The 70,328-nt window shown below is 51.3% G+C and overlaps 1 protein-coding gene across 4 annotated transcripts; it reads left to right on the top strand.

The window, feature by feature from the left end:
• The first annotated feature begins 20,054 nt into the window (after positions 1-20,054).
• Positions 20,055-45,519, top strand: DNAJB12 (DnaJ heat shock protein family (Hsp40) member B12). 4 transcript variants are annotated; one of them, XR_009212801.1, is made up of 10 exons: positions 20,055-20,262; positions 30,783-30,960; positions 32,369-32,514; positions 34,709-34,894; positions 35,011-35,090; positions 37,591-37,700; positions 39,226-39,398; positions 39,991-40,088; positions 41,303-41,731; positions 44,090-45,519. XR_009212801.1 is itself a non-coding variant. In XM_032139580.2 (9 exons), the coding sequence occupies exons 1-9, from the start codon at positions 20,130-20,132 to the stop codon at positions 41,330-41,332; spliced, it is 1,134 nt and encodes a 377-aa protein (XP_031995471.2). In that variant the 5' UTR covers positions 20,055-20,129; the 3' UTR covers positions 41,333-43,090. The 4 variants fall into 4 exon arrangements, 3 of the variants coding, with proteins under 3 accessions (XP_031995471.2, XP_031995495.2, XP_031995480.2); XM_032139580.2 differs by lacking the exon at positions 44,090-45,519 and having other exon boundaries at positions 41,303-43,090; XM_032139604.2 differs by lacking the exon at positions 44,090-45,519 and having other exon boundaries at positions 39,991-40,136; positions 41,303-43,090.
• Positions 45,520-70,328: the final 24,809 nt, after the last annotated feature.

Below are 70,328 nucleotides of genomic sequence, written 5' to 3'. Positions count from 1 at the left end.
AAAAAAAAAAAAAAAAAAAAAAAAAAAAGATAATAGTAGATGGCAAAAGCAGGATTTGAACTAAAACTGTACTGCCCCCTCTGTTTTATTTACTATATTACCACCCTCTCTTACCCCACAGCCAGTATTTGTTGTTCATCATCTTCCAGAAAGCTGGGCTAATGCAATTCAAGAGCCTGCTCAAAAGCTCCAGCCTATGGACCTTCCCTTTTAGTCCCAGCATAAGAATCACTTCTGGGCTTTTTTATTCCTTAACTTGGTTCCCTGAGCTTTTTAAGGGTAGTTGCAAGTCCTTTTCACCTTCCTACCCCCCATAGGACCTTGGATAGTACTTCTCACATAATAGGTGTTCATTAACTTGAATTATTTATGTTATTAAGTTGAACTTGAGTTATTTAAATCTCTAGCCTTGGCCTGGTGTGGTGGCTCATACCTGTAATCCCAGCACTTTAGGAGGCTAAGGCAGGAAGACTGTTTGAGCCTAGGAGTTTGAGACCAGCCTGGGCAATATAGTAAGATCTCGTCTCTACAAAAAAATTTAAAAATTAGCCAGGCATGGTAGCACATGTGTGCCTGTAGTCCCAGCTACTCAGGACGCTGAAGTGAGAGGATCACTTGAAGCTGGAAAGTCAAGGCTGCAGTGAGCCATGATCGCACCACTGCACTCCAGCCTGAGTGACAGAGTGAGACCCTGTCTCAAAAAATACAATTAAATAAATAAAATAAATCTCCAGGCCGGGCGCGGTGGCTCACGCTTGTAATCCCAGCACTTTGGGAGGCCGAGGCGGGCGGATCACGAGGTCAGGACATCGAGACCACGGTGAAACCCCGTCTCTACTAAAAATACAAAAAAAATTAGCCGGGCGTGGTGGCGGGCGCCTGTAGTCCCAGCTACTCAGAGAGGCTGAGGCAGGAGAATGGCGTGAACCCAGGAGGCGGAGCTTGCAGTGAGCTGAGATCGCGCCACTGCACTCCAGCCTGGGCGACAAAAAAAAAAAAAAAAAAAAAAAAAAAAAAAAAAAAAAAAAAAAAAAAAAAAAATCGGCCTATACCCACAAAACCAAGGTTGAATCACCCTGTCCACAGTATGATACCACCAAGGCACATGTGGCTATTAGCTACATTTAAATTTAAACTAGCTGGTGGCTACTGTATTGAATAGCACAAATATAAAACATTTCCCACATCGCAGAGAGTTCTAACGCACAGCACTGCTGTAGACATATATTAACTTTCTCCAGATTTTTCTTTTCACTCCAATCACTTCTAGGTGGTTTAAATTTTTTCCAAAAAACATTTATTTGTATTATTTTTATAATTTTTGAAGCCAATATCCAAGAGCTGGTCTGTGAAGTATATATGGGAATAAATGCAACTAGCTTCTCAAGTCCCCTCTTTTCCCTAGAAGTCCTGGGAAATGATGTTTGATTTTCTAGCTTTTTAGAAAAAGGCTCTGTCAATATCTGCTTAAATCACCTTTGGAAAATTATTTAACATCTCAGATTTATTTTCTTAATCTAGAAAGAAAAAAGGATACTTAATAAAAAGCCGTTGTTATTTTTACCACTGCAAGATCTTAGGTCAAAATGCCAAAGGAAAGCCTGTAGAGTGGCTCACAACCGTAATCCCAGCAACTTGGGAGGCTGAGATGGGAAGATCGCTTGAGGCCAGGAGTTCAAGACCAGCTTAGGCAACATAGTGAGATCCCATCTCTACAAAAAACAAGTTGTCATGTATTCTACTATGAAGGTGATGTGAGGATCACTTGACCCAGGATTGAAATGTAATGAGGTATGATCCTGAACTCAAAAAAAGAACAAACAAAATTAAGTGACAGGGGATGGAGAATTCGATTTTCAAATAGACTTCTTCATCACAGATTTTAGAATTGAACTCACAAATCACACATGCATGCCAATAACAGAGTTATAGACCTGGTTCATAGTAACAAAATCCACTCATAGTGGTCATGTGGTCATCTCTGTCCTTACGGAAGCAGAAGGTAAACCCATAGTAGTTTGAATGAAGTGACTTCATATTTTTTCATTTTCAAGCTTCTTTTTCTTTTTTTTTCTTTTCTTTTTTTTTTTTTGAGGCTCACTCTTGTTGCCCACGCTGGAGTGCCACAGCAACAGCACGATCTTGGTTCACTGCACCCTCTGCCTCCTGGGGTCAAGCTCTTGTTGCCCAGGCTGGAGTGCAATGGCATGATCTCGGCTCACTGCAATCTCCACCTCCTGGGTTCAAGCGATTCTCCTGCCTCAGCCTCCCGAGTAGCTGGGATTACAGGCGCCCACCACTACGCCCAGCTAATTTTGTTTTTGTATTTTTAGTAGACACAGGGTTTCACCCTGTTGGCCAGGCTGGTCTTGAACTCCTGACCTCAGGTGATCCACCTGCCTCAGCCTCCCAAAGTGCTGGGATTACAGGTGTGAGCCACCGCACTTGGCCTCAAGCTTCTTTTTATACAAAGTGTAAGAATCCTGTTTAGAACTTTCTGTTCTCTTAATGACATTTTTTTTTAATTTGTTTTTGTTTTTTTAGAGAGAGGTCTCACTATGTTTTCTAGGCTGGCCTCAAACTCCTGACTCAAGTAGTCCTCCCTTCTTGGCCTCCCAAAATGGTGGGGTTACAGGCATGAGCCACCGCACCTGCTCTGTCACCTGGCGGGAGGTGGTGCGATCATAGCTCACTGTAACCTCAAACTCCTGAGTTCAAGTGATCCCCTCACCTCAACCTCTCGAGTAGCTTCGGAGGCACATGCCACCACACCCAGCTAATTTTTTTTTTTTTTTTTTTTAGAGAAGGGGTCTTGCTATGTTGCCCAGGCTCATCTCAAACTTCTGGCCTAAAGCTGTCCTCCTGCTTTGGCCTCCTGAGATTACAAGCATGAGCCACCACACCTGGCCTACATTTCTTTTTTCTTTTTTTTTTTTTTTTTGAGACAGCATCTTGCTCTGTTGCCCAGGCTGGAGTGCGGGGGCACAATATTGGCTCACTGCAACTCCCGCCTTTCAGACTCAAGCAATTCTCCCACTTCAGCCTCCCGAGTAGCTGGGACTACAGGCACCTGCCACCACGCCCAGCTATTTTTTTTGTATTTTTAGTACAGACGGGGTTTCACTGTGTTAGCCAGGATGGTCTAGATCTCCTGACCTCATGATCCACCCGTCTCGGCCTCCCAAAGTGCTGGGATTCTAGGCGTGAGCCACTGCACCCAGCCCAAGCAAGGCTATTTTTTAACTTTTTATTATATCGCAATATAATATACATATGGAAAAGTATGATTTTTTTTTTGAGACAGAATCTCACTCTGTCGCCCAGGCTGGAGTGCAGTGACGCCATCTCTGCTCACTGCAACCTCCACCTCCCAGATTCAAATGATTCTCATGCCTAAAGTACAAATATCTTAAGTGTACAGCTTGGTAAATTTTCAAAAAGCTGAACACACTTGTATAACCAGCATTATTTAGAAACATCACATTACTAGGACCACAGAGCCCCACTTGGTACCTCCAGTCACTTCCTTCCCCAAGATTCACCACTTTTCTGACTTCTGGTAACACAGTTTTACCTTTGTACTTTATATAAATAAGCCAAGGGTTTTTTTGTTTTGGTTTTGGGTTTTGTTTTGTTGGGTTTGGTTTTGGGTTTTGTCTTGCTGTGGGGGTTTCCTGTCTCTGAGGATGCCCATACTCTCTTCAGCCAGAAAACATGAGCCAGTTTAGGTTTTTGGTACTCTACAGAAGTAAACCATTTATTCTTTCTTTCCACACTCTTCCCAGACCAATCATGAGTAGAGGTAGGTTTGTGGGTTTCCTGCTATCTTATCACCACCGGTAATGGGTGTCATTCTTTTAATCAACAGGGCCCCGGGTGTCTTGCAAAGGGTGACTATACTTCTGCTATTACAGTGGTTACTGTTCTGCCTGGCTTGGGTGGTTTCTAATTAAAACAGATGCTCTCAGCCAGGCGCAGTGTCTCACGCCTGTTATCTCAGCACTTTGGGAGGCCAAGGCAGGCGGATCACGAGGTCAGGAGATTGAGACCATCCTGGCTAACACGGTGAAACCCGTCTCTACTAAAAATACAAAAAAAATTAGCCGGGCATGATGGCGGGCGCCTGTGGTCCCAGCTACTTGGGAGGCTGCGGCAGGAGAATGGCATGAACCTGGGAGGCGGAGCTTGCAGTGATCCGATACCGCACCACTGCACTCCAGCCTGGGTGAATAAAATAAATATATATATACAAAATTACGGCATGGTGGCACCGGGAGGCTGAGGCAGGAAAACCGCTTGAACCTGGGAGGCGGACGTTGCAGTGAGCTGAGATCACGCCACTGCACTCCAGCCTGGGCAACAGAGCAAGACTCCGTCTCAAAACAAACAAACAACAACAACAACAACAACAAAAACAGATGCTCTCCAAAGTTTCTTCCAGCCTTCTGAAACTGAAGAGGGTGGATTGGGAAACCATGAGAAAATGGGCTCGATCCAAAGCCAAAGTCTGATTTTGGTTTTCACCACGAAACCCCCTCACCATCTCTCCATTACAGCAGAAAGACTATTGCAGCAGTCTCCTAACTGGCCCCCATATTCCAGGTGTGCCGCCTTCCAGTCCATCCTCACACAGCCAGCCAGAAAAATCTGTCCAAAATGGAAATCTGCCTACTTCTTACTCCCCTGCTTCCAGTTTTTTTTCTGATTTTCCATTGCCTGGAAGAGAAAGTGCCAGCCCTTTAGGAGCAATACAGACCCTGGGGGACCTGTCTCCTGCCCACCTCTTTTTTTTTTTTTTTTCCAAGAGACATGGTCTCACTGTGTCACCCAGGCTGGAGTGCAGTAATCATCATAGCACACTGCAGCCTTGAGCTCCTGGTGACTGCTGCAATCACCAAGTGTTAATCAAGCGATCTTCCTGCCTTAGCCTCCCAAGTAGCTGGGACTACAGGTGTCCACCACCATGCCCAGTTAATTTGAAAAAAATTTTTAGAGACTGGGTCTCGCTATGTTGTCTAGGCTGGTCTTAAACTCTTGACCTCAAGAGATCCTCCTGCCTCAGCCTCCAAAGTAGCTAGGAAATCAAGCACAAGCCACCACACTCAGGTCCCTGCCTTCCTCCTTAGTTTACTTCCCATACACCTGCTTCTTTAGTGTCCAGCAATACCTAACTGCCTACTTGCAGTTCCGTGGCAGCCACGCTGTATCCTGCCTGTACCCATGCTTATGCCACTTCTCCTCCCTGGAATGCCTCCCCCATCTCCCCTTAACTTGGCCAATTGCTGCTAATCCTGTGAGATTCTACTCAGGAGTCACTTCCAGGAAGCCTTTACTATCTGTACTTGCATTACCCTCAGCCAGGGTGGGAGATTCTTCCACTGTGCCCCCATAGCATCCTCTGTTTACCCCACACTGTGGTATAATAATTTGTCTCTCCTACAACCTGGGAGTATTTCAAGGGACAAAGCACAAAGCTCATTTATCTCCTTGTTCTAAACACTTGGCACAAGACCTGGCATATACTGTATTTTCATTCAACTTTTGTCACACTACACTGAACTGTCACTGAGTTGCAGTCGGAAATATCGAGGAAGGAATAAACTAATGAACTCTAAGATAAGAGAATTGAGTTTGGCTGTTGAGAATGTCTGGGCTTTGGAATCCACTTTGTGTGGACAATGGAATTTTCTCAGTGGCATTGTTCCAAGGCCAACACTTATCCCTGTTGTGTTTGCCTCTTCCTCTAGGCAATGGCGAGCTGAGCAATAAGGAATTTGTTTCCATCATGAAGCAACGGCTGATGAGAGGCCTGGAAAAGCCCAAAGACATGGGTTTCACTCGCCTCATGCAGGCCATGTGGAAATGTGCACAGGAAACTGCCTGGGACTTCGCTTTACCCAAACAGTAACCCCACACTGCAAGAGGGGACCTCTCCACCCCCAGTACCCCAGACCCCCTCCGCAGAGTCTCGGCAGAGCCCTTTGTGCTGCTGCTTCTGGAAGTAGTCTCCCTTCCTCCCGGGATGACCTCAGGACTCTGTCGGTTTCCCGTCTTTACCCTTCCCCGTCCCCGTGTTCTGCTGGGCTCTGATTCTGCCCAATGAGTATCCCCATAGGTTCTCAAAAACATGAACAAGTCTGAAAAGCTCAGACATTTGTCAGCCTCAACAGCACTACCCATTCAAGCATCCTGTGGATAAAGAATGCTGGGAACCATCCACACACCTGCCAACCCTGGGAAGCATCCAGTTCTCAAATCGTTTTTGCTACGGATTTATATTAACAAGAACATTCCGTGACTTCCCTCCTGCTGGTATTTTAAAGGCACAAGTAGGGAAGATATCTAGCAGGCAGAAAGAAGTCTGTGATGATAAATAATGGTGAGGATGACCTAGGCACCCTACGCTAGTGTGAGAAGCCTGAGCCCCAGGAAGGATCTGTGTTAGTCCCTGGGATGGCTCCGAGGCCTGCTCTAGGAAGGCAGTGTGCTCAGTGGGAACACAGCAAGATTCAGAATTTAAAGTAGTTGCTTCATGGCTCTGTGCACTCCCTTTTCTTCCTCGCAGCCTCCCTAAGATGACTCCAGTGTGACCCTGTGCTTAGTGAGCAATAGTGATTGAGCTCATGTTCCCTGCCAGTGCCATTTCCCCTCCAGGATGGGCCTCTAAAGCTGAGGCCTGGCTCAGAGCCTGTTTGCCCTCTGTCTTAAACAATTGTAAAATATCACTTTAATTATAACCATTTGCAATAAACATCCCCAAAGTTCCCTGTCTCCTTTATTTTAGGGTCCTCTAGGCCCTTTTCATTTCATGTCCCCACTGGGTTTGGGATCTTGCTAGAAGCAGACCTGTTTTCTTTCTACCAGAGTCTGGTTCTTTCTGATGAAGAACAACTTTAGCCACAGACAAAAAGTGAGCTTTTGGAGGTTAGTGGTGGCATTGTCCCCACACAGTTTGGTTAGCATTTCATTCTGGGCCAAGGTACACAGTCCTTGCTTATTCGTGCCCCACAGTAAAGAACTAAGATGGGGAGTATGTGAGGAATCATCTAGTATGGTGGACCTAAGTTGTGTGGGGTTTTTTGTTTTTGCTTTTGTTTTGAGACAGGGTCTCTCTCTGCAACCCAGGCTGGAATGCAGTGGCGCAATCCTGGCTCACCGCAACCTCTGCCTCCCAGGCTCAAGCCATCCTCCCACCTCGGCCTCCTGAGTAGCTGGGACTATAGGTGCACACCACCACACCTGGCTAATTTTTGTATTTTTTGTAGAGACAGAGTTTTGCCACGTTGCCCTACACATTTCACCATGAGGACCTAAGTTTTAAGAACCATAACAACCGGCTGGGCACAGTGGCTCACGCCTGTAATCCCAGCACTTGGGGAGGCTGAGGCTGGCAGATCACGAGGTCAGGAGTTTAAGACCAGCCCGACCAAGATGGTGAAACCCTGTCTCTACTAAAAAGCCGGGCATGGTGGCATGTGCCTGTAATCCCAGCTACTCAGGAGGCTGATGCAGGAGAATCACTTGGACCTGGGAGGCGGAGGTTGCAATGAGCCGAGATCGCACCATTGCACTCCAGCCTGGCGACAGAGCGAGACTCTGTCTCAAAAAAAAAAAAAAAAAGAACCATAACAACCAGTGTTGTATGGTGGACCCAATTTTGCCACTAACTCAGTGTGGTCTTGAGCAAGTCATTTCCCACCTGTTTCCTCATCTATAAAATGACAGCTAGGGATGGGCTAAAGGAGCCTTGAGGTTTCTTCCAGGTCCCAAAGCCTCTGCTTCAGCTCTCCTCCAGAATGCCTGCAGCCCCCAGAACCTCCAGGTAATGCTTCCTGGCATGTCTCCTTGGCATGGCCAACATCATAGAACCACCACACCAAAAACTCGGCCCTTCCTGTGAGGCGGCAGCTCTGAACGTGTTAGTAGGGAGTGCTTGTCAGCCAGAGAAGAACAGAGGCCTGGCTCTGCACCTGTGGCTCCACTGGGAAGGTACTAACCCCAGCATTTACAGAGCAGTTTAAGAACCTCCTTTTTTTTTTTTTTTTTTTGAGACAGAGTCTTGCGAGTCTTGCTCACTCTGTTACCAAGGCACGATCTTGACTCACTCACTGCAACCTCCGCCTCCTAAATTCAAGTGATTCTCCTTGCCTCGGCCTCCTGAGTAGCTAGGATTACAGGTGTGCACCACCACACCCGGCTAACTTTAGTATTTTTAGGAGAGATGGGGTTTCACCATGTTGGCCAAGCTGGTCTCAAAACTCCTGACCTCAAGTGTTCTGCCCACCTCGGCCTCCCAAAGTGCTGGGATTACAGGCGTGAGCCACCACACCAGGCCACAACCTCACTTTTAACATCCTTTCTGGGATATTAGATTATCTCTCAAAGGAGCTGGCCACTCTCCTACCTTATCTATCTGCCACCTTTTCCCTCTTGGGGTGTCCCTGGTACCAAAGCAAAGGCTTTGCTCCTCTCATTGCTCCAGGCCTGGGGCATAAGCAAAATGTGAGCTTTTCTTAAATTTGTCCCAGAATCCTAAAATCACTCTTTCCTTTGACCCTCCTTTCTCCAGCCTGAAAGAGGAGTCTCATTCACGGCCTTTGTGGGACATTCATTTCCCTACAAGAGATCTGCTGATTGGCCTGGGTTTGCTAAAGCTGAAAGCTGGAGCATGGCAGGAGAGGGTCAGGATCTCACATGCAACATCTTGAAACCCAGGGTCAAGGGTGCCTATCACAGGTACGTGGAATTCCAAACGAACTCCACCAGCTCCTAGGAGTGCCTGAGGAAGCAGAGGGTGGTCCAAGTGCTCAAGAAGACGTGACAGCCGCACTTTGGCACAATAGGTTAAATGTGCAGGTGAGAGGTACAAGCTAAGTCACCCAGAAGAGACCAAGGTCCCCCAAGGAAAAAGTCCTCGGGCAAGGTGACATGTGAGCAGCCGGAGACGACTTTAGTAGGCAGAGTTTTTGATGAGCTGGGGAGCATATGGGAATACACAGGGTTGATTTCTGCTTCGCTTGTTATTCAGATTGTTGCTTCTAACCTAGACAGAATAAGCCTCCCCTCCTCCAAGACTCAGCTCATCCAGCATGGTGGCTCACATCTGTAATCCCAGCACTATAGGAGGCCGAGGTGGGAGGATCGCTTGAGCCCAGGAGTTTGAGCCCAGGAGTTCGAGGCGACACAGCAAAATCCCATCTCTACAAAAAATTATAAAAATTAGCCAAGTGTGGTGGCACACACCTGTAGTCCCAGCGGCTGAGGTGGGAGGATCACTTGAGCCTGGAGGCGGAAGTTGCAGTGAGCCGAAATCACACCACTGCACTCCAGCCTGGGCGACAGAGTGAGACCCTGTCTCAAAAACAAAGAATGTGCATACACAATCTTTAAGTGCCCCGCCTAGTTTTAGTTCTGGCTAGAGCATATGCTCTATAAACTTGTTGGACTCTAAGGCAAAGGAGAGGTCCAGGCAATGACTGCATCCAGGCAAGGAAGCAGGCACGGCAGCTTGGGAGCCAGGAGTCAGGCCCGGCGGCGAGGGCATCCGACTGCAAGCCTTAGCAGGGCCCAAGCAGGGTTCTGTGCCCTCTCAAGAAACAGAACAGGAAAGAGGAGGAGACAGAGTCTGGTTTAGCTTTCAGGCTTCAAGTGCCACCTGCTGGCAAGAAGGCTCAGTGCAAGGACTCATTGGCCTAGAGCCAGGGAAGGGGAGGCTGCACCAGTCCAGCCTAGTAGACCCAGCCCTACTCCAGAGAATAGGCCTCCCCAGGGACCTGAGTCGCATGGAGTGGAGTGGAATGAACGGCCAGAGACGGATCATAACCATAAAGAGTGACACTATTGGGAGGCCGAGGTGGGCAAATCATGAGGTCAGGTGATCGGGACCATCCTGGCTAGCACAGATTAGCACAGACTCTATTAAACTCTACTAAAAATACAACAAAAATTTGCCGGGCATGGTGGCACATGCCTGTAATCCCAGCTACTCGGGAGGCTGAGTCAGGAGAATCGCTTAAACCCAGGAGGTGGAGGTTGCAGTGAACCGAGATCACGCCACTGCACTCCAGCCTGGCGACAGAGCAATCTCAAAAAAAAAAAAAAAAAAAAAAAAGAGTGACACTAGGGATCTGAATGTAATTGCGCAGAGGAAAAGAGCTATTTATGCCCATGAGGTATTGTTTGTTCTCTCTGTCCTAAGAATGGGAATTCTTCCTAGGAATTAAGAAGGTATAATTCACTCTCTTCATTCTACAACTCTACTGATCGCCTACCACGGACCCAAGCACTAAGCAAGGTTTTCAAGGAGTTTGCATTCTAGTGAGGAAAACACAAAATAAGCCATAAAGTTAAGTACAGGCTGCTACAAGAACACTTAGAAGAGCAGGAGCAAGGTGCAGTGGCTCACACCTGTAACCCCAGCACTTTGGGAGGTTAGGAGTTCAAGACCTGAGGTTAGGAGTTCAAGACCAGCCTGGGCAACACAGTGAGACCCCTGTCTCTAAACAAACAAACAAACAAAAATTAGCCAGGCATGGTGGCACATGCCTGTAGTCCCAGCTACTCAGGAGCTAAGGCAGGAAGATTGCTTGAGCCAAGGAGGTTGAGGCTGCAGTGAGCCAAGATTACACCACTGCACACCAGCCAGGGTGACAGAGCAAGACCCTGTCTCAAAGGCCATCTAATGCAGACTTGGGAGTTCAAGGCAGGCTTGCAGAGGAAGTGGCTTGGTTTTGTTTATATAAAAAAGTGGCCGGGCGCCGTGGCTCACGCCTGTAATCCCAGCACTTTGGGAGGCTGAGGCGGGCAGATCACAAGGTCAAGAGGTTGAGACCATCCCGGCCAACATGGTGAAACCTCGTCTGTACTAAAAATTAGCCAGGTGTGGTGGCGTGCGCCTATAGTCCCAGCTACTCAGGAGGCTGAGGCAGGAGAATTGCTTGAACCTGGGAGGCAGAGGTTGCAGTGAGCCAAGATTGTGCCACTGCACTCCAGCCTGGAGACAGAGTGAGACTCCATCTCAAAAATAATAATAATAATAATACTATGAACTTTATACCAATAAATTTGAAATTGATTGTTTCCTAGAAAATATAATTTACAAAAAAACACAAGGCAACAAAATCTAAACAGACTATAATAAATTGAATCAGTAGTTAGAAATCTACTTACAACAAAAAGTACCAAATTCAGATGGCTTTATATGAGGGAGAAAAAAAAAAAAAAGAATCAGATTCTGTAGGGCCCTGTAATCCCCAGTGAGGAGTTTGGACGTTTATCTTAATGATAATTAGAAGCCACCGAAGGGCTTTAAGCAGGAAAATGACATAATGAGCTTTGATTTTTAAAATGATGGCTTTGCCTGCATCCAGGTTGGCATGTGATCCAGGCTGGAGATTTATAATCAGTTTTAAAATGCTAAAAGCGGCTAGGTTTGGTGGCTCACGTCTGTAATCCCAGCACTTTGGGAGGCCAAGGCAGGCGGATCACCTGAAGTCAGGAGTTCAAAACCAGCCTGCCAACATGGCGAAACCCCGTCTCTACTAAAAATACAAAAATTAGCCAGGCATGGCGGCGGGAGCCTGTAATCCCAGCTACTTGGGAGGGTGAGACAGAAGCATCGCTTGAACTCGGAAGGCGGAGGTTGCAGTGAGCCGAGATCGCGCCACTGCAGTCCAGCCTGGATGATGGAGCAAGACTCCATCTCAAAAATAAAATAAAATATTAAAATGCTGAAAGCCTTGATTAGAGCACTGCGTGCAGAGCTGGAGGAAAGGATTTAGGAGTTGTTTAGGTCTGAGTGATTTGGGCTGAGGGGTAGGCATGAGGGTAATAAATTGGAGGATGATGAAGGGAGAATGAATAATTTAGGATGAAACCCGGGTTTCTGTTTGGGTAACTACATGTATGGTGGTGCTCTTCAGTGGGACTGGGAAATTGGGAGGAGAGCCAAGTTTCAATAGATGATGAGGCCATTTTTGGCTTGTTGAGGTGCCAAGAGACATCCAGTGGAATTATCTGGTAGGTAGACAGGAGGGTCTGGGCCCAGGAAAGAGGTCTGGGGGGAGATATGGTTTGGGAATCTCCTATAAAACCTGGGTTTTGGCCAGGCACAGTGGCTCATACTTGTAATCCCAGCACTTTGGGAGGCCAAGGTGGGCGGATCACCTGAGGTCAGGAGTTCAAGACCAGCCTGACCAGCGTGGTGAACCTGTTTCTACTAAAAATACAAAAATTAGCTGGCGTGATGGCAGGTGCCTGTAATCCCAGCTATTCAGGAGGCTGAGGCAGGAGAATCGCTGGAACCTGGGAGGCGGAGGTTGCAGTGAGCTGAGATTGCACCACTGCACTCCAGCCTGGGTGACAGAGCGAGACTCCATCTCAAAAAGAAACCCCAAAACCTGGGTTCCTTCAGTTTCAAGGTCAACTGACCGTGAAGACATGAAATATCCAGATCATTTTCCCAACTGTAAAATATTAATAATACCAGCTCCATCTCCTCCCCCAAGGGAAACTGGAAATAGAAATCATCAAAGTGCAAGGACTTTAACCAAAAAGCCTGTACTTGATGGGATATCCAGGAGACAGACCAGGTTCGGTACAGAGGGCTGTGGTTGGCCTGTGCCCTCATCTCTCCAGTGTCCAGCCTCTGACTCTCCCTAGGTATAGAAGGCTTCTTCTCCAGGGAGGAGGAGAGAGCAAGGGACTAAAGTGGGGGTCCAGAGGTGCAGTGGGGGAATATTCACATGTTCATTCAACAAATAATTTATTGAACCTCAAAGTGAAAATCCAATTACCTATCAGTTATTCAGTCTTGGGTGAATTATTTTCATCATCTGCAATGTGAGGTTTAGCTTGGTTGTTTGTTTGTTTACAGTTTTTAAACAGGTAAACATCCACATAGTTCCAGAATCAAATATTGGGAATCCACCGGCATTTGATTCCAGAATCATCCACTGAGTGCGGAGGCTCATGTCTGTAATCTCAGCACTTCAGGAGATCAAGGAGGAAGGATCGCTTGAGCTCACAAGTTCAAGACTAGCCTGGGCAACATGACAAAACCCCATCTCTACTAAAAATACGAAAAAATAACTGGGCGTGGTAGCATGTACCTGTGATCCCAGCTACTTGGGAGACTGAGGCGGGAGGATCGCTTGAGCCTGGGGAGGTTGAGGCTTTAGTGAGCCTTGATTGTGCTACTGCACTCCAGCCTGGACAACAGAATGAGACCCTGTCTCAAAAAAAAAAGAAAAGGTGTATACATTGAGGTCTCATTCTCAGCCATCCCCACAGCTGCATGGTATTCCATTATATACCATAGCCTAGTCGAAAGGGTAGTTTATTGAGGGAGAGACTTTGGAGCCTGGAGTTTTTTTTTAAAAAAAGAGGCCTTGCAGGGTCACATTTGGAGGCAGAAAGAGACACTGGGGAGCCAGGGAGTAAAAGAGCAAAGGCCATGAAGTGGGGCATATTCCACTGACTTGGCTATTCTTCCTGAAGCCTTAGGAAGGAATCTAGCCCCCTGACTTGCTCAGGGAAGCTCTGGATGAAATATGTGAGGACAGAAAAACCTGTCTGTGGGATTCACTTATTCTATTCATTTAACAAATATGTATGAACCTCTATTAGGTATCAGGCCCTGTGCTTGGACCATGGGGGAACACGGGGACAAGATCTCCAAATTGGTTTAGCTGGAGACAGAATGTAAATAAACTTGCAAGCAAAGGCAGTGAAAGTGGGAGTCCATGGAGGGTCTGGGCTTAATAAGTGCTATGGGAATTCAAAGCAGGGGGAGTTCCTGAAGAAGCCCCTTTCTCAGCCTCAGACCCTGGCTCACATGTCATCTCCCACAGGAAACCTTTCCAGTGCTACACACATAACTGACAACTCTGTCTTCTGAGCTGCTAGAGTTTACACAGTCCCATTGTCCTTACCATAGTACCCTGTCATTCTTTCCAATCTGTTTCCCTTACTAGACTGTCAGCTCCCTGATGGCATGTTCTGTCCTTATTCATGGTGCATCTCTGAATCCCTAAATCTCTGCACAGTGCCTGGCTTTCCGTAGAGACATATGACGATTAAATTCTCTCTCACACAGAGGAGATAGGGTTTAAGCCAATCCCTAAAGAATAAATTAGATTTGGACAGATGGGAAAGAATTAAAGCCAACAGGCATATAGATAGGAGTGAGGTGAAGCATTAGCTCAGTAAAGATGGGGAAGGTACAATGGGAAATAAAAGCATGTTAAAAAGACAGATTGTGAATTCTTGGTACCCCCAGAGGAGAGAAATCTAGAGGCTGGTGGTCACCCAATACAAAGGTGGTTTTAGGTCTAGGAGCAAAATGAGGAGATGCTGAGATTCATTGGTAGATTCCTTTTTCCAGTGACTTCTGGATATCTGTGAAGGTGGCAATGAAAGGTTTTGGGTTTTTTTGTTTTGTTTTTGTTTTTTTAGAGACTGTCTCTTCCGTTTGTTGCCGAGGCTTGAAAGCAGTGGTGTGACCTCGGCTCAGTGCAACCTCTGCCTCCCAGGTTCAAGCAATTCTCGTGCCTCAGTCTCTCAAGTAGCTGGGATTACGCGGTTGAGCCACCATGCCCAGCTAATTTTTGTATTTTTAGTAGAGACAGTATTTCACCATGTTGGCCAGGGTGGTCTTGAACTCCTGATCTCAAGTGATTCGCCCACCTTTGCCTCCCAAAGTGCTAAGATTACAGGCATGAGCCATAGCGCCCAGCCTTTTTCTCTCTTTTTAAGCCTCATCCACCCACAGATACCATGATCCCAGCTAGTCAGAATGGATGTTTCCAGTTTTTTTCCCTTAGATCAAAATCATGACATCTTGATTTCAAAGATCATCAAGGAGAGAGTGTAATTTCAAGTCATCCCTAGCATACCAGCTCCAAGACCAGGGACTATAATGTTTAACATGAACTGAGCGGGGGGCAGGTGTCTCTCTTTCCTGGCCTTTGGACTGAGAGGGACCGATAAAAAGTCAAATTAGCCTCAGGACCAAAAACAAGACACCCAGTGTGACTTAGATTGTAAGAAAGGCAGGGGCTCCTTAGACCAGCCTTCAGGGTCAGTTCATAATCCCTTCTGAAACAGCACAGCCTTTCTGAAAATAAACACCTTAGGGAGGCCCTGTGTGGCGGCTCACACCTATAATCCCATCACTTTGGGAGGCTGAGCTGGGCGTATTACTGGAAGTTAGGAGTTTGAGACCAGCCTGGCCAACATGGTAAAACTCCTACTTTTTGCATTTGGTTAATCTCTACTTTTTGTATTTTGTGAAAATACAAAAATTATCCAGGCATGGAGATGTATGCCTGTAATCTGAGCTACTTAGGAGGCTGAGGCACGAGAATCGCTTGAACCTGGGAGGCAGAGGTTGCAGTGAGCTGAGATCGTGCCACTGCACTTAAGTCTGGGCAACAGAGTGAGACTCCATCTCAAAAAAAAAAAAAAAAAGCAAAAGGATACAGCAGCCAGGCACGGTGGCTTATGCTTGTAATCCCAGCACTTTGGAAGGTCAAGGCAGGCGGATCACCTGAGGTCAGGAGTTCCAGACCAGCCTGACCAACAAGGTGAAACCCCATCTCTACTAAAAATACAAAAATTAGCCGGGCATGGTGGCGTGTGCCTGTAGTTCCAGCTACTCGGGAGGCTGAGACAGGAGAATTGCTTGAACCCGGGAGGCAGAGGTTGCAGTGAGCCAAGATCGCACCACTGCACTCCAGCCTGGGCGATGGAGCAAGACTCTGTCTCAAAAAGAAGAAAGAAAAAGAAAGAAACAGCTTAGGGACCAAGCTGAAAAGCAGAGGGGGGCAAGGAGAAGAATGCAAAAATACGGCATAAAGGGCCCCTACCACAAGCAGCCTGCTTCTCCACATCCTTACTGATCTGGACCCTGCCAATCAAGCCAACACACTGACCCACAATTTAAATAAGACTTTGTCATTTTATATGAATTGTAGGAAAAGAGGAGGGCTCACCCGCCAGTAGTTGGCCAATCACAATCCAGTTCCCTAACACAAGAAAATGACAGACTTTCTTTTCTACTTGAGTGCCTTCTTCACAGTGTGAAGTACAGTCATACACCACATCATAACATTTCGGTCAACTACAGACGACATATATGACAATGGTCCCATAAGATTATAATGGAGCTGAAAAAGTCCTATTGCCTAGTGACATTCATAGCCATCATAAGGTCATAGCACAATGCATTACCTTTTCTGGGTTTAGATACACAAATACTTCCCATTGTATTCGGTACAGTAATGTTCTGTACAGGTTTGTAACCTAGAAGCAACAGGTCATACCTTAAACCCTAGGTGTGTAGTAGGCTATACCATCTTAGGTTTGTATAAGGACTCTATGATGTTCGCACAGTGATGAAATCACCTAACAACACTTTTCTCAGAACATATCCGCGTCATTAAGTGACACATGACTGTTTCTTGTAGTCAGCAGAAGAAGACAGGCCTCATGATAGGAAATGGAAGAGAAGACTTCATGATTCTTAGCAGGAGACAGGAAGATGGAAATTGTCGTGCTAGGTCAACAAACCTCAGAGAGGCTGTTTGAAAAGGATCCCAGCATTTATCCATGGACACATTAGGGACCTATCAATTTGTAGAGAACTTAAATTTCTCCAAGTGTAGGACTGTCTTATCAAGGAGGGTCTGGACCAGGCCAGCATGGAGTCGTAAGGGTTTGCACTGGAAAGGGAAAAATGGGAATGGAAAGGAAGGTTGGATGTGAAAGAATTTTCCAAGGAGCATGTATAGCTGAGGAGGCCAGGGCCTTGCTTCTTTCTTATGTGTGTATTTATTTATTGAGACAGGGTCTGACTCTGTGCCCAGGCTAGAGTGCAGTGGGGCAACCATGGCTCCTGGCAGCCTTGACCTCCCAGGCTCATAATCCTCCTGGGTAGCTGGGACTACAGGTGCATGCCACCACACCGGGCTAATTTTTGTATTTTTTTAGTAGAGATAGGGTTTCACCATGTTGGCCAGGCTGGTCTTGAACTCCTGACCTCAGGTGATCCACCCACCTCAGCCTCCCAAAGTGCTGAGATTACAGGTGTGAGCCACTGCGCCCAGCCACCTTTACTCTCTTGAATCCATTGCTGTTGGGTTTTCACCCCGTAACACACACTAAAAGCAATTTTATGGCCAGGCACAGTGGCTCACACCTGTAATCCCAGCACTTTGGGAGGTTGAGGTGAGAGGATCACTTGAGCCCAGAAGTTTGAGACCAGCCTAGGCAACAAAGTGAGACCCCATCTCTAAAAAAAACTAGCCAGGTGTGGTGGAGCACTCCTGTAGTCCCAGCTATTCAGGAGGCTGAGGTGGGAGGATTGCTTGAGCCCAGAAAGTTGAGGCTGCAGTGAGCCATAATCGTGCCACTGCACCCCAGTCTGGGTAACAGAGTGAGACCCTGTCTCAAAAAAATAAAATGAAATAGATAAAAGCAATTTTGTCAAAGTCAACACTGCCCTCTACACTGCCAAATCCATTGGTCATTTCTCAGGCCTCACATTGCTTGGCCTCTCCACAGGATATGACAAGTTTGACCCCCCTCCCTCCCTCTTTTTCTAAAAAAACTTTTTGTAGAGACAGGGGGTCTCATTATGTTGCCCAGGCTGGTCTTGAACTCCTGGGCTAAAGCAAGCCTCCCACCTCGGCCTCCCCAAGTGCTGGGATTACAGGCATGAGCCACCACACCTGACCTACTCATTTCCTTACAACCTGCTTCTTCACATTCTCCTTTCCTGGATTTTCCTCCTCTTCCAGATCTTTAAATGTTGGCATTTCGTGAGGCTCAGTAATCAGACTTCTGCTCTTCTCCATCTACACTCACTTCCTTGGTGCATATATATATACCACAGCTCACTGCAGCCTTGACCTCCCATGCTCAAGCGATCCTCCCACCTCAGCCTCCTGAGTAGCTGGGACTAGACGCGTGTACTACCACACCCAGCTAATTTTTTATTTTTTTGTGGTGATGGGATCTCACTCTGTTGCCCAGGCTGGTCTCAAACTCCTTGCCTCAAGTGATCCTCCCACCCCTTGCCTCCCAAAATGTTGGGATTACAGGAGCGAGCCACTGTGCCTGGCCCCACAATTATATTTCCAGCTCCTTTTTGCCTAAACCCTACATATGTACAACATCCTAGTCCATATCTCTGCTTGATTCTAAAAAGCATCACAAACTGAATCAAACACTTAATATTGCCCCACCAAACTGCTTTTATAGTCTTTTCCATTTCCTTGTTTTAGTAAATAGAAATTCTCTTCTTCCAGTTATCAAGCCAAAAACATTGGAATCATCCTTGAATCCTTGCTCTCACAGCCCACATCCATTGCGTCATTCTGTCTTCAAAATATATCCAGAATTTTACTACTACTCACCACCTCCGCCATCACCCTTATCCAAGTTACCATTAATTTTCACCTGTATTATAATAGTAGCTTCCTGACTCTCATCTGGATTACTGTAGTAGCCTCTTACCAAATCCTGCCGGAAAGGCCAAGCAATGTAAGGGCTGACAGATGACTAGGGGATTCGGCAACGTGGAGGTCACTGGTAACCTTCACAAGATTGCTTTCACTGGATTGATAGCCCTCGAAGAACGGGATAATGATAGAACTGGATTACACTCTGTAGTAGAATCTTTTTTTTTCTTTTTTTTAGATGGAGTTTCGCTCTTGTTGCCCAGGGTGGAGTGCAATGGTGTGATCTTGGCTCACCACAACCTCCGCCTCCCAGGTTCAAGCGATTCTCCCGCCTCAGCCTCCCGAGTAGGTGGGATTACAGGCATGTGCCACCATGCCCGGCTAATTTTGTATTTTTAGTAGAGACGGGGTTTCTCCATGTTGGTCAGGCTGGTCTCGAACTCCTGACCTCAAGTGATCCGCCCGCCTTGGCCTCCCAAATTGCTGGGATTACAGGCGTGAGCCACCGCGCCCGGCCTGTAGTAGAATCTTTATGCTCCCTAGAGTGTATTCACCTTCTTGATCCTGTTATAACTCACCAAGAGAATTCCCTTTTCAGAGCCTTTGCACTTCCTGTTCCTCTGGCCTGACCACCCTTCCTCCAGACAGTCACATCTACCTGCTATCATTCCTGAATTCTGGTACCTGTTAATGAGAGCTTCTGAGAGATTTCTTTTATCGCGCTATTTAAAATAGCGCCTCCAGGCCGGGCGTGGTAGCTCACGCCTGTAATCCCAGCACTTTGGGAGGCTGAGGCGGGTGGATCACGAGGTCAGGAGATCGAGACCATCCTGGCTAGCACGGTGAAACCCCGTCTCTACTAAAAATACAAAAAATTAGCCGGGCGCGATGGCGGGCGCCTGTAGTCCCAGCCACTCGGGAGGCTGAGGCAGCAGAATGGCGTGAACCCAGGAGGCGGAGCTTGCAGTGAGCGGAGATCGCGCCACTGCATTCCAGCCTGGGTGACAGAGAGATTCTGTCTCAAAAAATAAAAAATAAAAAATAAAATAGCGCCTCCCACTCTCTATCCCTGTGTTTTCCATAATTTTTCTTCAGAGCTTTTATCACTATCTGAATCTATCTGGAGGGCTCCCCCAGCCTACACACACTGGAATGTAAGCTCCATGAGAGCAGGGGCTCTGTTTTGTTCATCCCTGTATCCCCATCACAAAACCATGCCCACAAACAGTGGGCACTCAGTATCTGTTCAGTGAATAAATAACCTTCATCTGAAACGTATATAGTTACATTACGTATATAGATCACCACTTAGTAAACCGTCTAGGAATAACAGGCACTCCGAAGGCCCCAGTCTCAGCCCTACGGCTACCATGTGACCTTCCTGAGCTTGGGTTTCCTCCTGGGGAAGATTAGAGGGTTGGCGCATACTCAATTCTAAGACCTCCGGAACATGGAATCTGGGCGTGCACCATTATTGACACCTACGCCAGCCATCCCTTTCTTAGAAGACATACGGTAGCGCTGCCACCCTCGCTCAAATCTCGGGAAAGGAGGGGCGGAGGGTGGATGTCATCACTCCGCGCCCGGCTGCCCGCGACGCGCCGGCGGGTGGCGCAGCCCTTCGCTCGCCCGGCCTCCCCCTCCCTGGTTCCGCGCTCTGGTTCCGCCATGGAATCCAACAAGGATGAAGCTGAGCGCTGTATCAGCATCGCCCTCAAGGCCATCCAGAGCAACCAGCCCGACCGGGCGCTCCGCTTCCTAGAGAAGGCACAGCGGCTGTATCCGACGCCGCGAGTTCGTGGTGAGTGTGAGGTGCCGGAGAGACTGGGGACATTAGAACTGATGGGGGGAACACGGGAACGGACCGACTGGAGCAGTTGGAGGAGGGGGAGGGGTGGCGAGGCGCGGCTACGCCTGCGCACTGAGGCGCGCGGTGGCTGCTGGGAGGCGTAGTTTTTCCCTCGAGCTCCTCTGCGGGATGCGAGCCGTCTGGAGACGCGGGCGGCTGAGACTTCAGCTTTCGGGGTGCTGGCGGAGCTCCCTGGGGTTTGAGGTCTCCGAGAATAAAATGCGGTGGCAGCCGGGACGAAGGGAACTTACCTGGAAGTGAACTCGAACTACTTTTCCCAAGGGGCCGTTCGGTGGCCCAGGCCAGTGCCGGCCTGGGAAATATTATAGTTCAGGAAAATAAACATAACTCCTTTGAGGGGGAGAATGGGCGCTAGACAGGGAGAAACTTCTGTCCTTCGGGCGCCAGGGAAAGGCGCTTTTGTATCTTCACTCCCTCTCACGTCTCGGGCTGAGGGTCAGGGACCACTCTCCCAAAATGCGAGCCGGCCTTTGCACCCACCCCAGTCCGCCGCCTCGGACTGTCCTGAGGCCGGGCCTCTCCTCCCGATGATGAGATTCGGAGTGGGTAGCCTGGTGGGAGGTGCTGACCTCAGCCACCGCCAGTCCTCCATCGCCCGCAGGAGTCCAGCGGCGGCCGGCCATGTGGATGCCGAGGCTGCTGCTGAGTGGCCCTGGACAGGAGCCTCCTGAGCCAGGGAGGGAAGAGTGAAGCTGACTTTACAACTCATCACCTTGCTTCACCCGGGAGCCCTTTCTTTTTTCTTTAGCCTAAGTTTTCCAAGGAGTTTTTCTTAATCCACGCTAGAGGGGAGAGAGACACCGGGTGGTGCTTGTGATCACCACTTAGTAAACCGTCTGGGAATAACAGGCACTCCGAAGGGCCCAGTCTCATCCTGACGGCTACCACGTGACCTTCCTGAGCTTGGGTTTCCTCCTCGGGAAGATTAGAGGGTTGGGGCAGATAATGTGATTGGCAATAATACCCATAGGGTTTTGCAGTTTAGGAAGCTTCTTCGCCTGTGCCTTCTCACTTGAGCCTGCCAGCCAGGGAGGCAGAGCAAAGATCATTATCTTTATTCTATGGGTGAGGAAAATCTCTGACGTAAGGGATGCCCAAGACGACACAGCTAGAGAGTGGAAAGTTCTGTGACTCTCTAAATGTTTATGAAAGAAAAGAAATGAAACTGAGGAACAGCAGTCAGCCTCCTAACCGGCCCTGCCCGCCTGATGAGATTGAGAAAGCGGAGGCCGGGCGCGGTGGCTCACGCTTGTAATCCCAGCACTTTGGGAGGCCGAGGCGGGCGGATCACGAGGTCAGGAGATCGAGACCACGGTGAAACCCCGTCTCTACTAAAAATACAAAAAAATTAGCCGGGCGTGGTGGCGGGCGCCTGTAGTCCCAGCTACTCGGAGAGGCTGAGGCAGGAGAATGGCGTGAACCCGGGAGGCGGAGCTTGCAGTGAGCCGAGATTGCGCCACTGCACTCCAGCCTGGGCGACAGAGCGAGACTCCGTCTCAAAAAAAAAGAGCGGAACGGTGGTGGAAGAGGTAGCTTGGACTGCTGAACTTTCCTCCCTCCGGACTCTTGCAGGTTGATCTTTGGCCTGTTTGCCTCCTCTTGTTGAGGGTTTCGGGCTGTATTTGCCAGGACGCCTGAGGTAACCTGCTCGAGGAGCCTCCCTGTGAATTAATTCGTATTCGGTGGTGGGGTGGTATCCTCCAGCTGTCAGAATTCTGCCTGACACTGATGCTGCTGCGGGCTCAGGAGCAGGCAGCCAAGAAAGGATGGGCCACAGGGTCTCGGGATCTTTCTGTCAGCAGGTCCCCTGCACCAGTTCAGGAGCTTGAAGGAGTGTCCTCTCTGGGGCTCAGGCTCTGGAATTTGTTGAGACAGAAGAATCACCTGCCTGCATATTTGTCATATTTGTACTTTTCTGGAAAGACCATGAGACTATACGCCTTATGCATCCGTGTAAACTTTACCATCTGCAGCCCTCCACTGAGCTGACAAGACCTGGGATTAGTTTAGGTCTGGGACAGGGAAAGATCTTACTTCAAAAATAAAGGGCAGGGCTACCCACTGGGCTACCTGCCTCCCCAGGGGGAGAAATACAGATATATTAGGTGGCGGTCTATGGCTTTGGGTTTAGGCTCATCCCAGATGCTCATTCAATGCAGCAGACTTTTGTTGAAGATCATTTATGTTTTGTTTGCAAAGTCCTCTGCTTGGTGCTAGCAAGATTGGTAAAATGTGATCCCTCATCTCGAAAGAGCTTATAATCTAGTGAAAGAGACAAACTTACAGAAACAAATATTACAAGACAGAACTGTAACTAAATAAAAAATAAGCCCAAGGTTAGATGCTGAGGACTTAAGGACAGGCATGAAAAAATCAGTCCCCATCATCCATGGGTTCACAGTCTGATGGTGGGGAGGAGGTGCAGAGGACAGTCTCCTGAACATTAAATTATAAGCAGTGTAGTGAGTGCTGTAGCAAGTGCATAAAAATAATGTTTTCTCACAGCGAGGGAATTCTTTGGGGACGACAGGAGTTAGCATTTGAACTGTGCTTTGGAGGAAGGTGTGAGACTTGAGGAAAGGCATCCTGGAAGAAGACAGAGGACCTGAAAGTTGTAATGTTTGGGGGAAGAGATCAAAGTATAGCAAGATTTAGAGGCAGTGGAGGTGGTAATTCGTATACACAGAGGATTAAGTTTGGAAAATAAAATGGGGCCAGATCATAGAAATCCTTTTCTACCAGGCCAAGATATTTTTACCTTATTCTGTAGTTAGTGAGGAAACCATTGAGGTTTTTGATAGCAGGAGTAAAGTACGGGCACTGTTGTTAAAAGAGAACAGCATGAAAGGTTAATGAGAGGGAAGAGAGACTCAGGACAGGAAGCCAATGGGAGAGAATTGCCTTGAGCAGGTTGGATATTCTGAGGGCCTGGGACAAGGCAGTATGGATGAGGCTGAGGTCCCTGGAAAAGAGGCGCCAGGCCTGTGTGAGAGAGAGGTGCAGAGCAGAATCAGATGGGATGCTGGGGAATCAGAATCGAAGCCCCTGTGACCAGGAAGAAACCAAGCTGAAGAACTGGGATGGGAAGAGATGAGCAGAGTGGGAGGTGCCAGTGGGACAGTCCAAAGGAGCTGTCAGCCTGGAGCTCACTGGAGTTGTGCATGGCTGAGGTCACTGTGGGAAAGTACAGACCATGGAGAGAGTTGCTGCAGGCACAATGGCAGGCAACACCTGCCCTGAGCCCACAGGCAAAGGCAGAGGAAGCAACAGATTGAGATGGAGCAACAAGACGAGGCAGTCTCCGGAGAGGGCAGCGGCCAGGTAGCCATGGAGAGGTAATGGCAGCAGGTGGTGAGCAGCCCTGTGTGACGCTGCAGGCACCGCGTGGGAAAAGGACAAGTTAAGAGTTGAAAAGGGAAGGATTGAGAGCATGGGCAGAGGATGGTCTTGGAGAGGTGGAAGGGCAGAGAGGGGAGAGTCAGGAGAGAGGGGAGGCTCAGAGCAACCTTGAAAGGATGAGGGACCTCACACTGTTGGCCTTTGCAGCAAAAAGGATGTGAGGGGACTTGAAACTCCTGCTGCAGGAGGTGGACAAGGAGGCACTGAGTTAAACTGCAAAGCAGTAGCTGGGCCCTAAGCTGGGAGGTCACAGGCTAGAGATGGTGGAGCCAGTCAGTCCCTTTCTGGGAGTTTGTGTCCAGCAGCTGGCAGCCTGGTAGCCATTGGCTTTGACTCAGGCTTTGTAACAAACGTGGAAAGTGCCAGATTTCCCAGCGAGCTCACGAGAGCATTTGTAGGCCTCAGTTTCCCCAGCATACAAAGAGAGGATTGGCCGGGATGATTCTGAGGTTCCTTGCAGCTCAGGCTATCAGATGTTCTGTGAAATGGTTGACTCTGGGCTAAGTCAGGAAGGCCAAGCTGGGAAGGCCAGCCCACAGGAAAAGGAGATGGGTTGCTGAGGGATTCCGCACTCAGAGTCCAGGAGTGAGAGATGTTCTGGTGCTGGCGAGGTCCGGGGTGGGGTTGTTCCCTTCAAGTCAGTCAACCTTCATGAGCCCCACTGTGCACTTAGCCCCCTTCCATTCACTGTATTTCACAGAATCTTATTTACCCCTCAGAGCACTCCTATGAGAGCAGAGATCGTCTCTCCACTGAGGAACCAGCTAACCTGGCAAGGCCACATGGCTAGCCAGCAAAGACGCAGAACTGTCCATCTCCAATCCCAGGCCTTTTTCTGACTCACTGTAGGTACACAGAGCCCAGAAACTCAGCTACTCACTTACTAACAAAGTCACAGTCAGAGACAACACTGTATATTTGCTGGGCATTGGGCTGAGTTTTTTGCTGGCATTCACTCATTTCCTCTTTTAGCCTGTATGACGGAGATAGAGTTTTGCACAGATGAGCTAAGTTACCTTGTCCAAGATGACCCTTCTAGCAAATGGCAGAGCTAGGTTTGAACCCATTGGGCAGTCTAATTTTTTTTTTTTTTTTTTTTTTTTTTGGGACAGGGTCTCACTCTGTTGCCCAGGCTGGAGTGCAGTGGTGCAATCACAGCTCACTGCAGCCTCAACCTCCCAGTCCCAAGTGATCCTCCCACCTTAGCCTCCCAAACAGCTGGGACCACAGGCATGCGCCACCACACCGGGCTAATTTTTTTATTTTTGTAGAGATGGGGTCTTCCTGTGTTGCCAAGGCTGGTCTGGAACTCCTGGGCTCAATCCATCCTCCTGCCTTGGCCTCCCAAAGTGCTGAGATGACAGGTGTGAGCCACTGTCCGGCCAAGTCTAACTCTGGTCTGGGTTCAGTGGCTTTGGCCATAGAAATCCTCTCAGCTCTACCTCAGGTGCCTCTCCACCGCAGCTCTGTTCTCTTCTATCAAATTCCCTTCCTTTTCTAAGTCTGCCAGCTTTACTGAGAAGGGACAGAACCAAGGTAACATTAAGCTGTTCTGTCTCCTTTTGTGACATTGCCTGTCAGCCTCTGTGCCATGAGGGATGTAAGCATGAAGCTGTCACATCCCCCAGGCCAGAAGAGAGACCCTACTTGCCAGCAACTGGAAATCTTTAATTTCTAAGTCAAGCAGAAAGCTTCCATATGACCCAGGGCACCCCCATTCTCCTTTGGGCTCTCTTTCTGTACTGTAGGGAAATTAGAGTGGCTGATTCCCTGTAACTGCCCTGAAAAGCTTCCAGAATCTTCTCTGAGAGGTACGAGAGAGAGCCTGTCCCATCTCCTGGCTAGTGCTCCTGCTCATCTCTGGCAGTTGAATAACTGGTTATTTTGCCCTTAGGATCTGCCAGGCTCAGCCTGGGCCACCAGAACTTCCAGAGGAACTGAAATAAAGAGCTTCTTGAAAAGCTCTAGGAAACAGCATACTGCCTCCTCCTCCTGCCCCATCTTGACCAATATCTCTTCATCTTTTGTTTTCTCTTGCCATCCCCTTGGTAGCTGGCATGGACCCGGTATCTGGGATGGCCTGAAATCTCATGGTTACTACTGGTTCCAGAGTCTGCTGAGCGCTGAGCCTTTGCCTTCCTGAGCCTTGGAGCTCCCCGGCTACCCAGCCCTCCTCCTCCCCACCCCCCACCACAGGTCCCCTCACCTCCCTGGCCAGCCCACTTCCGTGGCCAGACACTTCATCAGCCTTGAACCTTCACTCTCTGTCAGACTCGGCACAGGTGCTTACACACATTATCTCATTTCATCCTCCACCACCGTGAGGAAACCAGAGTTCAGAGAGATTTCATAGATCAGCCAGGGTCACACTGCTAGGAATGGCACAACTGAGATTTGAATCTGGGCCTTTCTGAATTTGATGTCTCTTCTATGCTTTTGCTTGGATCCCTGTCCCCAATCCCCACCCCCACCCCATCAGACACGTGCAGCCCAAGATAGCAGCATAGTTAAGAGCATGGACCCTGGAGCTGGATGTCCTGGGGTTCGAAGGCCCCTCTGCCTCCTAACCAGCTGTGTGGTCATGGCAGGAGTCTGCCACAGTACCCTCTTCCTACAGTGGGGTGGGGTAGGTAATGAGACCTACCTTCTAAGGCTGCTGTGGCAATTAAATGAGCTAATGCAGATCACTGTGAAAGTACCCACCTGACACACATCACTGGGTAAGAGAAATGATTGTTGCTATTGCTCCTCCCCAAGCACCCTCTCATGGTTTGCTTCAGGAGCCCGCCTCCCTTTTTCAGAGCAACCCCGGCTGTGAGCTCCTGTGTTTGGATTTCCCAATTGAAGACTCAGCAAGATCACACAAGCGCTCAGTGCAGAAGTAGTGGCCCAGGGCACAGTGCTCCACTGGAGCCCCATACTCTGTTCCCAGTGAGACTGGCTCTCAGCCCGTTGGGTCAGACCTCAGTGCATCGCACTGGTGGGTGTGGCACCCAGGATGGCGTCTTCAGGCCAGCAGGCACCTGGCGTGTTTGAGGGAATGTGCTGGGATGTGCTGCTGTCCTTCCTTAGCACAGAGGGATGCTGGGTCCCTGCAGTGATCCAGATGCCTGTTTTCCCAGCTGGTCAGCTTGTCAGAGGCTTTAGGATTTTACTACCGGGGGCGCTGGGGCCCAGGCCTGACTGAGGTTTCTGAGAGCTGGTTTTGTGCCTGGAATAAATGGACACAGGGACCTGCTGCCAGAGACTTGGGCCCTTCCTCATTTAATCCGCAGGAACCACAGGCTTGTTTTTGCTTGCTTTTGTTTTTTTTTGAGATGGAGTCTCGCTCTGTTGCCCAGGCTGGAGTGCAGTGGTACGATCTCAGCTCACTGCAACCTCTGCCTTCCGAGTTCAAGCGATTCTCTGCCTCAGCCTCCCGAGTAGCTGGGATTACAGGCACCTGCCACCACGCTGGCTAATTTTTGTATTTTTAGTAGAGATGGGGTTTCACCATGCTGGCCAAGCTGGTCTCAAACTCCTGACCTCAGGCGATCCACCCGCCTCAGCCTCCCAAAGTGCTGGGATTACAGGTGTGAGCCACCGCGCCTGGTGGGCTTGGTTGTTTTTGTTTTTTTGAGATGGAGTCTCATTCTGTTGCCCAGGCTGGAGTGCAGTGGCATGATTTTGGCTCACTGCAACCTCCACCTCCCAGGTTCAAGCCATCCTCCTGCCTCAGCCTCCCTAGTAGCTGGGATTACAGGTGCCCACCACCACGTTTGGCTAATTTTTTTTTTTTTTTTTTTTTGAGACAGAGTCTCGCTCTGTCGCCCAGGCTGGAGTGCAGTGGCGCAATCTCGGCTCACTGCAAGCTCTGCCTCCTGGGTTCATGCCATTCTCCTGCCTCAGCCTCTCCGACCGCCACCAGCCCGGTAATTTTTTGTTTTTTAGTAAGGGTTTCACCGTGGTCTCAATCTCTGACCTCGTGATCGGCCGCCTCGGCCCACCATGTTGGCCAGGCTGGTCTTGAACTCCTGACCTTGTGATTTGCCTGCCTCAGCCTCCCAAAGTGCTGGGATTACAGGCGTGAGTCACCGCGCCCGGCCAGGCTTGGTTTTCAATAACCATGATGCTGCCAAGGGTGATAGTTAATGTCCTGTATAGACTCCAGACATTGAAGAGGACATTTGGCATGGCCAACCACTTGCATTAGAAAAATGTGAAAAATAGCAAGTAGTGAGCACAGCAGATACTTCTTTTGGTCTCATACCATCCGTGTCCCCCTTGGGCAAACTCATTTCCCCCATTCCTCTTTACAGCTAAGCAAAGGCCTCCAGGAAGGCTTCCTGACTGATCCCACCTGAAACAGATGGTCCTGCTAAGTGGGGTCCCCTTTGCAGGGTACTTTGCCCATCTTGGCACTCAAAATGCCAAGTCTGTTAAACTCACTACTTTGAGATCTTAAAAATCTGAAAGGTTGACTGGGTGCAGTGGCTCACGCCTGTAATCCCAGCACTTTGGGAGCTGAGACGGGTGGATCACTTGAGGTCAGGAGTTCGAAACCAGCCTGGCCAACATGGTGAAACCTCGTCTCTACTAAAAATACAATTAGCCGGCATGGTGGTGTACGCCTGTAATTCCAGCTACTTGGGAGGCTGAGGCAGGAGAATCGCTTGAACCCGGGAGGCGGAGGTTGCAGTGAGCTGAGATCATGCCATTGCACTCCAGCGTGGGCAACAGAGCGAGACTCTGTCTCAAAAAAAAAAAAAGCCGATGGTAAAAATAGGGAATAGTGCAGTGGACTGAATATTTTACTTATTCAAAATGTGGTGCAATGCAAACATATTTGCAGATTTGAATGGGTTCAGTAGAAAAAAAATGGATTTTTTTTTTTTTTTTTTTTTTGAGACAGAGTCTCGCTGTCGCCCAGGCTGGAGTGCAGTGGCGCAATCTCGGCTCACTGCAGGCTCCGCCCCCCGGGGTTCACGCCATTCTCCTGCCTCAGCCTCCCGAGTAGCTGGGACTACAGGCGCCCGCCATCTCGCCCGGCTAATTTTTTGTATTTTTAGTAGAGACGGGGTTTCACTGTGTTAGCCAGGATGGTCTCGATCTCCTGACCTCGTGATCCGCCCGCCTCGGCCTCCCAAAGTGCTGGGATTACAGGCGTGAGCCACCGCGCCCGGCGAAAAAAATGGATTATAAGTTGGATTCATAAAAGCAAAAAGCAGAGTAAAACCAAATACATTGAAAGAAATAGCGCCGGGCGCGGTGGCTCACGCTTGTAAGAGGCGGGCGGATCACCAGGTCAGGAGATCGGTGGCCCGAGGTGAAACCCGGTTCATTAAAAACAAAAAAATTACCGGGCTGTGGCGGCCCGTAAATAGCAATTAAAGTAGTATTAAATGAACTCTAGCAAGGCACGGTGGCTCATGCCTGTAATCCCAGCACTTTGGGAAGCCGAGGGGGGCAGATCACTTGAGGTCAGGAGTTCGAGACCAGCCTGGCCAACATGGTGAAACCCCATCTCTACTAAAAATACAAAAATTAGGCTGGGCACAGTGGCTCAGGCCTGTAATCCCAGCATTTCAGGAGGCCGAGATGGGTGGATTGCTTGAGGTCAGGAGTTCAAGACCAGTCTGGCCAACGTGGTGATACCCCATCTCTAGTAAAATACAAAAATTAGCTGGGCATGGTGCTGGGTGCCTGTAATCCCAGTTACTAGGGAGGCTGAGGCAGGAGAATTGCTTGAACCCAGGAGGCAGAGGTTGCAGTGAGCTAAGATCATGCCACTGCACTCCAGCCTGGGCAACAGAGCAAGACTCCGTGTCAAAAAAAAAATTAGCCAGGCGTGGTGGCACGTGCCTGTAGTACCAGCTACTTAGGAGGCTGAGGCATGAGAATCGCTTGAACCTGGGAGGCAGAGGTTGTAGTGAGCTGAGATCGCACCACTGCACTCCAGCCTGGGCAACAGAGTGAGACTCTATCTCAAACAAACAAATAAACAAAAAATAACTCTAAATAAAGTACTATAGGGTTTATTAATAAAACCAAGTGTGCTTTTGGAAGACTATCAGAATATCAGAATTCTGCCTAAATTTATTAAGAAAAGAGATACACGTATAAGTATACTATCTGAAAAATAAAGCAATTACTACAGATTTATCCATGAATTATGTAGATTTTCTGTCAATTTTTATTAACAAAATTAATTTTGTTCATGTAAAAAGAAGAAGACCTCTATCCTGCCTACTTTTTTTTTTTTTTTTTTTTTGAGACAGAGCCTCGCTCTGTCGCCCAGGCTGGAGTGCAGTGGCACAGTCTTGCTCACTGCAATCTCCACCTCCTGGGTTCAAGCAATTCTCATGCCTCAGCCTCTCGAGTCTCTCGAGTAGCTGGGATTACAGGCACCCACCACTATCTCCAGCTAAATGCTTTTTGGTTTTTTGGGGGGTTTTTTTGTATTTTTAGTAGAGATGGAGTTTCACCATGTTGGCCAGGCTGGTCTCAAACTCCTGACCTCAGATGGTCCGCCTGCCTCAGCCTCCCAAAGTGCTGGGATTACAGGCGTGAGCCACTGTGCCCAGATGTTTTTGTTTTCTTCATTTTTTGTGGTTTTTTTTTTTTTTTTTTTGAGACAGGGTCTGTCTCTGTCACCCAGGCTGGACTGCAGTGGCGCCATCTTGGCTCACTGCAACCTCTGCCTCCCTAGTAGCTGGGATTACAGGCACCCGCCACCACATCTGGCTAATTTTTTTATTTTTAGTACGGACGGAGTTTCACCACATTGGCCAGGCGGGTCTCAAACTCCTGACCTCAGGTGATCTGCCCGCCTCAGCCTCCCAAAATGCTGGGATTACAGGTGTGAACCAGCGCGTCCGGCCTATCCTGCCTACTCTTAAGGACTGTGGCTTTCAAGAGAGCAGATGACTGTCCCCCCAGCACCCACAGGCCTAATCAGGGCAGGAGCTGGTGGCTTTGCTGGGAGGGGAAGCGAGTGGGAAGCAGCGGGCCGCCCGGCAAGGCACGCAGCCTGCTGGAGCAGGAGCTCTGAATGGTTTCCTTGCCTTGCACAGCCCTGATTGAGTCCCTCAACCAGAAACCACAGACTGCCGGTGACCAACCCCCACCCACAGACACAACCCGTGCCACCCACAGGAAAGCAGGTGGGACCGATGCCCCCTCGGCCAACGGTGAAGCTGGAGGAGAGAGCACCAAAGGCTACACTGCAGAACAGGTTGCAGCTGTGAAAAGGTAGACGGGTGGGCAGGGGCTGGAGCCTGGGGAGACTGGGGACATCTAGAGGCTTCCTGGAGGATGGAGAAGGTCCAAGTGTCCAGGCTCACCAGGACCTCTCCTTATTTCCCTCAAGGCCCAGGAGTACAGTGTGGGAACTGGGGCTCCACCACCCCTCCCGCCAAGACGACCCACAGCAGAGGCTGGAAAAGCTGACACTGCTGGCTTCCTCTGCCGCTGGCCAGGCAGGCCCCAGGCCTCTTTACACAGCTCTGTTTGTCAGCAGAGATGGAGCCTTGTCTCCCCTTCCGCATTCTACCCCAACCCACACCCCAGCACCCAACAAAGACCCTTTTAGATCAGAGCCTGTGTGGGGTAGAATGGAGACCAGAGGCAGAGTTATTGCCCCATGGCTGTGAGCAGGCCCCACGCAGAGTAGCTCGCTACCAGGCCAGAGACCACCCAGCCAAGGCTCATCAGGCTTAGACGTTCCCAGCTCCCATTTCTCCCCAGGTCTCCCAGCAGCTGGCCTTGGGAATCCCCCAGGGTCATGCCACAGCTCTTGGCAAGCTTCAGGACCAAGGCCGCCTGTGTGAGACTGAGCGTGACTGCTGTTTGCCATAAAAGTGTAGGCGAGATCTGTACTTACTGACTCGGCAAGGTCCATTGTAGGCAATAGAAACTGATGTATGAGGGATTGGGAAGGCCTAGAAACGGCCAAGAACCAGGAGGTCTCCAGGGGCACAGAGAGGAAGAATTGGTGAAAGAGAACCAGGGTCTCTTTAGGCCCTGTGCTTGGGGTGAACAGTCACCTGCCACTTCTGGCCTTCATGTTACCCACTCAAGACTCAGATTGGGCTGGGCATGGTGGCTCATGCCTGTCATCCTAGCACTTTGGGGGGCCGAGGCGGGAGGATCCCTTGAGCCCAGGAGTTTGAGACCAGCCTGAGCAATTAGAAGACCCTGTCTCTATCTTTAAATATTTAAAATTTTAAAAACTTTTAAAAATTCAAAAAAAAAAAAAGACTCAGATTGCCAGGAGAGTCGGTTGGCTGAGCTTGGGACACCACTCTGGGTGATGGACACCGACAGTCCTCCTGAGCTCATCCCATGGGGAAGCTGTCAGCAGAACAGGGGGAGATAGATAGATACTGGCCTGGCGAACCCCACAGATGCCCTCCTAAATCCAAGAATCCAGACAGTGTTCTTCTGTTTCCCGTGGTCCTGCCCAGCTCTGCATCACATTTGGTGCCCACTGTGGCTCCCTTGTCCCTGGTGTCACACAGCTGACCCAAGGAGCTGTCAGCCTTGCCCTGTTGGTCCCCCACAGCCTGCCCAGAGCTGTGCGCCCCACACGGCCTGTTCCTCGCCCCCCTCACACAGACCCATGTAGAGCATCCCCTATCACGGTCTCTTTCCTCCCCAGGGTCAAGCAATGTAAAGATTACTATGAGATCCTGGGGGTGAGCAGAGGGGCCTCAGATGAGGACCTGAAGAAGGCCTACCGCAAACTGGCCCTCAAATTCCACCCAGACAAGAACCACGCACCTGGTGCCACTGAAGCTTTCAAAGGTAAGCCGGCCCTGCTTTCCTAGCATTTTGGTGTGTTCATCTCCTGTCCATGGCAGGGAATAAGGGACCAAGACAGCTTTCCCAAGGAAGCAGGGAGCAGGAGGAAGTGGCCTCGGGCCCAAGTTGCCCAGGCTTGGGAGCTGCTTCTTGGGAAAAAGGTTCTAGTAGCCACCTCTAGCTATGTAGAGTTTGTCAGAGCTCAAATAGCACCATTCCTGCCCCCGCTTCCTCTGCATTTCCTGGGGTTACAGTAGTAGAGCTGAGGCAAGAAAGTTCTAGTAGCTTCTCCAAGGATTCTCAGTGATTGAGTGACTCACTGTGTGCGCTTCCCTGTCTTAGAGTCTCATAGCTGCCCACTGGGGTAACTGTTTCCCTGCTGAGGGGCAGAGTAGCCCCAGGTCAGGGGCCTCAGGCCTGGTGGCCACCTCAATACCAGCAGCCACAGCCAGCTCCCCCGCCATACCTATCCACCTGGGGCCTGCAGTGGGGACATGGCAGTCTCTGGCTTCAGGGCCCACTGGCTCAGGGATGGGTGCTTCATTTCTGGCTGAAATCGTAAGCTGCCCTTTATTCATTACATTTTCATTTAACCTGTCAGGCGCTCATGTGTACTGACTCTGTGCACTGCAATTTCTCATTGCCCCAAACATCACTGCCTTCTCTCATTCCCACCAGGTCCTCCTTCTCTCATTCCCACTTCATCCACCTCCTTGGGAAATAGCATGGTGACTAGCCCGCACTGGCCTGGGCGGGGTGCGTGCTGTGCTGCACCCACAACCATAGCCAGCTGGAGAGCCTGTGGCAGAGCAGACTCCGAGACTGGTGTGCAGTGTCCCGGGGCCCCGGAGGAGGAGAGTGGGAGTGCGGGGAGGCAAGGTAGCCCTGTTGAATGTTTCTCCAGCCCCAGCCTCTGCCTGCAGCCTGCCCCGACTGTATTGAGAGGCCAGCTCTGGCCTTGAGGCCTGTTCAGAATTGGCGGAGGAGAGGATTCCACTCTCCCTATTCCCAGGGGTTTCACGATGGGAATCAGATGTGGCTTGGACCCACTCCTTGGAGTCAGTGGCAGCTTGAGGAGAGGGAGTGAGAGACTGAGGAAGTCAGAGCTGGGGTCCTTTAGGGCACAGCCGTCCCGGCCAGGGGGCCCTGGTGGGAGGCTTCAGGCCCAGATAGGAAATAGCGGTTGGGGCCTGGACCCCAGAGAGTGGGGGACTCATCCCGGCCGCATCACCAGGAGTGGAGGAGTCTCCATAGAGCCCCGAGATTTGGCCCTTCCCCACAGCTCCTGCTGCCTTCCAGTTCACAATAAGGATATTGTGTGTCTGTCTGGCCTGCATGTCAGACTAAGACTTCAGGTTTACAGAACCTCCAGAAAGGGGCGCCCATCCTATTGGGCACCTCAAGAGAGAATGAGGAAAGAGGTTTTTGGTGGTTTTCATAAAGTCGGAGAGAGAACTTGAAGCAAGAGACACCTGCTTTTGTTTGACTCCCGGCTCTGTAACATGTTAAAGCTGTGTGAGCTTAGGCAGTCACTTCTCTGAGCCTCAGTTTTCTCATTGGTGAAATGGAGATAGGGTTGCTCTTAGAGGTAAATGAGTTGACCTGGTGTGGTGGCTTATGTCTATAATCCCAGCACTTTGGGAGGCCAAGGTGGGAGGATCCCTTGAGCCCAGGAGTTTGAGACCAGCCTGGGCAACTTGGCAAGACCTCATCTCTACAAAAAATACAAGAAATTAGCTGAGTGTGGTGGTTCACACCTGTAGTCCCAGCTACTCAGGAGGCTGATGGGGGAGGATCGCCTGAGCAAAGGAAGTTGAGACTGCAGTGAGCCACGGTTGCTCCACCGCACTCAGCTTGGGTGACAGAGTGAGGCCCTGCCTCAAAAAATAAAATAAACAAACAAAAAAGTAAATGAGGCCACGCTCCTAGGAGGCCTGGCACATTGACAAAGCTTGACCATTGTCTTGAGGAGAGCAAGGGGCCTGTGTTACCCTCCACCCAGCCAGGCTGCCCAGATCCACTGAGGGGTCTTCCTGCATGCCCCCTCCTCACACTGGCCAAGCTTCCTGCCCACCCCAAGGACGTCTGCTTCCTAAAGCACTGCTTGAGGACCTGAGAAAAGTGCGCACTCGGCTGCCATGGGAGCCTCCCCCCGCACCCCAGGATCCTCAGGCCTGACCTTTCCCCTCCTCTCCAGCCATTGGCACAGCATATGCGGTACTCAGCAACCCGGGGAAGAGGAAGCAGTATGACCAGTTCGGCGATGACAAGAGCCAGGCGGCCCGGCACGGCCATGGGCATGGGGATTTCCACCGCGGCTTTGAGGCCGACATCTCCCCTGAAGACCTCTTCAACATGTTCTTTGGCGGCAGCTTCCCTTCTAGTAAGTTCCCCACCCTCCCCACAGCCAGGTATCCCTGGGGTGATGGTGGGGATGGCATGCCAGCCTCTCCCTTTCCCAACAGACCTGGCTCCTGACTCAGCCCCTCTGACCCCCAGGTAACGTCCACGTCTACAGCAACGGCCGCATGCGCTATACCTACCAGCAAAGGCAGGACCGCAGGGACAACCAGGGTGACGTGAGTGAGGAGGGCGCCGGGGACAGTGCGGGGAGGGCACCAAATCCACCCCAGGGAGGGGGCTTGGAGGAGGGAGTTCCCTCCCACACTGTCCATTCTGGGACCAGCAGAGTCTCCACAACTCTCAGCCAAGGAGCCCTCTGGGCCTCCCTTGCCATTCTGCTGAGTGACACCAGAGGGCGCTACAGGAGGGAGCCGTGCTCCACATTGCCGGCGGGAGTGTGGCTTTGTTGGCCTGGCTGGGGAGTGGAACCAGAAACCCCACCCGCAGCCAGGTTTGAGTGTGAGGCTTCCATGCAGGCCGCTCGCTGGTAAGGCCAAAGTGGCATCCTCTAAGCAATGGAAAGTTACACTTTTTGAGAGAATTTTATTTTTCATTTTTTTCATAGGTCTCAGCTATTTTCTCTCAACTTTGTGAGAGAACTTTTTTTTTTTTAAATTGAGATGGAGTCTTGCTCTCTTGCCCAGGCTGAGTGCAGTGGCACGATCTCGGCTCACTGCAACCCCCGCCTCCCGGGTTCAAGCCATTCTCCTGCCTCAGCCTCCCGAGTAACTGGGATTACGGGTGGGTGCCACCACGCCCGGCTAATTTTGTATTTTTAGTAGTGACGGGGTTTCACCATGTTGGCCAGGCTGGTCTTGAACTCCTGACCTCTGGTGATTCACCCGCCTCAGCCTCCCAAAGTGCTGGGATTACAGGCGTGAGCCGCTGCGCTCTGCCAGTGAGAGAATTTTAAAGGATGACAGCATAGGTGCCGACTCTTCTTGCTAAAAAGCCAAAAGATACTTTTAAAAAGATATTTACAAAAATTTGGGAGGCCGAGGTGGGTGGATCACCTAAGGTCAGGAGTTTGAGAGCAGCCTGGCCAACATGGTGAAACCCCGTCTCTACAAAAATACAAAAATTAGCCCAGCATAGTGGCAGGCGCCTTTAATCCCTACTCGGGAACCTGAGGCATGAGAATCACTTGAACCCGAGAGGCAGAGGTTGCAGCGAGCCGAGATCGTGCCACTGCACTCCATCCTAGGCGACAGAGCAAGACTCCATCTCAAAAACAAAACAAAACAAAACAAAAAGTATAAAAATTATAACTAGACAGTGCTTCAAACACATTTTGTATGCCACAGATCAAAGAACAGCTAGCTGGCTAAAGTTAAAATATTGTGGACAATTGCAAAACATTTTAAATTCTGGCCAGCTGAAAGGGGTTCCTTTTGTTCTGACAATATTTATTCAATTTTTTTTTTTTTTTTTTTTTTTGAGATGGAGTCTCGCTCTGTTGCCCAGGCCAGAGTGCAGTGGCACAATCTTGGCTCACTGCAACCTCTGCCTCCCGGGTTCAAGTGATTCTCCTGTCTCAGGCTCCTAAGTAGCTGGGAGTACAGGCGCCCGCCACCACGCTCAGCTAATTTTTGTATTTTTAGTAGAGACGGGGTTTCATCATGTTGGCCAGGCTGGTCTCGAACTCCTGACCTCGTGATCCGCCTGCCTCTTCCTCCCAAAGTGCTGGGATTACAGGCGTGAGCCACCATGCCGGCCTTTTTTTTTTTTTTGAAACAGGGTCTCGTTCTGTCACCCTGGCTAGAGTGCAGGAGCCTCCCCTCCCAGGCAAAGCTCCCACCTCAGGCTCCCCAGTAGCAGGGACCACAGGCCCACACCACCACACCCAACTAATTTTTTGTATTTTTTGTAGAGATAGGGTCTTACTTTGCTGTTTGAGCCCAGGCTGGTCTCAAACTCTTGGGCTCAAGTGGTCCTCCTGCCTCAGCCTCCCACAGTGCTGGGATTACAGGCATGAGCCACTGCCCCTGATCAAAATTTTTTTATTTTGTATCTAACAACAGAAGAGTATTTAACATCACAGATTATCACACAGTGAATAAATTTGTTAATTTTAATTTCTAATCCTTCTTTTTTTGTTTGTTTGCTTTTTCTGCAACCTAGGACCAGTGCTATTTCTAATTTTAATTGGTAATTTTTATTTTGTTTTAATTATTATTTTTTGTAGAGATGGGGGTGTATGTTGGCCAGACTGGTCTTGAACTCCTGGCCTCATGTGTTGCTCTCACGTTGGTCTCCCAAAGTGTTGGGATTACAGGCATGAGCCGCCACACTGGCCATAATGTTTAAATTGGTAATATATTTGTGTCGTTCACATCTCAAAAAGTTGTATATACTGCATGTCTCCTTCCAGCCCTGCCTTCCATTCTCCTGGAGGAAGCAACTTTTGCCGATTTTTTTTTTTTTTTTTTTGGCATTCTGTCAAAAGTAAATGCAGATACCTCACTTCCTCCTGTATTTCACACCAGTTGCTGCTTTGTTTTTATCTGGGAAAGCTGGCAGGTGAAGGAGCGTCTGTGTTTTGGAGCCTCGTGGAGGGAATGGCAGAGTGGTGTCATGTCTCCCCAGGCTCCACTGTTCTAGGGGAGCTGGTGGTGATTATGGCTGACACCACACCCCACCCAGGTCCAGCAGAGTGACGTTGGCTCTTCCCTGCAGGGCGGGCTAGGTGTGTTTGTGCAGCTGATGCCTATCCTCATCCTGATTCTCGTGTCAGCTCTCAGCCAGCTCATGGTCTCCAGTCCACCCTACAGTCTGAGCCCAAGACCGTGAGTACATGGGTGAGGCCGGGCCGTGGGCAGACAAGGGGCTTTAGATTCTCAGCCCCATCAGGGGCCTTCCTTCCCATCCTGATCCAGCCAGCATGCGATCATAATGCAGAAACCTGGCTTCGAATCAAGAAAATATACTTTCTCTATTCAACTAGGACTCTTAAGCTTTTTAGGATTATGGTCCCCTAAGAAATTACAGCGAGAGCTACAGAACTTTTCCCTAGAACTATACACACACACACACACAATACACACACACACACACACACATGCACACATACACACACATGCACAATACATGCACAATACATGCACACACATAATACACATGCACACATACACGCACACACATACACACAGAGTTTTGCATATAATTTCGGCGGCTTTGTGACTCTTCCCTGGCCATCTCGCCTGCCAGCCCTAACGAAGAACCTCTGCTCCTCGGCTCTGATTGGGCTTCCTGAGGCTATGGAAAGAACAGGGCACTAGAGCCAGACAGAGCAAGCATGGCTTAGGATCCCAGCTTCTCCACTAAGAAGCTGTGTGACCCTAAACAAGTTACGTAACCTTGGTTTCCTCATCAATAAAATGGGAATTATAACATCCACCTGCTGTGGAAATTAATGAGTAATGCATATAAAATATCTGGCCCATTAGAAATGCTCAACAATATTAGTTTAATGAATGCTTGGTCTCGACCGCCAGGAGTGAACTTGAGGACATTTTATGACCCGTCAGGATGTCAGCTCCCCTCATTGATGTCCAGCACCTGGCCCAGGGTCAGCTACACAGTGGGTGCACAGCTTCAATGGGGTGGATCCCCCTCTCCCCAAAGGTGGCCACCTCTGGCTGGGAGCTGGCAGGACCCTTCTCAGCCAGCAGGGGGCAGAGTCAGTCCACTGGACCCTGGCCGCTGGCTCAGGCTCCCTGTGGCCAGATGCCAGCCCTTTTCCCTGCAACTGAAGAGATGCGAGGAGCAGAGGACTAGGGCAGGGACTGTTGTCCCCAGGGCACTGGTCCTGTCTGGGTGTCAAGGCTCTTCCCACAGCTGACAGAGCCTGATTGGAGCTGGGAGGATAAGGCTCCCTAGAGCCCTTCCTGTCATTTTGTTCCTAAGCCTCTTAACTCTACACTGGGAACTCCTAGATGGGCAGGCAAGCCCCCGCAGCAACAGTTGGCTTAGGGGATGAATGGGGAGATGGAGGCACAGAGGTAGAGCCCAGATTCCCTCCCAGGTCTCCAGTTTCCCAGACCGGGCCTCTCCCCAAAGTTCCCACGTCAGCAGTGTGGTAAGCAGGGAGTCTAAAGGCAGGGCGTCCTGCGGTCTGGGCCACGTGTGTGGGAGGACGCTGCCTTTTCCTCAGACCCTCCTTTCAGGGAGTGTGCGAGTCCCTGCTCTGGTTTGAGAGGGAACCAACTACTCCTGTGGTCTGTGCAGCACCTCCTGTCATGGGGCCCGTACCCCTAGAGTGCCCTGGGCACGGAGACCCGCACCCACTTTGAACCTGGTATTTCTGGCCAGGTCCGTGGGCCACATCCACAGGCGAGTCACTGACCACCTGGGTGTCGTCTACTATGTGGGAGACACTTTTTCCGAGGAGTACACAGGCTCCAGCCTCAAAACAGTCGAGCGGAATGTGGAAGACGATTATATCGCCAACCTCCGGAACAACTGCTGGAAGGAGAAGCAGCAGAGTGAGTGTGGGGGGCAGGCCGGGGCTGTATTTGGGAGGTGGCTTGGGATGAAGCTGGAAAGCAGGGGAAGGAGAGAGTCCTGCTCACCCTGTGCTCTGAGGGCCCAGCCCCTGGCACTGCCCTGCACCAGCCACCTCCCAGACAAGAGCTGGTCTCCACTCCTGTGTTTCTCTGGGGCTGGGAGCCAGGGGCCACCTGGTAGTTTCCTCAGATTCCTGTAAATCACTGCCATCAGCCCAGCATGTTGGCTGCCAGAGGTGAGTGTGTAGAGATGGACTGGAGCGGATGGATCCCTGGCCACCCGCTGACTGTGCTCCTGGATCTGTCTGTGGGACCCTGGGGAGGCCTGACCAGGATGACAGGGTCTCACCTTGGCTGGCCTCACTGCATTCTAGAGAAAGGCGCCTCTGTCACCCTCGCCCACATAAGGACTGTAGTCTCTGCTCCTCCAGGGTCTTCCTAATGGGAGGCCAGCCCTGCCCAGGCCCCAGGCGTGTGCCAGCTTTCCTCCGCCCTCCACAGCCCTCGCAGGCTTCCTTGCAGGCTTCGGGAGGTACTGGTCGTGCACTAACGCTGTCCCATTGCTTTGCAGAGGAAGGCTTGCTGTACCGGGCACGCTACTTTGGCGACACAGATATGTACCACAAAGCACAGAAGATGGGCACCCCCAGCTGCAGCCGACTGTCAGAGGTGCAGGCCTCCCTGCATGGATAGTCCTGGGCCAGCCACGCCACCGAGGTCCAAGTATGAGCCAGGGCTGCCTCCACCCTGCAACTCCTGGCAGCTTTGGCCCTGGTCATGAGCAGAGGAGGGAGGGGGAGAAAGGGAGGAAGCCTGGTGATTGTGGCAAAGACTCCTGTCCCCAGCCTGACCTCCAGCCTCCAGAGACCGAGCAGCTGTGGGGCCTGCTGGGAAACCAAGGTCGGTTTCCGCCCTCTAGCGATGCTCTCCACCCCACTCCTCCACTCTGCTCCCTGGCTCCAGGGGCGTGGGGGACCCCAGAACCAGGCAGAGTGGGAACTCGAAACTGTTGCTGAGGGCCACCCGGGGCTTCTTGGTCCACTCCAGCCGTCAGTCAGCACGGTCCTTTCTCCAGCACAGCAGACTATTGTCCGTGCCCTGGTATTTAGGCCATCACCTATTGTGGGGCCCAAGAGAGCCCCACACGCACACTGCCTGCCTGATACCAGGAAGAACCATGTGGGAACAGGTGGGCCAAGAGCCCTCCTCTTCCTCCATCCCTCCAGCTAGGAGGAAATGAGCAAGATGAACAGGCAGCCACGAGGTGGGTGGGAGCTGGCAGGCTTGGTGGTGGGAGGGGCTGCAGGCCCTGACCACCCCCCTCTGGTGGGATCTGAGGCACTCTCTCAAATGCCGCCACACCTGGCAGCCTGGAAGCCACAGGCATCCGGCCTTGCCCAGGCATCTCGCCTGCGGTCTGAGGAAGGGAACAGAGGATCACGAGTTCAGGGTCAGATGCAGCCGCTCAGCACAGGAGGGGTGGAGGGGAAATGAGAGTTGCTGGTAACAGGCTCCCTCCTTCTGCAGCCCGGTGAATGGAGGTGCTGGGCTCTGTTCCCAGAGTTTTCCAGAGGTGGCCACTTCGGCCAAGCCTGGAGAAGTGTGGGCAGAAGCAGTGAAGGTTCTTCTCTGTGTGGGTGCCCTGCCTACCCCCTCCTTTGCCTGTGTCCTCCCGGCCTGGATCCACGGCTGACTCTGCCTGGAGGCCATTTGTGCCTGCCTCTGTGCTGCCGCAGGAGGGCAGGCCACAAGTGGGGTTGGTGGGGGTCGAGCGGGCAGCACGGTGCAGCGGTGCAGTGGCAAGGGGGGCTACTTGTGTGGCATAAGTAGAGGAGCCAGTGCCGCCTGACTGCCGAGCTAACTGTTGCCACTCTCCTCCCCAGACTATGAAATCCCTGGAGAATTTTTGGTGACATGCACTGAGCCAAGGTGATGGACTGTATATTTGAGGAAAGACATACAAAGAAACAAAATTAAAATGGAATTGGAGGCCGAACGCTGCACAGCTGCCCTCTCTCTCACCCAGTAAATGCAGAAAGCTCTTAGGACAGACAGAAAACCTGCCATGGGGCTGCTTCCCTCCCTCCCAGGGCTGGCAGAGGCTCCGCATCGGCTCTCTCCTAGGATACAGAAACCATGGCAACGAAAGTAGAATGTAAAACTCACAGCAGATATCAGTGGGAAGGGCTGGGGGAGGGGGCGCCCAGCTGCCTTTCCTCCCTCAGAGGAGCCACCACCAGCCACCTCTCAGGAGAAGCCAGCGGCCCTGGCCAAAGATAGAGAGGAGGAAGAAAGAGAACTCTCCATAGAATGTAATTTATAGATGCGTGTATATGTATATATATCTATTTATATGTAAATAGGCATATATGAAGATATATATATATATAGTCTACTTTTTAAACTCTGCAGGGATTTGGTCAAGTTGTTGAGCTGATTTCTTCCATGTTTTAAAAAATGAGGCCTATTTGGGGAAGGTACCCTGGTGATGTTTTTGCTAGACATTAGCTATAGCTGACAGCATACGGAGAGTCGCATCAGAACTTTTCATGGCCCCCCGAAACCCCAGCCTGGTTTTGATGGCAGCAGTAATCATGGTAAGTGTGAACCCACGAAGGCCTCAGGATTATGGTTAACCTGGAGAGGAGCCGGCTGTGGAGGCAGGTGCCAGGTCAGTATTGAGTCACAGTAGAGGCCCCACCAGGACCTGCTTGGGTGAGACCACCCCTCCCCTCTCAGCAGCGCTGGTGGGCTCTTTGTCCTGGTGCCCAGGAGCCCTCCAGCCCCCTGCCCACAGAAGGGAAGGCCTGCAGAGGGGGCCAGGATCTACCTAACCGTTTCCTCACCCCTAAGTCCCTCAGTGGGCTTTGCCTTATAGATGCCACAGGGCACAGCTCCATCATTGCCACTGGTTTTTCCTAAGTCATTCACCAAGGACTTCAGAAAGTTCTTCCTCCGAGTCAGTCAGTGGTGCCGGGACCCCAGGGCGGCCTCCTCGACTCCTGAAGAAAAGTCAGTGCCCGTGGGTGCCTCTGTCTTCACCCGCTGTGGATGTGACCACCAGGTCTCCTCTTGTACCTTAAACAAAGGATACACCTGAACCAGAATAGTTTTCTTACCCTCATATTGAAATGAGGATTTTGCTCAAAACAGCGCTTGCTGCCAGTGGGAGGAGGGAGGTTTTATTTATTCCCACAGTTTCTCCTGGGCCTTCTGGAATGACCATGTTTTCCTGTGGCGGTGGGTGTGTCGTTGAGCCCGCCGTCTTCCAAAGCCTTACTTCCCCAAGCTGCCAGCCAGGAGGTGATAACCACCCTCCCAGAGTTTCTCTCGGCTCTTTTTTTAAAAATCCCCCAACAAATAGGATTCTTGCTGGGAAAGGAAGTTTGGTAAGGAAATGTCAAATCTGGTTTTTAAACAAGGTCCCACCCTGCAATGAAGCAGCCACCTCAGCCCAGAGAGATGATAAGAACTGATGTGGCCAGAGTGCCCACCCACTGTGGCCCCGGTGCTCTGCCCCCACGCCCCGACCATCTGGTCTTGGTAGATGTCCCTAGATGGGCTGAGCCATGTGCAATAAGAACATAGATCCTGAAGGATTCCCTGGAAGCTGTATTTCTTGAATTAGAATTCTCAAATTGTACATCTGTTAATATATGTTTATTATGTGACTGGCTGTGGTGGGTCTGCATTGAGCAGGGAGGCTTAAGGGAGGGGTGGGTGGGGGCACAAGCCCCTGCTGCTGCTGACACTGTCCAGCCTGTGCCACAAGGAGCTCTAGATGACGAGCCTGAATTTCCCGACCACTGGCCCTGGCTAACAGCCACTTAAGCCACACATGCTGTTCCAGAACTAACTCCATCCAGGCAGAGGGGTGCTCAGGTGGCTGGGGGGCTGCAGGACCTGAGCAGTCTGGGTCCTTGGGGTCCCCAGCGCCAGTCCTGGGTGAGCATCTGGGCCACGACCATCACCCTCTGCTTTTCCCTCCCCCACATCCCCCACCACACCCTCAGGCCTGCCATGTGCCCGCAGAGCATTTGGAATTCCCAGCCCCAGCCTGGAGCTCCATCCCACTCAGGAGCCAGATCCTGGGAAAAGTGTCGCGAGTTTGTTTCCATCGTCCTTCCCACCATCCCCCCCCCCCCCCCCCCCCCCCCGCAACTGCCCCTGCAGCCCGCCCTCCTCTCCAGGAGGTTGAAAAAGTTTAAAATGTGGCAGCCCAAGTCGGGTTGGGCTCCTGTGAATGGAGCGGCAGATCTGCCCAGGCCTCCCAGAGACAGGGCCCGGCAGCCCTGACTGGCGGACCCAGGCCCCTCCTGCAGCTGCGCCAGCCAAAGACAGGCGGGCTGCCCGGTGGTGCCACCACGGCCCGGGAGCTCATTGGCTGACCCTGCCCGGGGTCACCACTGCCTGCCCTGGTGTGCAAGCCGCCACTTGTTAGCTGCGGTTGGCAGAGGCGTTGCAGGCACCCCCATTCACCCACCTCATCCCCCCTGCCCTCCCTGTGTGGCTCGGCCGTGAGCCAGAAGAGGTGGGATGCACGCTCTGACTGCAGCAAAAAAGGCTTTGACAAGTGTCCCCCACCCACTGTCAGGTGGCAGAACGCGCCACTCCTACATCCCAGCTCCCTGGCTCTGCTAGCTTATCGCCTTGTCCCTTGCTGCTCCCAGGTCCAGAGAAAAAAAACTGCTCCAGGGACAAGAAGCATACACCCGACCTGCCTGTAACCTCATCCCCACCCCACATTGCCCAGACAAAGCCACCTGGCGTCTGGAGCAGGCACACAGTCGTGCCAAGAATCAGGTAAATAGACTGCTGACATGGTTCAGAAGCAACCCAGCTTCCCTACCAGACATCACGCCATGTGACATGAGCAAGTCAGCTCATTTCCCACAGCAGGAAACAGGCTTGGGGGAGGAAAGTGACACCCAGGGTCTTGAAGAAACTGTGCCTGTCTCTGGGGTCCCTGTGGCAGAGTGGTTATTCTACAAACAGTTGCTGAGCCCAAATTTGCTGCACTCAGGGAAATCAAACCCATCGGTGTCAGGTAGAGTGGGCAGAAGACCCGAGTCCAGGAGGGTGGAAAAGGATGAAAAGGCCACACTGAGGATGGTGGCACTTCATCTGATGGGCTTGGCCTAGGGAGCAGCTGCCCATTCGAGTAGGTGTCTCTCCTGGCAGTGACACAGGCATCCATCTGGCTGCATCAGGAAATGTCATCCCCAGGAGGCAGCCTCGCAGCCCCCATGGGGGCTGGGGCTGGATCTTTGCTCTGCCATTTACTGACTGGGTGACCTTGGGTGTCCCTGAAGGAGTTCAGGAAATGCCACCCCAAAGTCTGCCATTTTGGTGTGCTGATTACTTCAAACTGGGGGCACTTGAGCAACAGCAAGTGCAGGAAGGGCTTTCTCTGAAGTTCCCTCATCTGCCTAAGTTGTCCTGAACCCCCTCCTGGAAATCTTATCTACCAAGAGGTTATCAATGACTCATTGACAACAGCTACCTATTATTCTTGGGGCTGCTCAGACAACTGTTAACGACCTGAGAGACTGACTTTTTTTTTTTTTTTTTTTTTTGGCGACATTATCTCGCTCTGTCACCCAGGCTGGAGTGCAGTGGTGCGATCTCGGCTCACTGCAAGCTCCACCTCCCGGGTTCACGCCATTCTCCTGCCTCAGCCTCCCGAGTAGCTGGGACTACAGGTGCCCACCACCACACCTGGCTAATTTTTTTGTATGTTTAGTAGAGACAGGGTTTCACCGTGTTAGCCAGGATGGTCTCGATCTCCTGACCTCGTGATCCACCCACCTCAGCCTCCCAAAGTGCTGGGATTACAGGCATGAGCCACCATGCCTGGCCAAGACTGACTTTTTATCTGCATAACAAGACGACTTTTGCTCACCATGCAGTTCCTCCCCTCACCCTCCCAAACTTGCGTTGCCATCACCCACCAGAAGCTCCCAGCCCTGTTTTTGGGGTTTTTTTTTTTAAGGTACAAAGGTTATCCTAGACCCCAGTTCCTTTTCTGTAGCTCAAGGTGTGATCTTTCTTGAAATTGCATATTTCGTGGGGCTCCCATGCCTATGTACGTAATTAAATATGATTTTTCTCCTGTTAACCACTTTATCTGTCCATGTAATTCCTACCACAGCCAAAGACCCTAGAAGGGTGGAGGGAGCCAGTTTTTGCTCTCCTGTGTCATTTGACTGCCCTTTGCCTCAGTGTCTTCATCTGCAAAATGGGAGTGATATAAACACCTACCTCATAGGGTGGTTGTGAGGAGTAAACAAGTTATCACATATAAAGCACTTAGAACGGTGCCTGGTACGTGGTGAGTGCCATTTGGGTGTTTCTTGTTTGTCCTTAGTGGACAAAGATTAGCTGAGCACTGACTGGGTGTCCAGTCCCATTCCAAGCAGTGAAAGCTCTAAGGTGACTGAGACGAGGACTGCCCTTGAGTAGAAACCCTGGGAGCAGAGCAGGTGTGAGGGCTCTAGCCAGGGACTCTTGATAGAGGAACTGGCCTTTGTGAAGGAGGTGGGTGCAGGCAGCACTGGGGTGGGGGTGGAGTGGGTGCTCCAGCGTGAGCAGAGGCCCGGAGGCCGGAGAATGCAGAAGTGAGCACATTCGGGAGCAATGCCCAGGCCAAGCCCCCAGTCTATACCTGTCACCATGCCAGACCCACTCAGTGGCCTTGGGCAGAGAACTTTCCCAGGCATGAATGAGAGACCCTGAGCTTCTCCACTCCTGGCTGCACGCTGTCCACTCAGCAATTCACTCAGCAAGCATTTCTGAACCTTTCTTGGTGGCCTGCCTGCCCTTAGGGAGGCTGCAACTAACTCTATAAGCTGAGAGAAGGCCATGTGGTGGAGGGGCTAACAGGGCAGACAGGACTGTCACTCCCGCCCCAGACCCTTATAAGGAGATATTTCCCCAGGGACAGGGCCTGGACCTCCTGTTACTCTCACAGCCACTTGAGCATGAAATAAAGGTCCAGGGCTCAGGCAGGACGAGGGGCAGGAGGGAAGGTGCTCTCTAGGACCCCACAGCTAATCTGCCCAGAGCCCGGGAGTTGGGGCTTTGCTTGGGGAGGGGGAGGGGAGGGCCTGCCACATCTTGTCCACCTTCCCCACCCTCCTACCAATTTGATCTAAACAAAGGCCCTAGGGAGGGAGGGCAGGGCTGCTCCCAGACTGGCTGGATTTTTCCTTGAGGAGGCAGGGTGCAGCTCCCCACTGGAGCCCGTGCTAGTCAGAGCAGGGATCAGGCTAGGGCCTGCAGGGACCCCGGCTGACAGTCCCACTACCTCGACTGGATTATTCTCATTTTTCTGATGGACTCGGATGAGGAGGCCTGAGAGACAGGTGCCTGGCAGCACAGGAGGATGCACTGGGCTCCTTCAGATGGGGAAAGTGGGGCAGAATGGGGCTGGCCAGGCCCGGCCTCATTCCCTCACACCGACAGCCCAAAACCTCCCCTGCACTCCTCCTGGCCCCACGTATTGTGCAGGGCCCTTCTACCCTGACTGCAGCCTGCGGAGCCCCTCCCTCCACCGTGGAGCCCTGCTACCCGGGTTCCCTTCTGCCTGAGGCTCCTCTCACCCCTCAGGGCCCAACCTCCTGCCACCTCCTCAGGGAGGTCTGGCCTGGCCCTTTCAGGCCTCTCACATCCTGTTCTGGAGGTATTTGTGTAGTTCTTAGGCAAAGGCTTCCCTGGAGAAGAGGTTCAGGGCTGCGGCCCCAGGGCCTGGGCACCACAACCTGGGGAATCCATGGGAGGCCGAGGGAAGGAAGGGCCCATCGGCACTGAGGCACTGTCCCCAGCGGCAGCATTCCCAGCCTCGCCTATTCCTCTGCCCAGGGTCATCCTAGGGAGCTGCTTTGCAGCCATAAACCCGCGCCCTGGCTGGGGGACACTTCTCCTAGATCTCAGAGGGCTTAGACCCGGGGCCGTCAGCCACGGTGTGCGTCCAGCTGGACGGTGGCTGGAGGCAGCAGTCTCTCATGGAACGGGCACTGGGCGGGGGCTTTTTCCTTTTCCCGCCTCCTGGGGGAAGCAGAGTCCTGCTGATCCTGCTGAAAAGGCCCCAAGTCTCCTCTCCCTGCGCGAGGACAAATGTACCAGGGGCCAAAATGAGAATCACAAACATTGATCACTGAGGGTAGCGCGGACTCCTGTCCGAAGAGGTCACCACCCCAAGGGGTAGAGGAGGAGGCTCTCTCCAGCACTCAGGCCAGCCACTCCTGGAGTCAGACCCAATTCTGTCCCCGGCCGCCCGAGTGCGGCCCTGGCCACAAGCCCCGGAATCACCTCTGGCAGGCTCTGCCATCTGCTGGCTGCCAGCCCATGGCCTGCGTGCAGAAGGTGGCATCGTGGGCCCTAATTTTGCTTCCAGCCACATGTCAAACAAGCCAGCTACCACCACTGCAGGTGCCACACGGGCAGCAAGTGTGTCCATGGTGTTCAGGCTATGAGTGACAGGCCTTGGGAGGCCACCGCAGGTGCTCAGAGCTGCTTCTCTGTGGAAGTCTTTAGTCTTCATTCAGTCTCTCTCTAGTCCCACCTTGGCATGGAAGCACTGAGCCCAAAGATCGGAGTTCCAGCCTCAGCTGTGGACACGCTAGGCCAGGAGGCACTTTTCATGTGTGTCATTTACTTATAAAATCTTATTATAGGCTGGGTGTGGTGGTTCACGCCTATAATCCCAGCACTTTGCAAGGCCGAGGTGGGTGGACCAAGAGGTCAAGAGATTGAGATCATCCTGGCCAACATGGTGAAACCCCGTCTCTACTAAAAATACAAAAATTAGCTGGGTGTGGTGGCACATGCCTGTAGTCCCAGCTACTCGGGAGGTTGAGGCAGGAGAATTGCTTGAACCCAGGAGGCGGAGGTTGCAGTGAGAAAAAAAAAAAAAAAAAAAAAAATCTTCTTATAGGCTAGGCGTGGTGACTCACGCCTATAATCCCAGCACTTTGGGCGGCTGAGGCAGGTGGATCACCTGAGGTCAAGAGTTCAAGACCACCCTGACCAACACAGTAAAACCTGTCTCTACTAAAAATACAAAATTACCAGCTGTGGTGGCGCATGCCTGTAATCCCAGCTACTCAGGAGGCTGATGCAAGAGAATCACTTGAACCCAGGAGGCGGAAGTTGCAGTGAGCCCGAGCCATTGCACTCCAGCCTGGGCAACAAGATTGAGACTCCATCTCAAAAAAAAAAAAAATCTTATTATAATTATCATCCCACAGACCTCACTGGTTCAGTCACTAAGGATGTCAGCCTCTGTCAGCCACTGAGTTTATAGGTGTCAGCCCTGCTAGCCTGACCCATATCAACTTTGTACAAACAACCCACCGGGGGGGCCGGGGTCCCTCATGGGGGCTGGGGTCCCTCCCGGACCCAGCCTCACCCCAGGATCCCAAGCCCAGGCCTCTGCTTTCAGGACCCTGGGCCCAACATCTGCCCACTCCCTGCCAGCCTGGCCGCGGTGGGGTGGTATTGGAGCCTGGAGGATCGAGTTTCATGTCCTACAGCTGCCCATATTATTAGCTCTGGAGGGGCAGCCTGGGCTGTAACACAATTCAAGAAACTGTTGGCTTGGCTCGGCTCAAGTTTCCAGCTCAGCAGCTGGGAGGGATGTGTGGAGTGCGGAGCAGGGACCTCTGGCTCCTCCCAACCCCCAGTGCCTGTTGTGAGAGCTAGAGAAGACTATTAGACGACCAACTGAGTCCCTCCGGGCACCACTGATGTCAATGCGGGCACTGGGGACTCTCTCACGGCCCTTGGGCGACCCCAGCCAGCTGCCTGGCTGCTGGCCTCCTCCCATACCTGTTTGTGCAATCTCGGCCTCCTCCTCCACCCACTGCCCCTGGCCGGAAGGTGATGGGGAAATGGGTAGCCCTACTCCTCAGCCTGGAAAAGGACGCCCCAGACCTCCAGCAGAAGGAAAGTCCCCTTCCTCTCCGCCTCCTTCATCGACTCCTGCCTCTTTCTGTTGCTGGTGTCTGCAGGTGCCAGCACCCCTGGAGTAAGCCAGGTAAAACCTGGGCCTGGGCCAGGGCCCCAGACTGTGGCTCCAGGAAAAGACCTGGGCTCCTGGCCAGGCACCCAGCCCTGCATCCACAGGGGTATCAGTAACCAGCCTCCTAAGACCCCTGAGCCCCTCCCTCGTCTGCCAGTGGGAGTCACACCTTCCCGCACGCTGTTGGGGACTGAACATCCTACACACACCTGGAAGTGCCCCACAGGGTTGGCCATTGCATAGAAGGTTTTGGCCCTGTCCCTTCCCTGAGAAGGGACAAGGGACCTGTGGCCCCACTGAACTCTGCATAACAGACCTCACTTTCAGCAGAAACCAGCGATTAAGAATTTGAAGATTTTGGCCGGGCTCGGTGACTCACGCCTGTAATCCCAGCACTTTGGGAGGCCGAGGCGGGTGGATCACCTGAGGTCAGGAGTTCAAGATCAGCCTGGCCAACATGGCGAAACCCCATCTCTACTAAAAATACAAAAAAAAAAGATTAGCCAGGCGTGGTGGCAGGCGCCTGTAATCTCAGCTACCCGGGAGGCCGAGGCAGGAGAATCGCTTGAACCCAGGAGGCAGAGGTTGCAGTGAGCCAAGATTGTGCCACTGCACTCCAGCCTGGGCGACAGAGCAAAACTCTGTCTCAAAAAAATAATAAAGAAAGAATTTGAAGATTTCAGCACTGAATGGATAGTACCAGAAAATGCTGGGCTTGGGGTCTACTTACTGGGCTGCCTGGAGAAGGCAACAAGGACAACATCCTTGTCCTGAAGGCATAAATCAGAGTGTTAGAGGTGGCAGGCTGCAAAGACAGGTTCTCAAACTGTGTCCCCAGAGCCCTGGGCCCCCAGGGGTGTGGGGTAAGAGTGGGAGGGCGCCCGGGGCTCCAGCCCACCCGTCTCAGTCACCCGCTGTTATCTCTTGTTTAGTGCAGGTGGGATTGTGACTGAAGAAGGGGTTCCATGGCCAAAATAAATATTTAAAAACCAGACACCTAATCTACCCCCACGATTTCACCACTGAGGAAATCGAGCCCCAGAAAAGAGAAGTGACTTGCCAAGGTCGCCCAGCTCAGCGGTGTGGGAGCCGCTGCCTGGGACACAGACCATCCCCCCGCCCCAACCCTGGGCTGTAGACCGTGGATGAGGAGGACAAAGGTGGGCAGGGGGTAGGGGTTGTCCCCAGCAAGGTCTGGGCCTCAGCCACGGCTCCCCTGACCTAACCCCCTAGGGCAGGCCTCAGGGCCAGGAGCTGGGTTGTCCCAGAAGGCAGCCCCAGACCCTGATCCAGGAGGGCAGCGGAGTCCTCTATCCACTTCTCTGAGCAGCCGAGAGCTCTCCAGGTTGTCACCCTGATGAGAGCTCTCCAAGTAACCAACAAGCCCCGCCAGCCTGCCAGTTAGCCATTGCCACACTCTCTCCCATTCCTCCTTGCAAGTACCCGACAGTCTGCAGACCTGGGGCCAAGCTTACCTGAGGCACATCCTGGGCTCCTGTCATTATTTCCTGCTGTTCCTGGGTGCCTCCCCCTGCCCTGCCCTATGTGGGTAGGTGCCCTTCCTCCCCCAGCCCCAGCCTCTGCTAACCTGTCCACCCAACCCCATGTTGACAGGCCCCTATCTTCCCTGGCCAAAGTGGCTCACGGGTCTTCCAGCCTGCCCCGGGGCTCTGGGTTCTCACACAGCCCAGTCTCTTTCCAGTTGAGGTGGACAAGGTGATGCCCTGACCTCAGCGAGCGAGCTGGCCAGGGGCTGGGTCCTGTGGCCCTGACTAGGTGAGACTCCCTCAGGAAACCAAAACAAGCTCCCCACACCTGCCCTCTCACTAGGATACACCTTGCAATGCAGCACCAGGGTGGCCAACTATCCTGACTTGCCTAGGACTCTCCTGGTGAGCACTGAAAGTCCCGAGTCCCCAGAAACCCCTCAGATCTGGGCATACTGGGACAGCTGGCCACTCCACTGGGACACACATCCCAAGGGTCATCACACCTTTCCTGCCTGTCCCCACTGAACCAGGTATTTTTTCTTTCCATAACCCTGGTCACTCACAAAGACGGGGTGGGGCCACAGGCAGTCCCCTTCACCTGTCTGGCTCCCTCAGACTGGGCTGAGGCCGGCCACAGGCCCACAGTGCGTTCCGAGGCCTGATGAGGTCTGCTGAGTTGAGCAGAGGCTCCGCAGCCCATCAGAGGCCCAGGCCTGTTAGGCCCTGTGAGATGCAGAATGGGGGAGTCCAAGAAAGGCCCTGGGCTCCAGCCCAGTCCTGTGTTGTCCCCAGGCTGGGGCAGGCCTGAAGTGATCCCAGGAAGGCAACCCCAGTGTAGGAACCAGGCCTGCCCGGGGCCCACTGAGGCTGCCTCTACCTGTCTGGGCTTGAGGTGAGTCACTTCCTCCCTCAGCTGGTATGTGATGGGGAGGGGAGGGTTGGGGATGGGACAGCATCTAAAAATAGCAGGGCCTAGACTGGTGGAAGATGCCCCAAGAACAGAACGTCCCCTTGGACCAGGGAGGACCTGGCTTCCCATGGAACCAACATCAGCCACGGCCCCCACCAGGCCCTGCATTAGGCCAGGGAGGGAGATGGCCAAGACCTCCCCCACCCCCGCTTCTCAGGCTCAGAGCCCCTTGAAGGCTGGAGGCTCAGGAGCAGCGCCGGATGGGGTAGGAGCTTGGCGAGAGGAGGCCTCCAGCAGACAGTACTCGTTCATTCCCCTCCCTGTGCACACACACGGATGCACGCACACAAAGAGAGGCACGTACCCTCGCCCAGCCCGGCTCCATGAGTCATCTCCCTCATGCCAGGACTCATCTCCCTGGTCAGCAGGGTGGACTGAGGACCCACTGTGTGCTTGAGCCACACCCTGGAAGACAAGGAAGCCATGCTCATGACCGTCCCTGGCCTCGGGGACTCCACATCATAAGAGGCCACTCAGGAAAGAGGAGAACACCCAGCGCAAAAGCAAGAGGCAGGCAGGGGGTGTGTGGTGGATGAGCTGGAGTCTGGAAGACCTGGTTTCAAATCCTGGCACTCACCCTTTCTAGCCATGTGACCAGACAAGCTATTTGACCTCTCCTGCCTCCGCTTCCATCTATATAATGGATGCCATGTACGGCCCTCGTCATATGTCAAATACAATCATGCATATAAAGTCCCCAAGCAAACAGAGCTCTTGCCATCAAAGCTTATGGTATCAGGCTAGAAACCTTGGGGGCGGGGGGACTTTGAATATGTCAGTAGACCTTTCTATCCCAAGGACTTACTGTGACATTCCACCTGGCCCCACCTGTGATAGGGAAAGGGGGAGGGAAGGGGAGGGAGAGGAGCTGCCGCTCACAACAGTGCCGGCCTCTACTGTGAACACTTGATATCGTTCTCATTTTCCCTCAGCCTCACAACAGCTTTACGAAGTAGGCATCACCATCCCCATTTCACATGTGCAAAAATGGAGGCCCAAAAACATTCAATCACCTGCCCAAGGTCATGCAGCTGGCCTGGGGCAGAAGCCAGATTGGGGCCCAGATCTGAGTGTGATCTCCCTGTGCACTGTGGGATGAGGCGGGGTCTGTCATGCCTGGGGTCGGCTGAGGGTGCAGGGGTCTCTGACTCTTTCGGGAGGAGCCCCTAGAACCCCCTGCCTGAGGTGACTATGGAATATGCTGAGCCTTTGGCTGGGGCTGTCTTCCTCCTGTCGGGTCCCACCTCCCCCACCCGGACCCCCCCACCCCCGCCAGCCCTCAGACCCCTCCCAGAAACACGGAAGGGCTCCACTCCCTCTGGGAGTTACCACCTTCACTTCCAACTTCAGCTCGGTGAGGGAGGTACCGCGACTCCTGAGTGACAGAAAAGGCAGCCGGATCAGAGGGGTCAGGAACCTGCTCTCATGCTCGCAGAGCTGGGGAAGCAGAGCCTGGACAGAGCCCCGGCTGCTCAGACTCCTAAGCTGCCAGTCTGGATCCCACACCCTGGGTGGGGGTGGGGACTTCTCTGCTCCCCCTGCTCCTCATGCTTCCCGGAGCCATCCCTGTTTGCACCGGCTGGGGTTACATGCAAAGTGCAAGCCTTGCATCAGCCAGACGGGCCCCGCTCTAGTAAGAGCTGCTTTCTGCCTCTCTGGGCCTTCCCCACCGTTATCTGACTCATCCCCTGACAGTCCCAGGAGACTAGAGAGAGGCCAGGCCTCTTATCCCTATTGCACAGATGGACGGACTGAGAGAGGAAGTGACTTACTCCAGTGACTCAGGGCCAGACCTGGCAGCAACCCAGGCTGAGGAGGCCACAGGTGTAGCTAGTGTGGCCTGGGGAACGCTCCCGGGTGCCACACAGCCAGATAAGCAGTTTTTAATGCCTCACAGCAGGCACAAATATCAACCGCTGTGGGTCAAATGAATGAATGAATGTTGCAGGCCCTGGGTGAAAGATGAGGGGTGATATTGAGGAAAAAATAAATATGATACAGGGAAGGAAAAAAAAAAGCCAGAAACCCAGACATGCCCCAGTTGCAGCCTCTGAGCCCAGCTGGCTTTGTAGCTCCCAGTTCCCTCCTCTTTAAGAATCTTCATGGCTATCACTTACTGGGTGAGTGCTAGTGACTCTGATATAACACTTTGTAGCCTGTTTTTGTTTTTTTTTTTGAGACCAGGTCTTACTCTGTCGCCCAGGCTGGAGTGCAGTGGCGTGATCTTGGCTCACTGCAGCCTTGACTTCCTGGGCTCAAGGGATCTTCCCACCTTGGCCTCCCAAAGTGCTGGTATTACAGGAGTGGGCCACCACACCCGCCCCTATGGCCTCTATCTTATTTCATCCTGACAACAACCCAGTGATGCTATCATCCTCCCCATTTAACAGATGAGTTATCTGAGGCTCAGAGAGGTTACACAGTTCTTGCTCCAGCCGGCACGGGACCACACTCCAGGGGCTGACTTGAAACTGCTCTCCGAACCCAGCAGGGCAGATGTGCCCCTGCGCGTGCGATACCCACGTGGGGCTGCCCAGGTGTGTCTGCGGGTTGGCACCAGCTCCTCGTATCTGTCAGAGCAGTGCGGGGGTGGTGCGACAGGAGCGGAACCGAACGCCAGTGGCCGGGGTGGATAATGAGCCAGGGCGCCTGGGCTGCAAGGCGGCTTGGGCACGCGGGCCTACCCGTGTGCGCAGGCCCTGGGCGCCCCCAGCACCGGGCGCCCTCCCCCAAACCCAGCCACAACTGGGGAACTGGGGGCGGGGCTAATGCTGGAGGCAGGGCCCGCCGGCGCCGGGCTCCCACCCCGCAGCGCCCGCTGACAGCCCGCGGCGCGTTGCCAGCGATTGCCCCATCAGGCCGCATCCGCTTTCGCAGTCCTGCACGTTGCGCACACAGCGCGCCAGCCTGGGCGGGGCTGCTTGTCCCCGGCCCCCTGCCCCCCACCCGCGGCCCCCGCCCGGCCGCCTTCTCCCCCGGCTGAGACCCGGGCCAGACTGAGTCCCTAGCGGCCCATTACCCCGCCGGGCTCGTCCCAGACACCTTTGATGGCTGCCCTTTGCCCCGTCTGGTCTGAGCGGACAAACGAGGGAAATTGAGTAAGCCAGCTCAGCAAGACAGGAAACTCCTGGCCTCTTTGTTACTCATGATTTTCAGCAACTTGGGGAGTGGGGGGCAGGGGAGGGGAGTCCTAGGGGAATTTCTGTAGTTCAAGAAGTTTGGGGGCTCCAGGACTGGGAGCGCCCTCGGGGCAGGTCTACCTCCCAGGCCAGGTACCATAGTTGGCACTAGTAAGTGCTCCACAAATTCGTGTTAACATGCATTTTCAAGAATGCAATTTATTTAATTTTCAAGTCTTCAGTCCCAGCTACTCGGTAGGCTGAGGCTGGAGGACCCCTTTAGCCCAGGAGGTCAAGGCTGCAGTGAACTACGATCTTGCCACTGCACTCCAGCCTGGGTGACATAGCTAGACTGGTCTCAAAAAAAAAAAAAAAGGCATTTTCTCACTTACCTGCTTTGAGTGCCTGCCAGAAAGAATCTCCAGGTGAGGGGACAGGTTTAGGGCTGGAGCTGAAGGCTGGCATTTGGGGCTTGAGGTTCTGCGTTTGGCATTGGTTTGCTGTTTCACTTGGGCAAATCTCTTGGCCTCTCTGGGCTGCGTTTCTGTGGGGAATCAGTAATAAGGCAACCTGTCTGGCTCTAAGGTTCAGAGGCACGGGGCAGGCTTTGAATTTCCATCAAGCAGGAGAAAGAGCCTTTGATTTGAAGCAGAGATTTCTTCTTGAACATTAATATTCTGGGCTTTTCCAGGCTGGAACCTTCGAACTGCTGTTATTAAACTAAGTGACATGAGTAGCCCCCTGTTGCTTACAGAATTTCTTGGCTTGGCATTTGGGGTTTTCTCACATTGATTCTGCCTGTATGGCTTCACCCCCAACTACACCCCTACACTGTAATTAGGAAGAGCCTCAGACTTCCCCACACACCCCACACAATGTTCAGACTTCTGTACCCTCACTCATGCTGTTCCTTCCGCTCGGAATGCTTTTCCCTACACTCTTCAAATGATTGGCTCTTTCTCATATTGATCCCCACATAAATGTTACTTGAGTAGAGGTCCTGTTATTAACTCTCAGAGCTTCCTGTTTTCTCTCTTTAGCTCTTACTGCAGTTCAGAATTCGAAGGTGCTTTCTCCGCCAGGCTGAAAGGTCGATGAGGGAGAGATCATGTCTGTTTTCCTCATCCCCACATACCCAGCACTTACCAAGGTGCCTGGCATATACTAAAAGATCAATAAATACATATGGAAAGGGGCCGGGCGCGGTGGCTCATGCCTGTAATCCCAGCACTTTGGGAGGTCGAGGCAGGCAGATCACCTGAGGTCAGGAGTTGGAGACCAGCCTGGCCAACATGGTAAAACCCTGTCTCTACTAAAAATACAAAAATTAGCCGGTCATGGTGACACGTGCCTGTAATCCCAGCTACTTGGGAGGCTGAGGCAGGAGAATAGCTTGAATCCAGGAGGCGGAGGTTGCAGTGAGCCGAGATCATGCCATTGCACTCCAGCCTGGATGACGAGCAAAACTCCATCTCAAAAAATAATAATAATAAAGCCCAGGCACGGTGGCTCACACCTGTAATCCCAGCACTTTGAGAGCCCAAGGAGGGTGGATCACAAGGTCAGGAGATTGAGACCATTCTGGCCAACATGATGAAACCCCGTCTCTACTAAAAATACAAAAATTAGCCAGGTGTGGTGGCGCATGCCTGTAATCCCAGCTACTCAGGAGGCTGAGGCAAGAGAATCTCTTGAACCCAGGAGGCGGAGGTTGCAGCAAGCCGAGATCACATCATTGCGCTCCAGCGCAGGCAACAGAGTGAGACTCCGTCTCAAGAAATAATAATAAATAAATAAATAAATAAATAAATAAGTAAATAAATAAATAAATATGGAAAGGAAGAAAGAATGAATGATTGATTAGCAAAAACATGGAAACATTTTCTAAAAAGACGGGGGGGCATGCATGTATGTAAATAAAGACATAGATATGTCTGTAAACATAAGGAAAAGTCAAGACAGTATACAGCAACCTAATTCCCCGCAAGGAGTAAGATGCGGATTTCTGATGGTTTATTGTATATTCAAGTCGTGCTTAAAGATCATCTATTCTGTAGGTCTCTGGTCCTGCCTGTGTGCTGGGCTATATCTGAGCATGCTGCCAGGCACCCTGAAGCCAGGCCGGATGCTCCCTCCTGATCCCGTCCTAATGATCCTGCCTGAAGCCAGGCAGAGGGACAGATGGCAGCAGCCCCTCGTGTGCCTGAGTTTGTCCACTGGTGCAGGTGAAAGCAGAGATGGTAAGGACGATAGCAGTGCGGGACTGACACCAGGCCACCCATCTCCACCCAGCAGGTGCCATCGCTGCACGTGGCCTTGGGCTATCAGCAGAGCTTCAATGTGACAGGAAGCCTGGCCTCCTGCAAGGCTGGGCCCAGCTGGCTCACCTCCAGGTTCAAGACAGAGCCTTGGCTGTGGGAGGCACAACAGGCAGCTTTTCACTGCTCTCGGGGTGCCTAGGTGAGGGGCAACCTTTTTTTATTTTTTATTTTTTTTTGAGATGGAGTCTCATTCTGTCACCCAGGCTAGAGTGCAGTGGCGCAATCTCGGCTCACTGCAGCCTCCACCTTCCAGGTTCAAGCGATCCTCCCACCTCAGCCTCCCAAGTAGCTGGGATCACAGGCATGCACCACCACACCCAGCTAATTTTTGTATTTTTAGTAGAGATGGGGTTTCACCAGGTTAGCCAGATTGGTCTCAAACTCCTGACCTCAGGTGATCTGCCTGCCTTGGCCTCCCAAAGTGCTGGGATTATAGGGGTGAGCCGCTGCGCCTGGCCCTCCAGTAACAACTTTGTGTAAACAAAAGTCCTCTTGCCCATTCTGTGTCCCACAGCAGCTCCCATGAGACCTGGAACAACATGGTTCAGACCAACTGGGCCAGAGGAGAGGAAGGAAGAGTGGCAGAGGGCTCAGGGTCGGATGTCTGAGCTTCTGTTCCCATGGGTGCCTCTCATTATGCTTGTCAGGAAGCAGAAGAGAGTGCAAACTTTGACTTCATCTGAACTCACCCATCTCACCCTGGTTTCTCTTCCCTGACTGTCTCTGAACCTGTTGCCCCACTTGGAAAATCAGGGGGTAGTGCAGGGGTGAACCCTCCATTCTGGAATCACCCAGCTTCCAATGGTTTCAGGTCCACACCCACCAGTTGTGTGACACTGGACAACTGGCTTTGCTCCTGCTCTGCCTCAGTTTCGCCAGAAAATTAGTTAATGCATGGAAAGTGTTTAGAAGAGATCCTCATAGACAGTAAGTGTGCCCGTTCCCTGTAGTATCAGCTACTAACTGTATGGCTAGGAAAATAACAGTAACTCCCTCATCAGCTGTGCTGAGGATTCCATCAGATCATGTATGTAAAGTGCTTGGCATAAGCACACTTAGTGTTCAGTGTTTACTTGTCTTACTAAAGATCACAAAATGGGGCTACAGATCTTGGTCCCTGAAATGCTGGGGCATGAGCACGGTGGCTACTAGGGGCTTCCTGGGAATGGAACACAGGCCTTCCGTGTCCCTGGGAGCCACATTGGTCTGATGGTGTTACCGAGTGTTGTGTTGCTGAACTGTCTGCTTAGTCACCTGCCTGCTACCTCATACACATTTAAACCAACTCCTTCTGGACTGGCTTTCCCAATATACTATCCTGGCACTGTCACAGGCCTAGAGCACTGGGCAAAGTGTCAGACCTGCTGCAAAATATAGTTGGAACTTTATCTGACCCTTGGCTCCTGTCCCAAGCAGAAATACATTGGCAGGAACTTGCAGCAAAGCTGAAGCAAGCCTGGGAGCTGGAGGAGGAAGGCGGCCTGGGATGGCCAACCACATACTCCCCCAACGCCCTCCATCCTTGTTGGCCCCCCTTTTTATTTATACAGTGTTGCTAATTAATGCCATTCCTAGTTATGAAGCGGTTTTACAAACCTAGGGCTTAATTGTGAGCCCTGGATTTGTAGAGAAGGGATGGAAAGAGGGGAAAGAGAACCATTCCCCAAAAACTCAGGGAAGTACACTGCAGAGATTTCCTCTTTCTTCCCTCAGTGTAATTTGGAGACGACTTTCTGGAGGCCAGGACAATCTTTTGCACAGGGGTGCTGTCCGGCACTCCCCAAAAAGAGCCCATGACAATGGCAGCAGGGACAGCCATGCCAGATTGGAACTTGGCCAGCTATGGAGCGGAGAAGTTCTCAGCCTGGGTGTCTCCACCCCAAACCAAGGCCAAGGGCAAGGGCAGACCTCTCTTCCCTCCCGGTTCCATTTGGCAACTCCTGCAGGAAGGTCCCAGGCAAGTCTAGGAGGTCCCAGGCCAGTCTTAACAGGTCTTCCTGCAGGTACTCCTGGAAGGCCATTGTCTTAGAATAAAAGGAATTCCAGGGGCACCTCACCCCAAGCACACGTTTGAGCATTCAAAAGAGCTCCAGCTCATGAGTGAAAGGAAATGAAGGAAAAGAAACAATGTGGCATGACCAGAAAGAGTTTTACATGTTAAGTTGCTTTTTCTTGCTTGCTTTTTTTTTTGAGATGGAATTTCGCTCTTGTTGACGAGGCTGGAGTGCAGTGGCGTGATCTGTGCTCACCGCAACCTCTGCCTCCTGGGTTTAAACAATTCTCCTGCCTCAGCTTCCCAGGTAACTGGGATTACAGGCCCCCACCACCACGCTCAGCTAATTTTTGTATTTTTAGTAGAGACAGGGTTTTACCATGTTGGCCAGGCTGGTCTTGAACTCTTGACCTCAGGTGATCCACCCACTTCCGCCTCCTTAAGTGTTGGGATTATAGGCGTGAGCCACTGCGCCCAGTCAAATTGCATTTTCTGTTTTCGTTTTTTCTTAGAGACAGAGTCTCACTGTGTTACCAGGCTGGAATACACTGGTGTGATCAGAGCTCACTACAGCCTTGATCTCTCATGCTTAAGCGATCCTCCTGCCTCAGCCTCCCTAGTAGCTGGGACTACAGGCATGTGCCACCGTGCTCAGCTGATTGATTGATTGATTGATTGAGACAAGGTCTTGATCTGTCGCCCAGGCTGGAGTGCAGTGGCACAGTCTCGCTCACTGCAACCTCTGCTTCCTGGGCTCAAGTGATCCTCCCACTTCAGCCTCCGAAGTAGATGGGACTACAGGCACTCACCACCATGCTCAGTTAATTTTTAAATCTTTTGTAGAGACGGGGTCTCCCTATATTGCCCAGGGGTGGTCTCAAACTCCTGGGCTCAAGTAATTCTCCTGCTTTGGCCTCCCAAAGTGCCTGGATTACAGATGTGAGCCACTGTGCCTGGCCCTAAATTGCATTTTTTGAAGGTCCAAAATTCCCATAGCACAGGTAATATTGTCAAGACCTTAAGCTTGGCTGGACGCAGTGGCTCACGCCTGTAATCCCAGCAATTTGGGAGGCCGAGGCAGGTGGATCATGAGGTCAGGAGATGGAGACCATCCTGGCGACATGGTTAAACCCCGTCTCTACTAAAAATAAAAAATATTAGCTAGGTGTGGTGGTAGGTGCCTGTAGTCCCAGCTACTCCAAAGGCTGAGGCAGGAGAATCTCTTTTTTTTTTTTTTGAGACGGAGTCTCGCTCTGTCGCCCAGGCTGGAGTGCAGTGGCGCAATCTCGGCTCACTGCAAGCTCCGCCTCCCGGGTTCACGCCATTCTCCTGTCTCAGCCTCTCCGAGTAGCTGGGACTACAGGCGCCCGCCACCACGCCCGGCTAATTTTTTTGTAGTTTTTTTAGTAGAGACGAGGTTTCACCGTGGTCTCGATCTCCTGACCTCGTGATCCGCCCGCCTCGGCCTCCCAAAGTGCTGGGATTACAAGCGTGAGCCACCGCGCCCGGCCTAGGAGAATCTCTTAAACCCAGGAAGGGGAGGTTGCAGTGGGCCGAGATCGCGCCACTGCACTCCAGCCTGGGGGACAGAGTGAGACTCTGTCTCAGAAAAAAAAATAAAAATAAATAAAAAATAAAAAGCCTTAAGCTTTACAGATTTGGAATTCATTAGGTTCAGAATGTTTAAAAAATCAGTCTGGTAAAATTTGAATATAAACTGGATATGAGATGATATTAGGGAACCATTGTTAGTTTTCTCCCATGTGAGAATGGCAATGTGATTGTGGAGAGCAGCCTATTCCTAGGAAATTCTCAAGTATGTGACTTCTCAAATGGCTCACCAGGAAAATTTTACACAGATCAAGCAAATGTGGCAAAAACTTAACCAGGCCGGGGCACGGTGGGTGGCTCACGCCTGTAATCCCAGCACTTTGGGAGGCCGAGGCAAGCAGATAACCTGAGGTTGGGAGTTCAAGACCAGCCTGACCAACATGGAGAAACCCTGTCTCTACTAAAAATACAAAATTAGCCGGGCGTGGTGGCACATGCCTGTAGTCCCAGCTACTTGGGAGGCTGAGGCAGGAGAACCACTTGAACGGGGAGGCAGAGGTTGCGGTGAGCCAAGATCACGCCATTGCACTCCAGCCTGGGCAACAAGAGCGAAACTCCGTCTCAAAAAAAAAGAAAAAAAATCTTACATGGGGAGTAGCTATTTTTACAAAGTTTATTAAGTACTTGTCTGGAAATAATGCTGATCATTGAAAAATCCTTTAAGTTCATGGCCGGGAGAGGACTCATCTTGGAGACTGGGAGATTTCTACCCTTTTAACTGCTTGGTATCAGATTTAAACACAAATTAAGAAACGTATTTTCAAGACCTACTATGAGCAAAATTACTCTGAGCAAAACACTGAAACTTCACAGAATGTGTTTTCCCTGTGTCTATAATCTGATAGCGAGTACAAGGTAGACCCTTTTTTTTCATTATGGTTGCTACAAGTTGAATAATGTTCCCTCAAAACTCTTATGTTGAAGTCCTAATCTCCAATACCTCAGAATATGACCTGATTTGGAAATATTTAGATAGGGTCATTACAGATGTCATTAAGTTAAAACGAAGTCAGTAGGGTAGACCCTAACCCAGTGTAACCAGTGTCCTTAAAAAAAAGGGGGGGAGCTGGGGGACCGGGCGCGGTGGCTCATGCCTGTAATCCCAGCACTTTGGGAGGCCAAGGCAGGGGATCATGAGGTCAGGAGTTCAAGACCAGCCTGGCCAAGATGTTGAAACCTCATCTTTACTAAAAATACAAAAATCAGCCGGGTGCAGTGGCAGGTGCCTGCAATCTCAGCTACTCAGGAGGCTAAGGTAGGAGAATTGCTTGAACCTGGAGGCAGAGGTTGCAGTGAGCCAAAATCGCGCCACTGCATTCCAGCCTGGGTGACAGAGTGAGACTCCATCTCAATAACAATAATAATAATAATAATAATAATAAAAGGAGGAACTTTGGACAGAGAGAGAGACACACACACAGGGAGAGGGCCATGTGAAGATAAAGGCAGAGGCTGGGGTGATGCTTCCACCAGCCAAGTCATGCCAGTGATGGCCAGGAAACCTCCAGAGCCAGATCTAAGACATGGAACAGCTTCTCCCTCCCAGCACTTGGAAGGAACCAATCCTGCTGATACCTTGATCTTGGACTTCTAGCCTCCAGAGCTGCAAGATAATACATTTCTGCTGGTTAAGCCTCCCAGTATGCAGTTAATTTGTTACAGTAGCCCTAGCAAATCAATACAATGGTATAATAACATATACATAACATGTACATTTTAACCATTCTTAAAGTGTAGCATTCACATTGTTGTACCACCATTTTTTTTTTTGTTTGTTTGTTTGTTTTGTTTTTCACTGGCGCAAAATCCAGGACTGTGGGGAACTTGGAAGCCCTAGTTCCAGATCTGCTTCTGCTGAGCTGAGTGACCTGTTTCACGTGTGCAAGGAGGAGACAGGACGACGGCTTCCTGCGCCGAGGCAGTCACTGCCCATGTGTGGAGAACTTGTAATAGCAGTCATAGCTCTCAACTTACCGAGTGATTACTGTGTTCCAGGACCATGCTAAGGGCTTACGTGGCTTATCTCTTTGAGTAACCACAGTAACTTTATCAGGGAGGTATTACTAGTCCCATTTTACAGATGGGGAAATTGAGCCTCAAAGAAGTTAATTGATTTGCTCACTTTTAACAGGGACTTGAATGCAGGTCTTTTTTTTTTTTTTTTTTCCTTGAGACAGAGTCTTGCTCTGTCGCCCAGGTTGGAGTGCAGTGGTGCGATCTCGGCTCGTTGCAAGCTCTGCCTCCTGGGTTCACACCATTCTCCTGCCTCAGCCTCCCGAGTAGCTGGAAATACTACAGGCGCCCGCCACCACGCCTGGCTAATTTGTTGTATTTTTAGTAGAGACGGGGTTTCACCGTGTTAGCCAGGATGGTCTCGATCTCCTGACCTAGTGATCTGCCTGCCTTGGCCTCCCAAAGTGCTGGGATTACAGGCGTGAGTCGCCGCGCCCAGCCTTGAATGCAGGTCTTAATTAAGCTGCTCAACTTCTGGGTCTTTTGGCCACACGGGCCTAGGACAAAATAAAAGCATACAGTATTGATCAGATTGAAACAGTTTGTGTTTGCACCCAATGAGCCAACTGCCTTAAAGCCCCACTGCGCACGTCGCACAACTAGGCCCCTCTGTCCCTTGCCCCAGAGTTCCAGAGAGGGACTCTGAAGAGTCCAAGAATTCCAGATTCAAACCTGGCTTTCCAGGTTTTTCTGAAATTCAGAAGGGAGGTAGAAGATAAAACTTATTTTGTATGACAGCTGATTAAGCTTGTGGTACACATTCTGAATATGTACACACCTGGTGTGTGGTTCTCCATTTGTACTCTTGCCTGGGATCCCAATGATTAGGGGCAACCCATTTACCATGGTGCTCCGGAGCCAGCAGCTCTCCAGTGGCTCCCAGCAGTGGGCAGAGCTTGAAAGTCTCTGCATGTAGGAAAAGGGGAAAGCCACAGCTGCTCAGCACAGACCAGGCCAGGATCTGCCTGCCAGCCGTCTCACAGATTTCCACAAAGAGCAGGAAGTAAGGTGGTGCTGCTTAGGGCAATGTCACCCCAGGCACTGGCTCTCCAGCATGGCCTGACTTGGCGCTCCACCCACGCCAGCACCTGCTCCTCAGGGACAGCCAGGGCGCTCTCCCGCTCAGCCCAGATTTTTCTCAATCCTCAGATCACATTTGTGTTCTTTCCCTTCTGCATCCATCTTTCTATTTCCCAGGATAGAAAAGACTGGAGCAGGTTTGCTGGCCAAGAAGGAGAGACTGAGTTGAAGAGGCAAGATAGAGAAGGGCTGCTGATGGCAGGGGGAAGACAGGGGAGGGTGAGCAAGGGGCAGAGCAGGAGGGGACCCGTCGTTATGCCCATTTCGCTGGTGAAACATGAGAAGCAGACAAGTGACATCCCAGGATGAGGGTCAGGCAGCCAGGATGCTGTGAACGTGAGGTGAGGCTGACAGCCGGCCTCGGAGAGGAAAACCACAGGCCAGATTCCAGAAAGGCTCCAACAACACTCACCCCACCCGCAAGGCTCCCGCTGACTCAGCACTTCCTAGGTGCCTGCTCTCTGTCCTAACCACAGACCCTATGGAAAAGCCCATATAGAATCTAGAAAGCCCTTAGAGAGGCTATGGATAATTATCTTCTATAGGTCATCATTATCCCCATTCTACAATGAGGCATCTGATGCCCAGAGAGGTGAAGTCAGTTGCCCAAGGTCACACAGTAGCAAGTGACAGATCCCCAGCCCAGGTCGGAGGGAAGAGTGTGTGCTGGCCTGGTTCACAAGTGTGTGCCTCCATCATGAGCACACAGGTACATTGAGAAAAACCCACAGAGAACATGTGTGTCGTGCGGGATGAAGGGCCTGGTTCCAGGCAGCAGGGAACAGCTGTGCTGGCAGGAGCGGGTGAGAATGTGTGTGTGAGCCGGGCTTTGACAGCGGCAAACAACACGTGGGAGTGTGTTGATGGCAGGGTGTGGGTAGCAGTGCCATCACCATGTGTGTTTCTGCTGGCAGCAGAATGTTCTGGTCTGTTGATAAACAACAGTTTGGACAAGAGAGAGGCTGGAGCAGGGACGGAAGGGAAGCAGAAGGGAAGCGGGAGGCACTGGGGGCATTGAAGGTGGGGGTGGGGACGTGTGCCCAGGGGTGACCGTGGCCCCAGCCTGTAGCTCCCAGAATGAGGGGGCAGCAGGGTGGTGGGCAAGCTGTTGTTTTCTCAGCTGACCTCACTGGGTGCACATGTCTGGGTGTGGAGCACTCTGCAAACCACCTGATGCCGTAAACATGAAAACAGGAGAGGGGACACCCTGTGAGGAAGAAAGTGTTCTTCCTGGATGCTGGTTGCGTGGATGAGGGTGTAATCAACAGCTGAGGCCAGTGTAAACATGGTGTGATTCCCGTGGCCAGGCGGATTCCTCAAAAGTCAGCTTCTTGGAAAAGGTGGCAGCTGGGAGCCCATCACGGCTCCGGACTGTAATCAGAGCCCCCGTGTCTGGCACTCGCCCCCTGACAGACACAGTGCAAGCCTGCAAGGGCATCTGGACCTGGGAGTCACCCCATATGAGATTTCCTGGGACTCGGTCCCCAAACCTCATTCCACCAGCAGGATCTTCCACCAGAATGCCCCTTCCTGCTGCTTCCTCTCCATTAACTGAACTCTATGCTACCTCCAAGACCCTCTGTATTTCTCACCTCCTCCCGTGGAAGCCCTCCAGATCACCTTGGAAGGGCCTCAAAACTGTATTGTTCAGAACTCCGGCTGCTCTTGTTGTCAGTACCCCTCACATAAACCTCACCGTGTGGATGTTGCCTAAACAGCTGCTCTGTGCACTGAATCGGACACAATGGGGAGATACAAAGACCCCTAGAGACCCAGGAGCTGCTCTCAAAGACTTTACAGCTCAGTTGGGGTCCATGGAGGGCAAAAAGACGAATCACTGTGTGCTAAGGGTTGAGTGAGGGCTACATCAATGTGGTGGCATGTCAGCGAGGAAGGGGATCACTCCTGGTTTGGAAGGAGGGATCCAGTTAACACAGGAGCGAAAGGGTGCCCCACCCAGTTAGTTTAAGCTCCTTGAGTTCAAGGTCCTTCTGAAGCCAGCACACAGTATCTGCTAAGCCGATGACTGTGGTTCATGACTCAGAGTCTCCTGACCACCCTCTGAAATCTTTGTTCGGGACCTGGAGGCTCTCCTTGGCCTCCCTTCCCTCTGTGGAGCTGGAGGAAGCAAAGCTTGCCTGAGCCAGGCTGATGGAGGAGGCTGGCCTCACTCTTTCCTGTCTGCTGGCAGCAGCTCCTGCCTTCCTGTCAAGGGCCTGTTTCTCCCCAGGCTGCTTATCTGTTCCTGGCTCACTGCCATGTCCTGGCCCTTTTTGTCCACCAGAGTTTGCAGCTCTTGCTCAACCCAAAGGCCAAGGCCAGAGAGAAACCCCTTAGACTGAGGATCCCACCAGGAAAATCACTGGCACCTCCCCCGGGAAGGGCTGGGGGCTCTCTCTCATCTTCCTTGGCTAAGAGACAGATCTCTTGGAGAAGTTTAGCAAAACCATGCCCCTTGCTTCTCCTCTTGAAGTCCTGTCAGAAGACAGACCGGCCTTCCCTCATCCTTGGCCTTCATACATACATACATATGTGTATATATATATATATATATACACACACACACACACATATATATACGTATATGTATGTATGTATGTGTATATATGTATTTATATATGTGTATATATGTATTTTTATATATGTGTATATATGTATGTGTATATATGTGTGTATATATGTATGTATATATATGTGCGTGTATGTATATATGTATGTGTGTATATATACATACTTCTATACATATTTATACATATGTATATATATATTTATATTATAAATTTATATATTTATTTATATTATACATATTTATACATTATATATATATATATATATATAAAGTAATCTGCCCGCCTCAGTCTCCCAAAGTGCTGGGATTACAGGCTGAGCCACTGTGCCTGACCAGCCTTCATATTTTAACAGGACCAACCTTACCACCTCACACAGTGACTGGCTACCTCTGTGTTTTCATGTGAACAATGTCAGACAGGCCCTCACCTCAAAACATTTTAGCCACCAGTGCGTCAAGGTGTCGAAGTTGCACTAGTAGCCCTAGCTTCAGGAGGCATTTATAAAAATAGAATTTGTACACACTTAAACATGGTTAAAATGATCAATTTTATGCTATGTATATTTTACCACAAAAAATTTTGGGGGGCCAGATGCAGTGGCTCACGCCTGCAATCCCAGCACTTTGGGGGGCTGCGGCAGGCAAATCACCCAAGGTTGGGATTCCGAGACCAGCCTGGCTAATATGGTGAAATCTCGTCTCTACTAAAAATACAAAAATTAGCCAGGTGTTGTGGCAGGCACCTGTAATCCCAGCTACTCAGGAGGCTGAGGCAGGAGAATCACATAAACTCAGGAGGTGGAGGTTGCAGTGAGCCAAGATCATGCCACTGCACTCTAGCCTGGGCAACAAGGGTGAGACTCTATCTCAAAAAAAAAAATTTTTTTTTTTTAAAGGATGTGCTCCAAAAACAATGCTGTGTTTCCAGATGATAGAATTTGGGGTATTTTATATTTTACTTTCATTTTTATATTTTACTTTCATTTTTATATTTTGAAAATATTATTTAATTTTTTAAAACAACTGGGTCTATATTATTTGTTATAATTAGAGAGCAAAATGCCAGGCCGGGCATGATGGCTCACGCCTGTAATCTCAGCACTTTGGGAGGCCGAGGCAGGCGGATCACTTGAGATCAGGAGTTTAAAAGCAGCCTGGCCAACATGGCCTCTACTAAACCCCGCCTCTACTAAAAATACAAAAACTAGGCCAGGCACAGTGGCTCACACCTGTAATCCTAGCGCTTTGGAAGGCCAAGGCTGGCGGATCACTTGAGTTAAGGAATTCAAGACCAGCCTGTCCAATATAGTGAAACTCTGTCTCTACTAAAAATAAAAAAATCAGCTGGGTGTGGTGGCGGGCACCTGTAATCCCAGCTACTTGGGAGGTTGAGGCAGGAGAATTGTTTAAACCCAGGAGGCAGAGGTTGCGGTGAGCAGAGATGGTGCCACTGCACTCCAGCCTAGGTGAGAGTGAGACTCCGTCTCAAAAAAATAAAAAATAAAAAAGGAAAGGAAAATTCCCTTTCTATTTTGAGAAATAAATGCTTCGACTTTTAAAGAAAAAAAAAAAAACCCACAACAATTCAGCCCCCAGAATGGCAACAACTGAAATCAGCATCTACCCATCTTCCTAGCTCAGAACATTTTGAAAAGAGTCCCCTTGAGAATACTGAAGAAATGCAGGTTTCTCGGCCCAGATGGTCGAGCAGCCTCCAGTGATTCTGAGGGTAGGTAGGTCTTGGAACCCTAGCCTTGGAAACCCGGGGGCGGAGCTGCCAGAGGAGAGAGGAAGGGATGCTCTAGGCCCTCCAAACTGCTTCTGCACCCCCTCACCAGCCACCTGCATCTGTGGCTGTGGTCAACCACTCCCTCTCAGGGCCAGGGGCCAAGACAAGGTTTGTCCCAGTGCCTTTAAGTTGGAGCCTCCTTGCTTAATAGTTGCTTCGGGGAGGCCAGGTGTGGCAGCTCATGCCTGTAATCCCAGGACTTTGGGAGGCCAAGGCAGGTGGATCACCTGAGGTCGGGAGTTCGAGACCAGCCTGACCAAACATGGAGAAACCCCATCTCTACTAAAAATACAAAATTAGCCATGCGTGGTGGCACATGCCTGTAATCTCAGCTACTCAGGAGGCTGAGGCAGGAGAATCGCTTGAATCTGGGAGGTGGAGGTTGTGGTAAGCCGAGATCATGCCATTGCACTCCAGCCTGGGCAACAAGAGCGAAACTCCATCTCAAAAAAAAAAAAAAAATAGATGCTTTGGGGAAATGGCAAGAGTGGCCACCTTGATGGCAGGATGCACCAATCTTTGGGGCTGGAGCTGACCTCTGGAGGTCATTCAGTCGGTTCTCTTGCCTCCAGGCAGCACTGGAATCACCCCAGCTGGGCAAGTCTTTATCTTGTTTTGAGCACTTCGGAAGCTGGGCTCTCCACGCCCTTCCTCGGACACTCATTCTGATGTCCAAACATTTCTTGCCAGGAAGTTCTTCTTCAGGTCTAATTCAAACTCCTGATGCTATGAGTTGCCACCCTGTGGCTCTTGTGGTTCTGGCAGGAGACAGCAAAGTACTGCGTGCTTCTCGCCTTCACCTAGGTCTGGAGTCATCAGTGCCTTGAATGTTGATTAAAATATTAACTTGCTGTGTGATCCTAGGCAAGGCACGACTACCCTCTTAGTCTTAGTTTCCTTGTCTGTAAAGTGAGACCAGTGATGCTTGTAGTGCAGGAACTGAGAGGATCCAATGAAACCATGAATGTGTGGATGAGGCATAAAGCTCGCTGCTAACCTGAGGCTATCATTATTATTCATAAATAAGCATCACCCTCTCCCTGAACCATCGTATAAGACAGTTTCCAATGTGGTCGTATGCAAGATAATTTTAGGTGATACAAGAGCAAGTATTTCTAATTAAAATTTAATGTGGCTGGGCACGGTGGCTCATGCCTGTAATCCCAGCACTTTGGGAGGCTGAGGTGGGCAGATTACTTGAGGTCAGGAGTTTGAAACCAGCCTGCCTAACATAGTGAAACGCTGTCTCTACTCAAACAAACAAACAAAAAAAATTAGCTGGTGGTGGTGACATGTGCCTGCAATCCCAGCTACTGAGGAGGCTGAGGCAGGATAATCACTTGAACATGGGGGTGCGGGTGGGCGGAGGTTGCAGTGAGCCTGGATCGCACCACTGCACTCCGGCCTGGGTGACAGAGTGAGACTCCATCTCCCCTCCCCCGCAAAAAAGCAACCTAACATTGCTTTTTTTTTTTTTCTTTCTTTTTTTTTAAGACGGAGTCTCGCTCTGTCACCCAGGCTGGAGTGCAGTGGTGCGATCTTGGCTCACTGCAAGCTCCGCCTCCTAGGTTCACACCATTCTCCTGCCTTAGCCTCCCCAGCAGCTGGGACTACAGGCGAATGCCGCCACGCCCGGCTAATTTTTTGTATATTTTTAGTAGAGACGGGGTTTCACAATGTTAGCCAGGATGGTCTCGATCTCCTGATCTTGTGATCCGCCCGCCTCGGCCTCCCAAAGTGCTGGGATTACAGGCATGAGCCACTGCGCCCGGCCTCCTAACATTGTTTTAAAGAAAAAATATTGCTGGGCGCTGTGGCTCACGCCTGTAATCCTAGCACTTTGGGAGGCCGAGGCGGGCGGATCACGAGGTCGGGAGATCGAAACCATCCTGGCTAACACGGTGAAACCTTGTCCCTACTGAAAATACAAAAA

Source organism: Hylobates moloch, unplaced genomic scaffold (genome assembly GCF_009828535.3).
Source record: "Hylobates moloch isolate HMO894 unplaced genomic scaffold, HMol_V3 SCAFFOLD_3, whole genome shotgun sequence".
NCBI classification, from domain to species: Eukaryota; Metazoa; Chordata; class Mammalia; order Primates; family Hylobatidae; genus Hylobates; species Hylobates moloch.
The sequence above is the reverse complement of the archived record's forward strand: the minus strand, read 5'-3'. Positions and strand labels throughout refer to the sequence as shown.

Coding starts and splice junctions, on each gene's coding strand:
- DNAJB12 (XM_032139580.2), top strand. CDS start 20,130: ATGGAATCCAACAAGGATGAAGCTGAGCGCTGTATCAGCATCGCCCTC. Junction 32,515..34,708: donor TGCCACTGAAGCTTTCAAAG/GTAAGCCGGCCC, acceptor CCTCCTCTCCAG/CCATTGGCACAGCATATGCG. Junction 40,089..41,302: donor GCTGCAGCCGACTGTCAGAG/GTGCAGGCCTCC, acceptor TCTCCTCCCCAG/ACTATGAAATCCCTGGAGAA.